Here is a 72,089-nt window from a genome sequence, read left to right on the forward strand (position 1 = left end):
TCCTCTCAGAATTACGAATTTTTAAAGGAATTATACATTGCGGTTATTAAATGAAAATAATAAATCATAAATGCTTCGGTTAATAGTTGAAATGTTACTTAGTCTTTACAATTTTAAATTGATCCATAGTCAAGATCTCAATACAATTGTTGGCTATAAAATTCTCATGTAGTTCAAGTAAACGAACATACAAGAATGTCTCGATGCATTTATGGTTTCATTACCAAAAGCAATATGTTAATGCAATGTAACTCATTACATACTACATGACACTACCTACATAAGTCCATGGTTTTAATTGTGGCATAAGATTGATGTCTTGTTATGACATTTTCCACCTTATTTTGGTGATAATTTGTAGTGTTACATGTCATGTAATGCACTTTATATTTCTCACTGTTTAAAATATGGTGATATTTTCACAAAGTTTGAATTGAACTAACGCTCGTACAAGATTAGGGAAGTGGCAAACTATAACAGGTTCGCGAGCTACGGCCTTGGCGGTATCATCATGATGTTTCGTCCGCCGCCTGATTTTACCCCTAATAGCATCAAATATTAGCCGAGCCAAGGGCACTTGGCAGCCCCCTGCGAGGCCCCCTGCAGCCTCCCACAGCCACTGCACAGCCCCCGCAACCTCCCCCGCATGGCCCTCTCACAAACTCTTAGCATTTGTTACTCTATTTGTTTTACGCCGGAAACCCTTATTGAGTATGTCTAGGCCACATCGATCCTTGTATTTGGATATATGGTGTATATGCATGATATTTGCATGTCAAAATCACTCGTGAATGAAGTTTGAGGTACTAAAACCCTTAAGTAACGTTAAGCGGCCATTCAGGACTATATCAATGATTACCGAGCTTTATATTGTGATATTTATATGTCTTGACCTAAGACTACTTGTCTCTATATTATTATTTATGAATATGTTAAATAAACATTGAGTGCATAGCTAAATGAAAGCTATTAATGGATTTCGTTTTAATCTATTGTGACTATGTTGACGAGATCATGACATATAGAATCATGAGCGGTTTAAATGCTCAAGTTTAAATGCCTTATGACATTATGATTAAAGTCACATGCTTTTATGCATCAAGTGAGCAATTGAATTTATAAAATGGTTTTTGTCATAATAGTTGTCTACGTTGATGAATTCACAATGATACCATATATAAAAATTGGTGAGACGATAAGCTACTTGAAGACAATCTATGTGCTAACATTATTTGTCACATACAAACTCATTGTGAAAGAGTTCTTGTGTATCGCTTCTAATGTGTATCTCATAAGTCTAAATAGTGTGAATTGTATTCTTTCACGATACTATGATTCAAAATCATGAATCGATAACTCGTTTAGGCTATTTTTTTAGCAAATAAGTTAAACGGATCAATAAAATTCCTCCAAAGTAATGGAGATGTAATATATGCATTATCTTGTGCATAAGCCCCCTCTATGATCCTTCATTGACTAATCTCAATCTTCAAGCCTATTCTTTAACAAAATTTAGGAGTGACATACACCTTCCTACGCTAAAGACAATGAGACATAAGATGGAAGCTGAAATTGACTTATCATGATTCACTTTGAGGATACAATATATTATGGTGATACATATATCATGGTTAAACTCAAACCATAACACTTAGATGTTATGGAGCACCCAAAACAATGACAAAAGTTGAAAAAGCCTTAATTTTAGGATTTACAGATTACATACTTGTTATTTTGAGGACCAGTTCACCTACCTTTAGGTAGGCTATTGGAGTGCTACTTGTGGCCACTTATTCCTAACATCCAAGACTACCTACTCACAAAATTTGAGCTCATTTGAAGATCTGGAACATGGTGAACCGTTCGACACAACTGGTTACTGACCTCCGGCGAGTATTTAGGCCTGTTTGGTATCTTTACGACCGGTTCCGGTAGTGAGGCCGGTGGCATTGGATTCATAACACCCATGTTTACTTGCGCCTAAAACGTTGTAGCATTCGGGGTTCGGAATGTTAGTGAACCATTCAAGGAAGTGTAAAACAAAGGTTTGAACCAACAATTTGGACCATAAGCTATGGCTTGTACCGTGTTTTGTTTTACGGTATCCATCTATCCCACCATCATTGACGTTACGGTTGTAACAATTCACATGTTAGTGTTTCAAGTCTAACAATATGCATGTTTGTTAACGGATTATGTTAACGGTTTATCGTCCACATATTTTATGTGTCAAATTGCGCCTCCACAAGCGCATAATGATGGGTTATTTAATGTTGAATTTCATCTTTGAATAAGGCATGAACTTCCAATCTATGTCCGCTTATATAAAGACCTTAACATGCGATCTCGTTTAGTCATATTTAATGAGCCAGTCTCCTCGTCGTTAGGGGGAGAGAAGAACAAGCTTGTTCAAGTTCAACGACTTGGTTTTGTCGTGGTTTGTGTCATTGAGCCTCATCATGTTCCTAATAGTCTTACAGATGGAAGTGACGAGATTAGAGATACATGCTGCAACTATCCCTATAAGGATTGATGTTCGACAAATGGACATGTAGTCACTTTTTGTTGGTGATGTGGTGACTCTACATATGTGGTAGATGGTGTCACTAGGCCGTGGCTCTTACGAAAGTGTAGATAGACCACTTGGTTCGATATACTTGTTGAATACGAGTTATGGCACAATTTAATCTATGATCAATACTCACTCGTCTATTTTCTTGGATGATAGTTATTATTGGGGGAACGCCTCAATGTCAACACTATTCCAAATAAGAGATCTCGAAGAATGACGATGTTGAATGAGTTTGAAGTCAAACTATACATACTTTGTTGAAGCAAAATTTCAACATTGTAGATTGGCCTACATGGAAAATGCTATCCGGCAGGAATTGATGGTGATGATCGACCCATGTCGCCGCCACAGCCTCCCGGAAAGCCGTAGGATCCAGTTTTAACAAAGAGATATGTCATTGGTCAAATAATGGCAACACCGCAAATGTAAATCCTATTGGTTATATCTTTGTTAGGCGTAGTGTGAAAGAGAAGAGTTTAAACTCACCTTATGGCGCAAACTCTTTAGAAAAACACCCTGGAATCAAATATGAGATGACTAGATCTCATAATACCTTGTTAGTTAAGTGGTTTCCAAAATAACTGAATCTGCAGGTTATAGTCACATATCATCTCTGTTAGGACTAAGTTAAGAAAAGTAGATAAAGATCCTAAGTGGATTGGTTTTCACCTAATTCAAGTGCCTCCAGACCACAGAGTACGATAATTTGATTAAGGTAGGGATATCAAAATGAAGTATGATTGACTTCTGATGAATTAAGAGTCAACTGCTTCTTTTTGAAGCTCCTTGCTCAAAACTCAGGGTTCACCACCTTGACAATGTAGGAGAATTCACTTCGAAGACTTTTTATTGCATAGCCGAGATTGGACATCCCTGTAACCCCATGTTTATTCTGCATGAATGGATGAATAGCTAGAGCCCTCGTTTCGCGTAAGTAATTTACCCATAACTGTCTGGCGATATGCAATATTGCATGCAGCTGTATCTTAGGAATGAAAAGATTTTGAGAATACTAGGTCTCAAAAGTGATGACTGTTATTGATGATCTTCATTGGTTGGCTAACGGCAGTAAGGACGTTAAAGTAATGCATACAAGTATTCCATGAATCAGTCGAAGTCAAGAAAAGACATGTTTCTACCTATGAGCGATGATAAGTCTTAAGAGATGAAACTCTCCACATTTAAGTACGATATGTTTATGCATGTACTTGTTGTAATATACATGACTCGACATCTTATTCGATTTAAACTCATAAGGCCAAGATGATGGCTGAGTGTGCCCACACATATGTCAATGTTTGATCACAAAATGTTTATGACATCAAATCTTAAATCCCATCACAAAAAACACTTCAATGAAGCGATGTCAGAATATGCCCAGATTCGTAGGTCAACTTCCACGGGACCTATAGGGCATCTCACTTGTTGGAAAATGGTGAATTTGGTACCATTAGAATGTTTTATGTGTCTAGTTATCTAATTTCCAAAAACACCAACCATTTGACCATATCTATTATATTGAGTAAGTTATAGCTGTTTTTAGTAAAATAGAACAGATCTGTCCAGAAACCGCAGCTGAGTCAACTTCGACTGAGCATTGTGATCATCTCAGAACGAACTAAGTTGTGAACCATATATCACTGGAAAGCCACATGTGTCTATTATCCAGAACCGTTTACAGGTCATCCATACCTATTGAATCGAAGAAGTTATGAATGTTTAACTTCGTGGAGGTCATACCACGCGCAAATCTGTTTTCATTGCAAACTCGTGTTTTGAGTTGTTATGCAATTATTTTTCTTTTGATCCATGTATGGATAAATGTACGTAGAGCACATGTAACGCACAGTCGGGTTGCTCACGCAGCGGATCTCTCTATCTATCTAAAGATAGATAGAGAGTGAACTACTTACTCATTATTCGGAGGTGTGTCTGATTTAAGAATGTTTAGCGAGATTTGATATTCAAATATTGACTATTTGCTGCTTTTGAAGAATGTAAAGAGCATTCGTATACGCTATCTATCTAAATTTCGAGATTAAGTTACCGATCAGGGGAAGTTGTTTTGTAAACTTCAAGAGGAGTATATACCAGATGTTATCTTCAATTGTAGTTGGTGCGTTGTGCTCTTTTTCCCTTCGACCAAATTTTAATTTTACCCAAGAGGTTTTTGTTTTGTTTGGCAAGATTTTTACCAAGGTAATAGTATTACACCATGACACATTAGGATCGCGATACAAGGGGGAGTGTTGTAGGAGAATTAGTCTTCATAATCTTCCGGTGTATCTTGTCCTAATTAGTATAGGTTAGTCTAGATAAGGAAGGATATATAATCCTTGAATCTACATGATACTCAATGTAATGCCTATATATAAGGCCTCCTTATCAATGAATAAAGATCATGTTTCTCCATATTTGATGCGTATTACATTATTCTGTAACAAAAGTTATATTATTCAAGTCTAATAATGTTAATTGTTTAAATATTTATATCGATATTAAAAAATTATGTGTTTAACGAGCCGACCCATGAATTTATTGTATTTGGGTTATGCCGAGCTCAAAATGGAATTGAGCCAGGCCGGGCCCATTACAATAACGAGATCGGGTGGGGTCGGGCTAGTAACAGGCTCGGGCCGTGCGGGCTGACTTTTAACATGCCGAGCTCGGGATTTTCGGCCCATTTGTCACTTCTAGCTACTGCCTATTGGTAAACTCTATAAATATTTAAGTATTCGTTGACTATCGATATGTTGGTTCTATCAACCTATCAACCATTCAGTATATTGGTTGGCTTTATGTTGGTTCTATGAGACATTATACAGTACTGGTGGGTATCATATACGCACTTTTTTAAACCATTTTTTTGTATAATTCTAGTAACTTAAAGAACTGGTAATTAGATTCATTTAGATTTTTACATGTATCGTTTTTCTTTATCGAAAAACATGGAATAGAGGCCATCCACATATATTTACATCAAATGAGTCAAAAATTATTATTTATAATCACAATTATAGCAACTATATTAATTAAGACATTTTTACACAACTGAGCACTCTAATATATGAATAAAGATAAATGAATATCTTGTGTAAATATGAAAAATTATCACATTGACACAATTACCTTAACTTTTTTAAAATGAGTCATAATCATATAAATACGGGTGTGACCATGTAATAACAATTTATATAACATTTGTTACAAATTTTTTTTATCAATCATCCTCGTATTCGTAATAGCATTGTAAAATATGTAATAATTTAAAATACCACCCAATTACACAAGTGAGCACTTGATTATATAAATGAGGACAAATAAATTATTTTGTGTAAATATGAAAATTTACCACATTTACAATACATTTGTCCTCAATTTTGTAAAATGCGTCATGAACATGTAAATATGGCCGTGACCCTATCATTACAACTTATATAACATTTATTACAAAAATATTTATCAATTCACCTCATTTTCATATAACATCGTGAAAAATGTTATAATTTAGAATACCACCCAATTACACAACTGAGCACTGTATTCTATAAATGATGACAAATTGACTATTTTTATGTAAATATCAAAATTTATAACCTTCACAACACATTTGTATTTGAATTTGTAAAATAAGTCATGAACCCTGTAAATATGGTTGTAGTCTTGTACTTACAACTTATATAACATTGTTATACCATAAACGTTTATCAATTGTCCTCATATTCGTAATAACGTTGTGAAAAATGTGTAATTTAGAATAGCACCAAATTACACAACCGAGTGCTCTATTACATGAATGAGGACACGCACATTCTTTTGTGTAAATATGAAAATTTGCCACATTTACAACTATTTCATCATTAAGTTTATAAAATGAGTCATGAACATGTAAATATGGTCATGGCCTAGTAATTACAACTTATATAGCATATATTACAAATAAAAATTATTAGTTGTTCTAGTACTTGTAATTACATTGTGAAAATATTTGTCTCAATAATGAAAATTACAAAGAAAACCACTCAATTACACAACCGAGAACTGTATTATATGAATGCGCACACAAAAACTATTTTGTGTAAATAAGAAAATTTACTGCAATTACAAGATATTTGTCTTCAAATTTGTAAAACGAGTCATGAATCATCTCTAGTAGGGTACTTCTCGCCTATGAGGATATATCTTGTTTAGTTGAATAATTCTCGTTTAGGAGCATGTATTTTCTCTAGTAAGGCGTCTCTCGCGCGCCTAAGAGTATGTTATCGACTTTGGAATGGTACTTCTTGCCAAGGAGCATGTATCACTATCTAATATATACAGAAGTTCCCGCATAGGAGCATGTTTTTGTCTTTGAAATGGTACTTCTCGTCTGGGAACATGTATCACTCTCTTGTAGGGAAGTTCTCGCCTAGGAGCATGTACCTTCTTTAGCAGAACACTTCTCGCCTAAGAACATGTTTTCGTCTTTATAGTGGTATTTCTCGTCTAGGAGCATGTATCACCCTCTAGCTAGTAGGGAACTTCTCACCTACGAGTATGTATCTTCTCCAGTATGATACTTCTCACCTAGGAGCATGTTTTCATCTTTACAACGATATTTCTCGTCTAGGAGCATGTATCACTCTCTAGCTGGTAGGGAACTTCTTGTCTAGGAGTATGTATCTTCTCTAGTATGACACTTCTCACGTGGGAGCATGTTTCCTTCTTTACAATGATACTTCTCATCTAGGAGCATGTATCACTCTAGTAAGGAACTTCTCGCACTTGCCTATTATCATCTTTGGTTCATGTTTATGATAATAATTTAATGTCTCGTTTTTTATTTATGTCTTTTTAGGTATAGTTGTTAACAGATATTCAGTATACATAACATCCTTTTAATATATAAACGGAAAACCAAGATAGTACGTGCTTTTAAAAGCACAAGTATATGAAGAGCCCTTGATATATATAAAAAAAGATTCCCAAACAATTTGAACATGTACAATAAGCTAGTCCAAACTAAAGAAAAAAAGGCTTTTAACACAAAATCAGAAAGCATTTGGTTTATCATTGAAGGAGTGCGACGTTCCTTCCATTTCACAATACCAATAAATTACTAGGATATTATCTATAGAATCCAACGTAGAATCTACAGGACTAGAGAAAATATCACAGTGCTTGAAGAAGTTTTCGAAGAAAATCATAGACCTCTAAATATTTTGAGCATCAGTTAGATCTGCCCTAACTGATATCAGAACCTGCTCAAAAGCAGGTAGGCTAAAAGATTTCTGCCACAAAGTTGGCTTCTCTCAACTAACAAGAGAGAATCCAAACCAAACAAATTATCAGTCATTTTTATTACAAAAGATTCTGATAGGTGGCAAAAATGTTTCCATTCAAGATATATCCAGGAAGATCAATACTCGATAAAGTACGCTCGTAGAGTACTGAATACACTCTACGATGAATTCTCTCATCTTCAAAGAGAGATAGGAGTTGAAGAACTTGACCTAGCTCGGCCAAGTCTGATAGAATTCCTAAATCATTTATCCAGCAACAAGGTTGCAGAGAAGCTGCTTGTATAACTTGAGAGATTTCATCTCAAGATCAATCAACTTGAAGAAGTAAACACAAGAATCAGAAGGCTTGAAGTAAAGCTTGACTACCTCAAAGAAAAGCAATATATGCTAGATATTGAAAAAAAAAAGTTAGTTCAAACAGAAGCACTTGCTAATAACATCCAAGAGCAAGCATTTGAACTAAGAAAAACTCAAGAAACTCTAAAAGATCATCTAGAAGCCCTTATCGTCTAAATAGGTTGAACCAAATAGTTGAGGTAAAAGTCAAGGAAAAAGATAAAGAAGCAAAAATCTTATATCTCCCCACTTTAGAATTCCTTGTTGAAAACCTGAAAGTAATAATTCATCAACAAAATTATGATATTACATATCTTCAAGAGATAGGGATGGAGCTGGAAGAACAATTCAGAGAGTTGAATCTTAAACTCTCTCATATGCAAAAAAAAGCCTAGAAAAATTAAAAGCCGAAGCTGGAACATAGAAAATCGATGAGGAACAACTAGCTCAAAATGTAGCTAGAAATGTGATTTTACCGTTATACCCAAGAGAAGAAAGTAAGCTTAAGTTTAGTGAACCTAAGCTTCTTACATTGAACAAAAAGAGGAGTTACAAAAGGCGAAGCTCGAAGACGATTTGAAAAAGATGAAGTTGGTAACTTCATTAAGTCAGAAGAAAAAATTAACAAAGTCTGTTAATACCAGAAAAGGAATAGAAGATCATTCTAACAAAAACCATCTTCTCATCAGATAACCCATCATTGAAAGGATTAATCCTTTCATGGAGTTGCTAACTGCAAATAAAAAGGAAGAACACGTCAAGCAAGTTTAGACCAGCAGATTCAGCAACTACATCTCCATAGGATTGAAGTTTCCCAAATACAAGAAATACCACTTGCATGCGTTTGTAGACACCGGCTCAGGATATACACTTGCCAAGCGATATGCCATCCCAGACGAATATTAGGAAAAAGCTCCAAAATCATTCACTAGAGTCATTATGGGAGAACATGAGATCATCATGAACACTATGGCACGAAATGTTAACATTTTTTCCCTCGATGGTGGAAACTTTATATGCAAGATTATCTGGCAATGTGAAAGCCATGGAGCTGATGTGTAATTGGAAATGATTTCCTTCTCCAACAAACTGTGATTCAAAATCCACAAATGATTTGAGAAGAATTGCAAGTTCTTTTGAGAATCTCGTTTTGCAGAAGCAGTAAGTGCCACTGGAAACGGAATTACATATCAATATTTGAGGTCGTAAGCGAAAAGTGGTGATTACAAGCCCATTTTGGAACCCATTTTGTTGCTAAAAGATCATCAAAAAATCCCAATGAGATAGTGTCAAACATGGAATTAGAAGACTCTAAATCAAGAGAATAGTTCAATGTTCCTAAAAATGGATATGATTCAGTTCACTAGAACTAGAAAGCTCAGATGAAGAGAATGAATATTTCGAGAGCATAACCTGAAGGTGTATGCTAATTGAGTTAAAACCTGTAATTAGCAAAGATCCTCAACTATAATGGGATAGAGATCTGGTATATTGGCAGCTCAAGATGCATGATGTCAATGTCATTTGCCATGTCAAGTCCATCCCTCATTATAGGGAAGAAGATATGAAAGAAATGGAAAATCAGATTCAAGAGTTACTTGAAAATGGGCTAATCAGATCTTCGAATAGCGCACATCATGCTCCAACATTCCTAGTAAGAAATCATGTTGAACAAGTATGAGGGAAAGCTAGGATGGTAATTGATTACAGAGATGTCAACAAGAAAACTGTTAAACATGGTTATCAAATAGCCCAAGTGATAATCCTCATAATCGGCTGAAAGGAGCCAAGATCTTCTCAAAGTTTGACGCTAAATCAGGATTTTGGCAAGTAAGAATGCACCCAGATTCCATAGCCCTAACAGCTTTTGGAACAACCCAAGGGCATTATGAGTGGCTAGTGATGACGTTCGGTCTCAAGCAGGCTCCGTCTATTTTTCAAAGAAAGATGGACAACATTTTTTAGTCTTCTCTAGAACTATGAACGAACACCTGAAGCATCTGGAACAAGTCTGCAAGCTCATTGTCCAGAAAGGAATCATTTTGGGACAAAAGAAGATACATTTGGTCAAATAAGAAATCGATTTTTGGGGCATTCATGTTAAAGATGGAGAAATTTGTCTCCAAGAACATATTGTTAAGAAGATCAGCCAATTCCCTAATCAAATCCCTGATGCAAAATCTTTACAAAGATTTTTAGGAGTTGTGAACTTTGCTAGAGATTGTATCCCTCAAGTAAATGGTCTTATTGCTTTACTCTCACCAAAGACCAGTTGCAAGAAGAAATTGTGCTTTACGAAAGATGATAGTAGTACTGTCAAGAAGATCAAGGAGTTAACCCAAATTCTACCTCCCTTACAGTTGTCGGAATAAGGAGACTTAATCATCTTGCAGACAGATGCAAATGATTATTACTGGGCGGGAGTAGTCTAGCCATAACCCTAGATACCAATCAGGAAAAGATTTCTAAATTTCTTTTAGGAAAGTTTATGCGGCAGAACTAAACTATTCCATTGGGGACAAAGAGGTATTAGCTTTGATCAAGAGCATCAAAGGCGCTGAAGCATTCTTAAGAAACAAATTTGTAGTTAGAACTAACAACAAAAGAGTAAAAAAAATAAAAACTACAAATTAACTGATGCAGTAGATAGAGAGAGAGTACTAAGGTGACAGATGTTCTTATCTCAATAAGAATATGATGTAGAAATGATTGTAAGTAACAAGAACTTCTTGTCGGACGCTCTTACAAGAGAAATGACAACATTAAGAAGAAAATACGGAGATGAAGATGAAACACGAAATCCCAAAAGCAAGAGAGTGGAACCGTAGTCTTTGGAACATATACAAAAAAAGAGACAAGACCGTTGAACCCCTACATGACGGACCATGCTACCAATTCATTGTGTCTTATGAAGCAATTGCATCAACTCCGGCTAAAGCTCAAGATAGGATTCAACCAGAAGGCTGGGATCAAAAGTCCAAAAGAAATATTGAAGGTTCTAATGAAGAAGAAAAACTTGGAAAATAGTATTTGTTATGTCCCAAAGATACAACCTTAACTGATCAGTCTCAGTATTTGTTAGTACTTGCTAGCCTATCTCAAACGACAGACAGTAAAGGCATAACGAGTCCGTTGAAAGCTGGTGCTTTGCCAAAAAATAAAATAACCGCTTTCAAAGGGAAAAAGGCGGAAGTCACCAGAAAAAAAAATGTTCATGGTCATCCTTTAAAAGTCTTTGAAGAGCCAGTTTTTAAGACAAAAAAGTTGTTGGCATTCAAGTATAAAATCATCACGGACAATGTTCTACAAGATTTCTACGAAGAAGATGAGGAACATATGTTGCAAAGTCTCAATGCCCTGACAGAAGAATTGTATGGAGTCCATACAAGAGAAAAAGATAAACAAAACCCAAAGGAAGATAATGAGAAGTTAAAGTATGTAAATGCCCTGAAAGCACGAGAGTTCATGTTCCTTGCCCATATTATGGGAGATATCTTGTTGATGTCCAGGCGGAACACACTTAGAAGCAGAAATTGTGGCTCATCAAAAATATATTTGTGCACAACCTCTGGACTAAGTCAAATGAAGACTTGGAGGGTTTTCCAGAAATAATAATACAGGCACTCAAGAACATCGGACCAGATGGATGCATCCTGAGATTAAAATTTATTTCTACTCTTCCAGAATGGGAAGTGATAGACGGACGTAAAACTTGCATCTCTCCATATCATTATGTGAGAATTATTCAAGGTCCGATCAAAGGTTTAAAAATCATAGGGAAAAATGGCAATCACAATAATAGCATCCCATGAATGAAAGCCATGTCCATCATGTGCATCAAAAACATGACCGAAGAGATTATGAATTCAGTCTTTTGGCTAGCGGAGAGAAAATTATAGTCATCTGCTATAATCATCATTCACCAGATGCTTGTGATTTCTTCTCATAAATTATGAGAAATGAAGTGGATGGAACCCCAGAAAGCTCTGCATGTCTACAAAAAGTTGAAAAAGAAAAAAGATATAAGATTCCTTATCATTTCCCATATGACTCAAACTTAGACGGTGAGGAAGACAACACAGAAGAAGGACACGAGGACCAAGATTCATTGGCCGACTATAACTGTACAGATGAGGAATATCACAATATCATGAATATGATGGAAAATTAAGAAGTTGCCAACGCGTAAAGACAAGAGTCTAGGTTGCCGACACAAGAAGACAAGGCTGCCAACACGTGAAGACAAGAGACTTTACTTTTCAAGATTCCCACTGTCTCGTCAATTATTGTTCTGTTTTGTTAAATTGAAGAGTCGTTTGGATCGGGGCTCTATAAAAGGGAATGGGAACTTCTTTGTGAAGGTATCAAAAAAACCAAGAGAGAAAAAATCCTTCCCTTCCAACCTTCTTCAAGGAATTAAAAAGAGTCAGAATAATAAAGTAATTATGGTTGTATAAATAAACTCTTGTGTGTGTGCCCATTAAAAAAATGTTTTAGTCATAACGATATCCTTTAGTAAACTAAAGTTTTACTTTACTAAGGCAACACTAATTCCGCCAGACAAAAAAAACTGTTTAGACAAGAAGTCGATAGGTTGTTTACTTGGCATGTTGAAGGCTAGTCCTTAAGGGAACGTTTGTTACCCAGGACTGTCTAAGTCAGGACTATTTCTTATAGCAGTCCCGGACTATGCAAGCTTTGGACTGTACTGCAGTAATCCATAACCCAGGTTTGGTACTGCTTCGGACTAAAGAACAGAACAGTCAGAATAGTCCAATCCTACGTTTGATGATGCACCGGACTAAATTTTGTAACTCAAATATTTTGTTACTGTTGGTTATATCTTTTGTTTGGCCAGAATGAAAAAGAAATATTCTTGAAGGTTGAATTCATATGTAGTGATTTATGGTTGTCTATATATGTAATTCATGAATGATTGTAGGGAGGATGTGACTCAAGTTGGTATGATGTGAAGGCATTTTGATTTTTTTCTCAAGAAAATAAGTTTCTATAATCAAAACAAGTTTACTGAAGATGGAACTGATTTCAATAAATAAAAATACATTAATATATTCACAAGTACAAATTATATATCTAAAAGAAAGATGAAAGACAATTCCAGTATTTCCACCCCATTCTTACACATATGCACACATGTATCCAGCCCTTTTCCCTTCTCTAAGGAATGACCTGAGGAAGTTCTATGAATCTCCACAAAAAAAAAAAAAGAAGATGATGAAATAGTAAGCCACAAGTTCATAGATTACAAAATAAGAGTAATAGTTTACACAAACAAGTCCACCAATTAATACAACAATGGAAACTGAATTCTCAATTAGCATTTTACATGTTAAGAAAGTACAAAAGACATCAATGCTAATCTAGTAGTACAAAATGAGTTCATCCTAGCAAATGGTGGCTTGTCCAACATGTGTAAAGTCATCAACTCCCCCAAAAGGTTAAAGTCAGAAGCTAGGTAGATCCCCTACGAGCATCAAGCAAAGCTTGTTCAACATACATTGTCCTTGCTTCACCACACAATGACTTGAACACAGAGATACGATGTAGCTCCTTTAAAATGTATTCCACAACCTTAATTTGGTCCAGAATAGGAAGCAACTGAAACAGATGTATTGATATTCTGTCGACCCTCAGATAAAGAAGCAACAGAAGCTGGTGTTCCTAAGCTTGGTTGGACTACTGGAGAAGGCCCAATTGAATGCATACTTCCCTCTGTAATTGGAGAAAGAATGGCCTTCTGATTTGTAGGCCCAATTGCTTTCTCTAGATAAGAAATTAACAAAAACAAAAAGACAGCAAAATTTGAATATCATTAGGAAGGATACTCCATATCCATAGGGGTAGCATGTGAACCAAAATCCTCAGTTTGATGTGATGGATACTCCATCAGGAAATCCTAAATAGATTACAAGTCTTGATCAGTAAGATCACAATTTTAATGCCTTAGAATTTGAACCACTACATATATGAGAGAGCAAGTACAAGAAGGATACCTCGTCTACAGTTATAGCAACAAAAGGGTTTGTTGCAATAGGAAATTGTTCTGTGATACGAAATAAAAAATGTTAAAAAAACTTTCATCAAACATAAGGAACTCAAGAAAAAACAGAAATTCAATTCAATAACCTGATAGTGTGATGTCCTCCTGATTCCCAAGATGATCACTGTGAGCCCTGATGAGGACACACAATCAACATGTCATAACAAATTTCGGAAACAACGAAACAATTAAAGCAGAAAGATAAAAAAGAAAAAGAGGGACAACTGAGACAATTACCCGTCATAGTCAAAGTCAGGACCGCTATCAAAAGCATCTAGATTTAGATTCTCAGGCAAAGTAATAGACTGGAGCGGTGCTTGCATTGCGTTCTCCGGCAAGCTCAAGTCTATTGAAGCAAAAGCCTTCCTTAGGCCGTTCAATACAACATTACAGTCCTGGTGAAGATACTCCACTTTCTTGGAGTAAATCCGAACAACCCCCAGCAAAAGGTGGCCCGACATTCTCAGTGCAATCGGAACCTCCGGAGACATGATGCGATCTAACAGCCAACAAATTGCTTGTCAGCTAATTGCTTTTGAAACGCTTGAAAAAACTGAGCATAGAATAATATTATGAAAAGATTTGAAAGAAGCGAACTTGAGGATGTAAACAAGAACGGGTAGACGTGATGAACATAAAGAAGAAAGCTTGAAGGCGAAAGAAGGGAAATTGAGAGGGGCCCACTGACCGACGGTGGAGGGGATATCGGTGGAGGCGTAATGGGATTTTTTGAGGCGGTGCTGGAGATGGGCGGCGCACCAGACGGTACTCAAAGGGCCCTTCCGAGCCAATATTGTGTGCGAATAGAACATCCTCGGCTTCCTTACCTCCAAAACCAAACTGAAGAAGAAGAAGCAGCAGGGGATTTTGTTTCATCAGAAGCTTTTGCATTCAATTTTACTTCCAAAGCTATTAAGTTTCTTAATTGAAATCAGATCAAGCAACCCAGATCAAGAAGACGACCTAGCTATGAAACTCATGAACTCATATCAAATCAAGCTACCCAGACCAAGAATCATTCATCAATCAATCAAATAAACACAATCTATAAACAATAGTCAAGTAAATCAATCTATTTTAACCCATACCAGATCGAGAAAAAAATTCAAGATAGAGCAAGGGTGAAGACGAGAGGGAGAGAGAGAGAGAGAGAGAGAGAGGAGGAGGAGGAGGAGAGAGAGAGAGGTAGAACCTGGAATGAGGGTGTGTGAGAGAGTCGATGAGTGAGAGAGCACCAGAGCTGAGTGAGAGAGGCGTGAGAGTGAGACGAAGTCTTCTGGAACCCTACGTTTTTCTTCTGCGGCGAAAGCTTATGGAGTCCCCCAATTTTGGGGCCGCTCCGTAAGCTGAAATACGGGAGACACGGGGACTGCGTAAGCTCATTAAATGAAATCCCGTGTTTTCACCAAACGTAGGTTTCGGCTTATTTTTGTGTGTAAGGTAGTCCAGTCCAATCCAAACCCAGGTAACAAACGTACCCTAAGAGTGTAAGTTTTCTTTAGGATAGAGTAAATAAGTAAGTAAAAGAAAAAAAGTATAATAGTATTTTAGTTAAAAAGTTAACGAAGAGTTATCGGTTTAGACTGTTTAGACTAAGTTTTGAACATTTAAGGATTGTTTAGTTCATAACTGAAATTGAAAGACTAAATAGATAAGTTTGCAAACCTTAAGGACATAACAGATTTTTGCTTTTATCAAAATCATCATTCCACCTCTATAAGTTACTGATTGAGAATCATAAGGGAATATCACCATTTTTCATTTTGTTTTTATACACCAACCAGCAAGTTGCAATCTCATGTGAAACATCTATTTGGCCAAGTAAATCATCAAAAGCATATACAAGAGGAACCATGGTGGTTGACACCAAAAGCTGGACAAGTTATCTTACTTTTTAGAGAATCCAAATTTTCCAGGCTCCTGTAGTTTATATAATTAGCTTAAGCTTGTAGTCTCCATTTATTAACACAGAAGCAAATGAAAATAAATAAACTTCTCTATACCTTCTTGGTGCGCTTCATCAAGCAATTGCATTTTAGCCTGCAAAAGGGACATAAGATTAAACACAAATGCACTTGATCGAGCTCAGTATTACAAGATACGAACTCATGGTACATACACCCACATTTATTCCCTATTAAGATATTCAGGTTCGATCCTCTAAAAAGAATAAGAAAAAAGGGACTGTAGCACTTACAAACATGAATACGAGCAGAAGTACTAGCTTGCATATTTTTAATAGTCTCCCCTCTTTTACCAATTACAAGACCAAAACTGAAAATTATAAATCACCGCACGACGGTGATGATGTAGAAAAACTCATTTACCTCTAATTCCTTAATGTTGGGAATTTTCATTACAAATATTTCCGCTCCAGCTTGTCTAGTTGATATTCGAGAGACTATGGCGGGAACACATGATTCCGCCTGGTATAAACATACATTCACATAAGTCTCAAGTCTCATTACCATTAATGACGATTTTAACGGAGAATATAAAAGCTATTGCCAGCATCCACTATATCACTACTCTTTTTTTTATTTGAACACTTTCAATCCCAGAAATTTGAAATGAGATTACAGATGTACAATTTGGAAACCAAAAATAGATGTGGAGGTACCTGAAACTTTCTTAAATTCAATGGCCGCCTCTAATCGATCAACTGAACGGTACAACATGATCTTTGTTTCGATATCTCTAACGATCTTCTTGTCCTCGTGAAACTGAAATTGCCCAATCCATGTTCTTCTTCGATTAAAACTAAATAACACTCCCTCTCTCTCTATTGGAAGGAAATCGGGTCGCTCCTTTCTCTATTGGAATGCCAACTTGAAGGTGGTGCAAGTTGGGGTGTGCACGGTGTGATGCGGTGCGGGTTGAAGACAAAACTTAATTCAACCCACTTTAAATGGTTTGGTCATTTTGCAACCAAATCCAGTATTTGGTTTGGTCAAACCGCTTATCCAGTAAACTACATTTCCGATGCGGTTTTGAATAAATCATTTATTTTCACATATCAAATTGAAATAAATAAAGTTATCAAGTCTCTGAATAATATTATAAACCAAAATACTAACCAAGTTTTAAACGCACAAATCTTTGAATAATACTGCATAATAATGTCTCATAAATCTTGAAATATATTACGAGATAAAAACCAAAGAGAGAAAGAAAGACGAATAAGTAGAAAGAGATATAATTTAGTCAATTAAATATTGTGGCTTAGAGCCTTAAAAGTTAAAGTTTTGTTACTATTAGGGTATTAGTGTATCACTATATTATTTATAGCGTGCATGATAGGTAAGATGACAAACTCTATGAAATAGAGTTGATTCTTACTCTTGTTGATTCTCACAGAAGAGAATAGCCAAAATAAGAGAAATATGCCTTGTTGATTCCTAAGGAATACCAAGTTGATAGAAGATAAAGTTTCTCTGTTTATTTTAATCTCCCCAAAAAACTACATACCAAAAGCTATACTATAGCTTTTAAATAGAAATCTAAATCAGTTACAGAAGCTTTAAGGCTTCCAGTAAACCAAAACTGATTTAGAGGAAAATAAAAGACTCAGCTAATTAAGACAAAACATTAAATGCATTTAACATATCAGTTACGACCCTTGCTCTTTCGACCATCCAGACGAAAGAGATAGTTGTCTGCAATGCAGGCTGCATCATCCTCCCCAGGGTGTGAAAAATTCGCCCTCGAATTTACTTCTTCTTCCTCACTATTGTCACCACGATAAGGTGATAGATGCTTAACATTGAACACATCAGCAGTGCGGATGTGACTGGGAAGCTTCAAACGATATGCATTCGGATTTATCTTCTCTATAACTTCCACTGGTCCAACCTTTCTGGCAGCCAACTTGTTGTACTCCCCAACTGAAAAACGATCTTTTGTCAACACAGCCCATACAAAATCACCAACCTCAAATTCCACATGTCGCCGTTTCAAATCAGCTGCTTGCTTATACTTTGTATTGGCGTCCTCAAGTCGCTGCTTTGTTGTGGTATGGATTTGTTGGAGGTTAGCCACAAAGTCTTCAGCCTTCACATGAGCATGCTGCAGGTTCGGAGTAGGAGCAAGGTCTAGAGGCGACCTTGGGTTATAGCCATAAGTGATGAAGAATGGGCTGAATCCAGTGCTCCTGTTGACAGAATGGTTGAAAGCAAATTCAGCCTGACTTAACTTCTGATCCCAAGACTTGAGATTGTCTCCTACCAAACTCCGCAACAGATTACCAAGCGACCGGTTGACAACTTCAGTTTGTCCATCGGTTTGAGGGTGATAGGCACTGCTGTAATTAAGTTTTGTGTTGACAAGCTTCCACAAGCACCGCCAAAAATGGCTAAGAAACTTAGTGTCTCTGTCAGAAACAATGGATTTTGGCAATCCATGAAGTCGATACACCTCTTGAAAGAAAAGCAGTGCCACATTAACAGCATCTGTGGTCTTCTTACATGGAATAAAGTGTGCCATTTTTGAAAACCGATCAACCACCACACAAATGGAGTCCTTACCTCGCTGAGTGCGAGGAAGTCCCAACACAAAGTCCATGCTGACATGCTCCCAGGGTCGTTCAGGAACTGGTAATGGCATGTACAAGCCAGCATTAGTTGCTACACCTTTGGATAACTGACACACCCTACAACCTTCAACAAATTTAGTGACTTCACGTCGTAGGGTTGGCCAATAATATGAATTCATCACCAGCTGCAATGTCTTATCTCGCCCCATATGACCTTCATTGTGCAGCTCACTAATGATCTTCAAACGCAAACTGGACATCGGAATGCACAATCGATTTTCTTTGAATAAAAAACCATCATGAAGGATAAAGTCAGATCGTAGGCCTGATTCCACATCCTTCAATATAGGTCCAAAGTAGGAATCTGTAGAAAATAAGTCATGCAATGAATCAAACCCAAGCACCTGAGTATTCATGGTGGTGAGAAAATTCGCTCGCCTACTAAGAGCATCCGCCACTTTATTCAAGGCACCAGATTTGTGCTTAATCACAAATGTAAACTGCTGCAAATATGATGCCCATTTAGCATGCCTAGCAGAGAGCTTATCTTGTGCATGGAGATGTTTTAAGGCCTCATGATCAGAATATAAGATAAACTCATTATGAGCTAAATAAGAACGCCAATGCTTAAGGGCTTGAACAACAGCATAAAACTCCACATCATATGTGTTGTAGTTCACCTTGGAGCCATTTAGCTTTTCACTGTAAAAAGCTACTGGTCGCCCCTCTTGGCTTAAAACAGCCCCAATGCCGACTTTGGATGCATCACAATGCAATTCAAATGGTTTGTTAAAGTCCGGCAATGTCAAAACAGGGGCAGTAACTAGCTTCTCCTTGATGGCTTGAAAAGCTACAGTGGCCTCCTCAGTCCAACTGAATTTCCCACTCTTCATACAATTGGTTATATGCGCCATAATAGAACTGAAGTTTTGTATAAAGCGTCTATAGAAAGATACTAACCCATGAAAACTTCTGACTTCTTGTAGATTTCTCGGCATTGGCCAATTCTTGATTGATTCCACTTTGGACTGGTCTACAAGAATCCCATCTTTTGACACCACATAGCCAAGGAACAACACCTTGTCAGTCATAAAAGAACACTTCTTCACTGCTGCATAAAACTTCTCCTTTCTCAAGACTTCTAGGACCTCTCTTAGATGTTGTAGGTGCAATTCAATGCTTGGGCTGTAAATAAGGATGTCATCAAAGTAAACCACCACACACTTTCCAATAAACCGTCGAAGCAACTCATTCATTGCCCGCATAAAAGTACTAGGAGCATTAGAGAGGCCAAAAGGCATGACCAACCATTCGTATAAGCCTTCACGAGTTTTGAAAGCTGTTTTCCACTCGTCCCCATCTTTGATCCGAATTTGGTGATACCCACTTTTAAGGTCTAACTTGCTGAAAACAGTAGCACCTGACAATTGATCTAGCAAGTCATCCAAACGAGGAATGGGAAAATGGTAACGTACCGTGATTTTATTAATGGCTCTGCTGTCTATACACATGTGCCATGTCCCATCTTTTTTTGGCGTAATTAAGGCCGAAACTGAACAAGGACTCATGCTTTCCCTGATGTATCCTCTTGCCAATAACTCCTCTACTTGTCGTCTCAGTTCTTCATGTTCTTTGGGGCTCATCCGATAATGCGCCTTATTTGGTAAGGCTACTCCAGGGATCAAATCAATTATGTGTTGGATGTTACGAGAAGGTGGCAGTCCTGCCGGCATTTCTTTAGGAAAGACATCTTGAAACTCCTCTAATAAAGCTTGTACAGGGACAGGGATATGAGACAAATCACTGGATTTCTCTTTACCAACCAACAAGTAGACCACCCCGGTATCCTGAATTTCTCCCACGAATTTCTTCATTGATAATAAAATCATCGAAGACTTACCATGGGTTGGCTTTGGGACTTGTTCCCGAGTTGGCAGGAGAGTGATTTTAGTATTATTGAACATGAAGCTGTATGTGTTCTTCCGTCCATCATGTGTCACATGTCTATCATACTCCCATGGTCGTCCCAAAAGAATATGGCAAGCATCCATCGGCACAACATCACACCACACCTTATCTTTGTAGCTTGTACCAATAGAGAAAGGAACAAGAGCCCTCTTTGAAACTTTCACATCATTAGTCTTCTGCAGCCATGAAAGCTTATATGGATGAGGGTGTTGTTGTGTCTCCAAGCACAGCTTGGTAACTGCTTCCTCAGAGATAACATTTTCGCAGCTGCCTGGGTCAATTACCAACCTACACACCTTTCCACCAATTGTACAAGTGGACTGAAAAATATTATTGCGAAGCCACCCATCACTACCTTCTACTTCTCGAGGGGTAAAACATGTCCTTTGTACAACAAGCAACGACCCTTCATCACCCTTCACAAACTCCTCAGAAACATCATCATCCCCACCATAGTCATCATAAATAGGAGCCTGTGCGAAATCGGCATATTCTTGTAGTGAATTTTCTTCATTCTCAATGAACAAGCCCTTACCAGCCCTTCCTTCTTTCTTGCAATCAGTCATCCGGTGTCCAGACTCACCACATTTGAAGCAGCGAGTACCAGCACGTCCAACCCCCACATCTTGTATTTTGGCTGGAGGTTCGCTCATGTGTGGTTTCACATTCTGAACTTGTGAAGCTAGTGTACGACTAGGGGCTGAGTTGCTGACAGCACCTCGATTACTTGGACTGCTAGGGGACCAGGTCCCACCTCTGCCTGTTTTTCGAGCGATTTGCTTCTCCAATTGTTGGGCTCGTTGTTGTGCTTCTGCCACAGTAAATGGATCTAGCAAATTTAATGTATCTTGAAACTCGATACGGAGACCTGCAATATACCTTGACACTAGCTGCTCATCCGTTTCCCTAAGATCGCAACGAGCTATCAAATGATAGAATTCGGTGGTATACTCTGTCACTGTTCGGTTTCCTTGCTTCAGATTTTGCAGCTGCTGATAGATCAACCTGGAGTAGTTGGGTGGTAGGAAAGAGCTGCGCATGTGCTTCTTCATTTTCTCCCACATTGTGATCTTATTTTTGCCTTGTCGTGAACGAGTTGCTTTCAATTGTCGCCACCAAGCTGAGGCACGCCCACGAAATCTGGTAGCTACAAGTGACACTATTCTGTCTTCAGGAACCTCCTTCAACTCCAAAACCTCCTCCACAGAATTTAGCCAATCCACGAATTCCTCAGGCTGAAGACTGCCATGGAATTCAGGAATATCAATCCTCATGCCCGTCTCCCATCGCCTTGTATCAACATTCTGAACCAGCCTCCGCTCTCCTCTCTCACCTTCTTCACTGAAAGGATTGATTTCGTCATCAAATTCATCTTCATCATGTTGTTGCTGAACTAAGGCCTCCACCTGTTGGGTGAGGCGCTCAACTTGTTGAGCCAAACGCTCAACCTCTTCATCGTTGCCACGTCCCTGAGTCGCTCCTCCACGTCCCCTCCTTGGAGGCATAATGGCCTGAGCTCTGGATACCAACTGACAGCGTGCGTGATAGGTAAGATGACAAACTCTATGAAATAGAGTTGATTCTTACTCTTGTTGATTCTCATAGAAGAGAATAGCCAAGAATAAGAGAACTATGCCTTGTTGATTCCTAAGGAATACCAAGTTGATAGGAGAGAAAGTTTCTCTCTTTATTTTAATCTCCCCAAAAAACTACATACCAAAAGCTATACCATAGCTTTTAAACAGAAATCTAAATCAGTTACAGAAGCTTTAAGGCTTCCAGTAAACCAAAACTGATTTAGAGGAAAATAAAAGACTCAGCTAATTAAGACAAAACATTAAATGCATTTAACATATCAGTTACGACCCTTGCTCTTTCGACCATCCAGACGAAAGAGATAGTTGTCTGCAATGCAAGCTGCATCAATTATCATGTTAAATATATGATAAAAATAAGGCAAAATTGCCAAAATACACCTCAAATTTGGCTGAAATTGTCAATTTGCACCCCGAATTTGTATTTGAGTCAATTTACCTCCTAAACTTGGTAAAAATTACCGATTTGCACCTCATCCGTTAAATTTAACTGTTTCTATCCAATTTTGCGTCACATGTCATGCACATGAGGGGTAATGTTGTCATTTTTTATTTATATTTTTCTTAAAAACAAATAAAAATATTCTTTAAAATGAGGATTATTTTGTTAATCAAATTATTTATTTACATCTTTTTTCTACATACTTAACCCTACTTTGAATTATATATTCAACATATTCACCCATTCAAATATAGTGTGTTGTGTATAAATACATTTTTATATGTACACATTGTTATAGGATGAACAAAACGAGAATAATAACAACATAATATAACAGAACGTAACCGTTTATTAATTGATAATGAGGCCAATATATAGGCATTACATAACCACAATCCCGTAGGATTCGGAATCATATTCTATTACATATATGCGAATCTATCTCTAACAGGAAACCTAATAAGGCTAAGACACACAATGGTAGAATAGTAATTCTCTCGAAACACACATTTATTTTTAATTTTCAATGTATTTATTTATTTATATTTTTCTAATATCTTTTAACATACCATATCACATAAAATAATAAATATATAAATCAATAACATGTTTCGAAAAAACAAACATTGTAGCATGTGTTCCTCTTAAGTAATTTTATTAATTTATTTCATTATTAAATATGAATAAACATATAATGACAATACTGCCCCTTAAATGCATGACATATGACTTTAAATTGGATTGAAAACATTAAATTTAACGGATAGGGTGCAAATCGGCAATTTTACCAAGTTTAGGAGATAAATTGACTCAAATGCAAGTTCGGGGTGGAAATCGACAATTTTTACCAAGTTTAGGAGGTAAATTGACTCAAATACAAGTTCGGGTGCAAATTGACAATTAAGACCAAGTTTGGGGTGCAAATCGGCATTTTTGCCTAAAAATAATTATTTATTTTAAATTGGTGCGGTTTGATTTTTATCTAGTTTGAGAAATGTTTAATCCTAATCCAGTCCAGTTTGATATTTTCACAATCATAATCTAGTCCACATAAAACGGTGTAGTCCGCTATCCGATTTAAACCGGTGTGGTAGCGTATTTCCGATAAAAAATGCACACCCCTAGGTGCGGGGAGGAAGAAGAAGAATAGAAGATGCACTGTTATATGGATCAATCTCCTCTAGCTGCGTCGATTTAGATTTTCTTTTTTTTCTGAATCGGTGACCAGGTCATCCAGTATCCACCTATCGTTGAATGTTTATGAGCGTTGGATATTTTAACGATTCAACGGTGATAAATATTTGAAAACGTCAGTGTGGGTACTGTAGAATTTTCCTTGGTTCTATCAGCCTTTCAGTATTGATTGACTATCTGTTGTTGGTTCTAGGAGCTTTCTGTTGGTTCTATCAGCCTATCAGCCATTCAGCACATTGGTTGGCTCGGTTGGCTTTCTGTTGGTTCTATCAGCCTATCAGCCATTCAGCATATTGGTTGGCTCGGTTGGCTTTCTGTTGGTTCTACCAGCCTATCAGCCATTCAGCATGTTGGTTGGCTTTCTGTTGGTTTATCAGCATTTCAGTATTCAATCAGGTATGGTCTCAAACCCAGTCAAAAGAAATTTTAAAATAAAAAAGGTCAATGTACGTTGTTCACCAACTGTACCTTCTTACTAACTCAAACAAGAACATAGTAGAACAAGGGTTTTTGAATCATCCTTGTTAGTATAACCTTAATTGTATCATAACTCTATGGATAATATTACTTGAGATGATGTTCTTCTATCACATTCTAATATCTGCTATTTATCTTTCTCCTCCTTCAACTGTACTTCTCAATTCCAATGTACAGGCTTATAATGCATATCATACATTATGATATAATTTTGATTGTTTAGTCATTCTCCCTTCTCTAATTTCAGTGTTCACATGATTATCTGAGATATTGTTTAGTGCATTACTAGGCATGGCAGATAGACAATAGTGCAAGAGTCCATAGCAGGCGAGGATTACAGTTCGACTAGTACACAAGAATCATTCCCATTACGTTATTAATAAGCAAGAATCAAAAACTCATGTTCCTACTGTACTTTGCATGATACTTCAGTTGTATCTCTCTAAAATAGGTAAATGTACTCCGGTACTTGTGTTGATAGTTTAGTGTTGACTTCCTATCATAGTTAGAGTACAAAATTATGGTGTAATGTCAATATTTGTCAAAACACAAAGCATGTACAAGAGGGTGGTAATATAGATAATTGTTTGATGTGTTCATGTAACATGAACATGGCAATAAGTGATGGTCAGACAATTTTAATGTAAAATGTCAAAATTTTAACTTCATCAAAGCAATCTCTAATCAGGTGACAGAGTAAACGTACCTAATTTTTTTTTAAAGTTGTCGAATCAATTTCATCTTCACTTATGACCCACATATCCACCTACCAAGTTGTAAATAAAGAAGTATTTCTAAATTATATCCTTCGTCAACGTGGTGAGTGTATTTACCAACTCGAAAAGTAACACTGAGTTCTTCCCTTCAATAGAAAATATCTAAAAACTACGTACCTAAGGAAAATGATTAAACATTGGTTGATACTTGGCATGTAAGATAATGCCATGAAACATGGAAATAAAAGAATTTACACTTAATTGGAATGTGATTGAAAAAAACGTTTCACTAGGAGAGAAAAGAAAAGTACAAAAATTAAAGATGGTCATCAAGAACACAAAAATTGTAATAACCCGAATTTTCGAGTTTAAATTCTTTTCTTTCTTGCAATTATTATGCTTGGTCATTCGAGTTAAATCGCATTCTACGCTTTCTCGTCGATGTTTTTGTGAAATGAAACTGACTTCGGAATTTAAAGTTGAAAAACGTTATATTCCAGAGGCTCAAGAGTTGACTTTTAAATCCGTCGCTCATCTCTGAAAACTTCATTCACGAAAGGTGTAGAGCTCGTAGATACGAGTTCGTGGACATATGGCACACCTTAATCAGATGTCATATGTGGAAGTTGTTAGTAATGGAAGTTGGGTTTCTGCCTTTAGAAGGCTATAAAATGACTTTTTTGGAAACTAAAAATCAGAACTATCAAAACTGGAAACCGAGCCGGCCCAACCCCGACTCGATTCCTAATCACACACCCGAGTTTCCTCACCAGCGATCTCTCTCTTCCGGCCGCCGTGCACGACGCCGCCTGTGTCGTTAGAACCGCACGGCCGAGCCGCGTCGACCAGTGGTAGTGGCGACCCACCCCGCGCGTGTTTCAGCCGCCACCAAGGGAGAGCAACTGCGGCACTGACGAGCACAACGTCGTCAGCGAGACTGGGGCACGATGAGGCGACGATGAGTCTTCCCTCCTTCTCTTAGGCACGAATCCACTGGCGGTAAAGCTCGAATCGAGCTTGGTCATCTTTGATCTTCAACACCTGATCCAGTTTCTTACGGCGGCCATTTCGACGGTCTCCAACCGAATCGGAGCTAGCTACAGGTACGGTTACAATCTCCTCCTTGTGATCTACGTTTTTGTTGTTGGAAATTTTTTGATTCGATAAAGTTTTTGGGTGGAGGAATCGTGGTGTGCGTGCCACCATCTAGGGCTGCGCGTGGGAGGAGGTGAGGGCGACAAGGACTAGGTATTAGGCATACGACGGTGTAGGAAGAAAATTGGAGGGTTTTGTGGGCTGCAAGTGAGGCCACGTGCAGCTGCTTTGGGCGGCGCGTAAGCACCACGCGCGGCTGCCTGTGGTGGCGTGTAAGCACCACGCGCGGCCATCTAGGGCGACGTGTGAATAGTGTTTTGCGTGAACAATATTCGTGTGAACAATGCTTTTTGACTGTAATTACTATTTATTTTCTAAGCACGTTGTTATGCCACTAGGTGACCGACGAAACGAGTTAAAGAATCTCACTTAGGGTTGTGGAAGTTTTACGCAGGATTTAAGGTGAGTAAATCTCACTACAACAAGTCTACCTTTGGCAGTGACTTGCTTTTACATTAAGACGCTTTTAAGTTAATGTTACGGTTTTCATTTAAATTATGCTTTTATTGTTTTCGATTAATTGTGGCGGATGAGACCGGAAGGGAAGAAAATGTACATTCCGGTAAATTTGCGGATTATTGTGGCGGATGGGGCCGGAATTGAAGAAAATGTACATTTTGGTATAATAGATTATAGGTGTGACTGTTATATAAATTGTTGTGTAAGAGTCGCTTGGTTTTAGTACGATATAAACATGTGTGGATTGTTATATTGTACGTGGTTTTAACATTGAGTCTTGTTAAAACGTTTTCTTGTCTTCAGACTTGGTGATGACATTTAAATTGGGAACCAAGTTTTTGGCCGGGTGTTGATTACGATCAGTTAGAACTCTAGTTTGTCTGCCGTGTACAAGGGGTAACCAGATGGGCTGCCCGGATCTAATGAGTACTCATGTTTTAAAAATGTGAATTGGTACATTTCCTTTGTTTTGTGAATTATGTTTTTGTCAGTTTACTCATACGAGCTGTAAAGCTTATCAGGTTTGTGTTTACAATTCCGGTGCACCAAATTGATGGTGTATGAGATAGTTCTGCAGGTGTGGGTTAGCAGGCTCAGGAGCTTACACGGAGACTCCTCTTAGGGATCCCCTCATTCGTTTTTGGTGAGGATCGAGTGAATATTACATTTTTCAATTGTTTTGATACTTGTGTATATAAATTGATAATGTATTATTCAAGTCGACTGAGTCGTACTTCAACTCAGTTTCGATACACTGTTGTTGTAAGATAGTTTCATTATATTTGAAATTACTCAAAGAAAGCTGGGATACAGCCTCATTGACTGCGACAAAATATTTGTTCCCATCCACAAAGAAATACATTGGTGCTTGGCTGTGATTATTAAGGCAGATCAGAAGTTCCAGTATCTTGATTCGCTCGGAGGTCGCGATGCCAAAGTGACGCAACATTTGGCTAGATACTACGTTGATGAAGTGTGGGAAAGACATTGATGTGAGTTCTTGGGAATTTGAATGTGTTGAAGACCTTCCTGAGCAGGAGAATGGGTTCGATCGTGGCGTGTTTATGATCAAGTATGCTGACTTTTACAGCAGGGGCTTGGATCTGTGTTTCCACCAGAAACATATGCCATATTTTCGATTGAGGACAGCCAAGGAGGTTCTACAATTAAGAGCTGACTGATTTGTGAAGGAGAAATGGGTTAATGACCGATGCCTGCTTCTTCACAATATCGGGGCTTGTCAGGTGAGAACTTAAGCTTATGTTTGCATGATTTTGAGATTCGTCCTTGTGGAGGTGATTGCTGCAAGACATTGTTAGTAGAGTACAAAGCAAATTGCATATAGCCTAGGTATACAAGTGTGTGAGCCAGGATGCGTCAGTGTCCCGAGTTACAAGTAGTTTGAAGGGTCCTTGTATCTTGTCACTTGAAAAGTGTTGGATTCTATCTAACAATGTAACACAGGGTTTTTGAGGGAAAAACAAAAAAACAAAAAAGAATTATGTTAGAGTTTTTAAGGTTTTGAATTCGAATTTTTATCCTTCGGAAATTTGGGACTGTGACAAAAATGTCTGACTGTGAGGGGATTCCAATATTCAAGTTAAGTACTGGATTTTGTATCAACTCTTATTGTATCAACTCCTGCTGTATCAACTCCATAAACCTTTTATGATTCCAACATTATCGTCAATTAAGTAAAACATATGTACTGAGAAAACAAAAAAAAACCCTCAAATTAAGAATTAAGAATAAGCTTGGGATGTAAAATCATTGTTTTCATTTTTTTTCTTACAGTTTTTTTTTAAATTTTTTTGGGGCAAGCGTAGGGGAACAAAACAAAACTCGTAGGACAAAACCAATGCCAACAACAAAACTAAATATGACAATTACAAAAAGTAATTGTAAAAACAATATTGAAGCTTAACATATAATGAAATCAAACAAATAAAAAAATTGCAACCATGAAGTTGAATTCCTAACTAATCTTTCGCACATTAGAAACCACATGCTAACGAAAATATTCCACATCATCAATAGTATACCACTTGTAGACTCTAATTAAGCTACTTATAATCAATATGTAAAGCGATAGTTTGATAAGCCCAAAAAATCAGTCTGCAAGTACCTGAGTAGCTCTATCGGAGGCTTAGCATACCAAGTAAGTGAGTCTTTTGAAAGACCTAAATTGCCATCGTATATGCCGCTACATTCCATTCTCTAAAAATATGCGTACTACAAAAATGCATCTGCTGAATTTTCTTTAGACAGTATGTCATCTAACTCTCATGTTCCATGGAGGAAAAAAAGACTTTGATGTAAAGCACGTTAAAACACTGATAGAGTCACTCTCCAACCACATAGTAAACCAGTTCTCTATAATAAGCAACTTCAATAGACACAATCATCGCATAAAGCTCAACATAAAAAGAAGATTTGCAAGGGCTGGCAAAAACTTCCTAAAAAAACTCCATTTGTATCCCGAAAAACTCCCCCACAAGCTATAAGACCAGGATTATATTTTGTCAGACCATCATTATTAACTTTAACCCAATGAATAAAAGAAGGATGCCATAGAACATGTTGTATCTTGGGAGCCTTATGAGGCTTCGGACAACTTTAAGAGAAGATAATAATTGAGAATCAAGAACACCCTTATAACAGCAGGAACTACATGACCAAATTACCATATCCATGCCATAATTGAACAACACATTGTGTAAAAAATAGGAGATCGATTATCGAACTTGAGTCTATTACGCACCTTCTAAATTACCATGAAAGTAAACAAACCTACTGATAGCCATAAATTGTGAAATTGGGGAAAAAAGGTTTTTGATAAAACATATCCCAGAATTCTAACAGAGAGCCATATGTTAAAGTGTAGTTCCAAACTGAGCTGCAAGCTATCACCAAAGTCGTTGGAAAAAAAGACTATAAAAATAGATGAAAAGTTGACTCAGATGAACTATTACTATCACGACCCGAACCTTGTTCATTTCCTCACAAGTTTTACCTTTATCATTTACTCGTATCGACAGACTTTATAAGATGAGAGACTCAAAAGTTGGTTTTTAATTCGTATATTATTTGAGAAAACTTGCTTCACAAAAATTGTAGAGCTCATTAATACGAATTCATAGACCCGCGGCATGCTTAAAACAATTACAGCTGTGAAAGTTGTTAGTTGCTCAAGTTAAATGTTGGAAATCAGATTAAATTTCGATAAGGGCAATTTAGTAATTTCAAAATGATACTCTGATCACTTAAAATTGTTCTTTCCTTTTTGGAATGCAGACTTTCGGCCGAGGGGATCTCTCTCTCTCTCTCTCTCTCTCTCTCTCTCTCTGGCGCCCATTGTTGAACCCAAAAACGACGAGTTCTCCACCACTTGGCACCGACGTCCGACCAAACCAGAGTGGCGGACCACCACCATCTTCTTTCCCTCGTCGAATCCTACTCTAGCCCTCAACTTTTGGAGTGATTTGAGCTTGATTTGTTTTGGATCAAAATGGAGGCTAGGGTTTTCCAGCCTCCCCAAAAGACATGCTGATCTGTTGTTGGGTCGAGGTGTCTCATTTGGTATCGAAGTAAGATTGAGATGTTTATTGGGGGGCTTGGGAGAGCGTATGTGGATGAGATGATGGGTAATATGTACCCTAACTTCCTTCAAGCAGTGGGTGAAGCTATGAATGTTGAGATTAGGTTGTCTTCAGGGTCCTTCAAAGAAGGCTGCATCCACCTCTGGTTCAAGATCTTCCGCAAGTAGTGGTGGTAGTTTTGGTTCCACTAGTCGACCTAGGTTACGGGGGAAAATGGAGGTTTGCCAGTGATCGTTTAGTCAATCCTAAAGAAATATGGGATGATATGATAGGAGCAATGAGTTGTCAGGTAGGCGATCTTTTAGCCAGGTTCAGAATAATATGGGAGGATATGGCAGAAGTAATGGAAGTCAGTCCTATCATACATGGCATTATCAAATAGGGGGTTGTTTTTTGTGTGGGCAGTAGGTTCACTTATGTAATATCAAGATTTCTAATCTTGATTACCGACACATTAATCGGTATTTAAAATAAATGTCGTAAACGTAGTTTAATACGTTGATATTAAGCTACATGTCGCCACGTTCTCGGAAGTGTTCACAAAATATTTTCTGACGCTCGGTTTTATATTTAGGAATTTCTAAAAATTTACTTATTTTAAAAATTATTTTTCAAAAATCAGTTTTGGGATTTTGTTTATGGGCTTGAGAAAGCCTAGCCCAGACCATTTGTTGACCCGAGCCCAAACCCGAGCCCAAACCCGAGCCTAGGTTCTTTTCTTTATTTTCCTTCACGTTTTTGTTTCTTTCCCCCAGTATGCTCTCTCTCTCTCTCTCTCTCTCTCTCTCTCTCTCTCTCTCTGCGACTTCCACCGAGACCGACACCACCACTTCTCTTTCTCCTCCGCCTAGCTCTACCGCCAAGGCAAGACTGACTCATCCAATCCCACCACCACCTCTATCTCAATCTTTGATTTTCAACCATACCAGTAAGCCACATTCTTGTACCTGTTTTCTCCAAAATCGAAGAATGAAGCAGCACCGAACTTCATTGGCTCTGATGAGCTTCTCTAGCTAAGACTGGTAAGGATAGCTTCTATTTCTTTTTCTCTATTCAATTCTACCCTCAGTTTCATGAATTGAAGTTTGATAAGGACACCCATGTTTTCTATCTTGTCACCGTCGCACGCCACCGTCGTCTTTCTCCTTCTCTGCGAAGTTGAGAGCTGCAGCGACCAACCCCTTCTCCTCTTGGTAAGCTCTACTTCAATTACTTGATTTGGATTTGTTGCTTCCTTCAAATCGCCAATTTGTTTCTCTGAGAACCAGTCTTTGATCTTTTTTCTTCTTCTATGTTTCGTCTTTTGCCGAGAAACCCAACTTCAACGACCTCATTTTTGACTGCTTATTTGGTGAGACGAACTTGGAGATTTCAAAGCAAGCTTTTGGGAGACGTTGAGGATACAACAACAACTTGGGATTAAGACTAGGACCTGCAGCTTCGCCATTTTTGGTTCAAGAACTCACTAAGGTAGAAACACAGTCCTTGAACCTTTGTTTTGCCAATTTAAGCTTTTGGTGTTATTGTGGAGTTGTTGGAAGTTATGCATGCTAGATGTAGAGTGATCGAAGTCGATTTTGGTAGTCGGAAACTGATCGGAAGTGAAAAGGGTAAATCCATTGGTTTTTACCATAACAGTTACCTTTTTTACTGATCTACCATCCATGTGAAATTACTTTATTGCCCCTGACAGAAAGGTACAGTTATACTATGTCAAATTACAGTTTTACTGTTTACAAATTACTTTATCCTAAGTTACATTTATACTATTTACTAAATAATTTTAACGGTTTTACTTTAACCAAAAATAACTTAGTGAAAATCTATTTATTAAAATGGCGACGTGAACGTAACATTTAGTTGCGATTATTAGTAGTAAATCTGATTCGTGCTCAGTTCAAGGATCGAGAACTATTTAACTTAGAAATATGTCGGTAAATAATAAAATCGTTGATACGATTCTGAGTAGCTTTAATATCCTTAAAGTATGCTTAATATCGCTCGACAATTGAAGTTAGACTATTTTTTCGGGTTTTTTGAGACCGTTGATAAATTGTCAAACTTGGTCAATGTAAACAATTCCTGGTCAACCCAAGAAAGGCTTGGTCAACAGAAAGACTTTCCTGATCAAACTAGGAAATAAAAATCGAGTCAATTTATAATACTCGAAAATTAGTATTGACTCTTTGATAAATGGATTTAGAGTTGATACAATGAGATCGTACAAAGCTGGAGCAGCAACATTAACATTACTTGGGGATTGGATGAGCAACGTGGATTTTGCACTTCAATCTAAGTAGGGTGAGCTAACCCCCTTTGTGTATTTCGTGCCCTTAAATTCATTATTGATGTCTCGGTTGATATTTGAATGAAATGCATTATTAACTTAGAAATGTTAAAACCCGAGGATAGACGGATAGTGAGTGAGTGAGTCAGTAGATCTAAGAGTGTATGGGGCAATGCTCTGTTTTAAGATTGGGATCCAACCTGTACAATATTATTGAGGGCATTCCAAGAAATGAACACTCTCACTCCTTTGTTATTACAACAAAGGCAGTTGGCCTCGACTTGATAGTTCTGCTACAAGTCGTTAAGATCGGTCACCACTGACTGGATATTATTGATGGTCATCCATGCATTGTTTGCATGTTTTCCCCATAAATGAAAGTTAGTCTATTTATAATAAAGTATTTTGTAACTTGAGCTCACATCTAAACTATTTAAGTTTTCATAAAACTTAGCCTACCTTACTTTCAAACCACATAGCTGGGTTGGCCCCTACTGGGTGAGCAAGGACGAAGCTCACCCCTACTATAGTTTCCTTGCAGGTTTTACACTTGTTATGGGGCTTAAGAGACGAGAAGTTAGAAGTACACCTTTCTCGAGACTTATTGTTTGAAGTTGTTAATATTCACCTTTTTCGTGAATATTGTAATGTTTGAGATATAATTTATGAGGTTGTATAAGTCACCTTTATTTCATTTTTTGGGTTGTCATAGTTGACTTCGTTTTGGGCCGGTGACATGTAAATCACCTTCCGTTGTTTCAAAATATTGTAAAGCTCGCGTATTCTTTCCAAATGTAATTGTTCATTGAAAACTTTCTTTTCATTTTAAAGTTGTACTTGTGAACTTAGTTAATTCTGTTGTGAAAAACTTGTACAGCCTTCTAAACTAACAAGTGTTCAAGTGAACTCTATTCGTTTGTTCGCTTGTTAATCCAAAATTTTAAACTCTTATATAATCATTTTCCCCTCAAAGATGTGACAACTTCAAGAGAGATTGTCCCCAGTTGTCTAGGGGTGGTGTACCCCCTTTCCATCAGTAAGTAGGCCAGTCATCAGGTAATACATCTAGCAGTGGCGCCCGTACTAGTTTTGAAACCAAGGGAGGCGCTTCACAGAGTCGGGGCCAAAAGGGGCGTCCTACAACTCATGCTAGACTTACGCTATGACTCAGCGTGATGGTCACACTTTACCTAAGGTTATCATTGGTACGTGGGTAGCCTGCTTTTGCTTTAATAGATCATAGTGCTACACATTCATTTATGTCTAGTAGATTCGCACTCCATGCCAATGTACCATCTTCACCACTTCTTGGTGAGTGGTATATGACATTACCTTCTGGTGAGATGAAGAAGATCTAGTGGGTGTTCAGAGGTTGTGGAGTGTGGATTAATGAGTGTTCTTTTTTATTAGCAGATCTTATTCCACTAGGGATTGTTGAGTTTGATGTAATTCTGGGAATGGATTTCTTGGAAACCCATAGGGCGGTGGTAGATTGTTTATGTAAGATAGTACTGTTTAATAGTCTTAGATTGCCTGAGATTTCATTCCAGGGGAAATGAGTGTTATCCCAAATTGTTTAATCTTCGCATTTACCGCCAAGAAGTTGTTGGATAAATGTTGTCAAACATACCCAGTTCATGTAGTAAACACTGAAGTGCAGACTCTGGAGAATGAGGATATTCCAGTAGTGAGTGACTTTATAGATGTCTTCTTTGACGAGTTACCTGGCTTACACCTGTAAGGGAAATAGATTTTACTATTGAGTTGCTTCCAAGAACAACCCTTATTTCCCAAGCACCTTATAGGATGGCTCCAGCGGAATTAAGGGAGTTGAAGACTTAACTACATGAATTGGTGTATAATTTCCATAAAGAGAGCCGTATCTCGGGGGCTTTAATGTTTTGAACTTTTTACATATGTAGATACATCCCATCTCCACAAGTTATGTGAGAGTCGAAAGATCACAAAACAAGTTGTGAGGAAGAAGATACGAGTGTTTTAGTGTGAGGTTTTAGGTGTGATCAACAATTGACCACATCGATGAAGACCGAGATGATGATGAAAACGAGTTGATTTTTTAGTATAGTGATATTTTCTTTGGACGATTACATCAAACGGTTGAATTTTGAAAATTATGTTTTTGATATGTTGTTCATTTAGAAAGGTACTCTAACCATTAAACATGTTATTAAACATTAGTACACATATCACAATTTTGTGCGATGAAAGTACTCAAAATATAAAATTGATAAATTTGACATCACATATGTTTTTATTACCTATTAGTGAGTACTTATAAGGAAAATGAACCCAATCCAGTTTTTTCTTCATGTCGGTCAAAGAGGTCAAAGAAAAATATAGTTGTAGATCTATAAGTGGATCACTATGATGAAAACATAAATAAATAATATAAAATTCTTTGTATTTTTTATACAACTTGTCTCCACAAGTGTTTAAGATTTTTCGGCGATTTATTTGGTATGTTGAACTAATTTTTACAATTTTAGGAAATTTCGTATAGTATATATAAAATGCAAAACGTGTATTTAAAAAGTAGAGAAATGAAAATTTGATTAAAATAAGTGACCACAAACTAAATTAAAGTGACAACTCAAATTTTGCTTAAATCAGGCGCGAGATCTCAAATAATTGAAATAATAACAAACTACTCAAAAGTATCATATAACAATTTAGTTTATAAATAACTCACTACTTAATTTGATAAAACAAGTAAGATCAAAATTTACAAATAAAGACCAAATGATGGCAAGTTGCCACATGTCATAAAATATTTTACTTTTATAAACCACTTTTGACCCATAATGTTTGCTTCTATCAATGGAGAGGTTATCTATTATTGTCGATTATAAAAACTAACTGCTATTATCGACTATAAAAACGAACTGCTGCTACTGTCGACTATAAAAACGAACTGCTGCTACTGTCGACTATAAAAACGAACTGCTACTGTCGAGTTAAAAACTAGCTGCTACTGTCGACTTGGAAGACACCTGCTACTGTTGATTTGGAATGTACATGCTATTGTCGACTATGAATCTAACTGCTACTGTCGACTTGGAAGATACATGCTACTGTCGATTAAGAAACTAACTCCTACTGTAATTGTTGGTGAGCAAAATTCGAAATTTCAAAAATTTCTCAAAACATATGCAATATGGTACTTAAATGAAAACTCATGACATAAAAAACAACTTTATATATTGGCTCACCTCCAAATTGTCGGTGGTTTGGCCGGAAAACTTAAATTTTCCGGAAAAAAAAACTAAAAAATGAGGAGAGAAAAATTTATTAGATCTAGGAGTGACATTTGATAGTTTTCACTAAAATAATTGTATTTTAGATATTTTACATTAATTAATTAATCAATTTTATTATATTTATTTTTTAAGTTTAGACTTATGTTCTAATTTATATAAAAAATTTATAAAATGAGTTTTTAATTAATTCAAATATGGTGTAGTAACACTAAATGATTTTCTATTGAAATAATTGGGTAAAAATTTAGAGTCTTTTACTCTAATTTTCGGACATCCCTAATTTCATTTTTTCTTCTTTTTCCTCAGCCGCTCTCCTCTCCTCAAAACCAACCTGATTCAGCCACCTCCGCCGCTTTAATCTTGCCGCTGTCACTCGACTCGGAGGTAATAATCGGTTACTCCTTTCCAGCGACATCCTCGACTCACCTCCACCTTAGTTGACTCAGAAGACGATGGAGAGTATAACGAAGAAGTTTGGGTATTCATTGATAGAGGTGAGGGTTCTGGTGTTTCTAGAGGAAGTTTGGATGTGGAAGCATCATTAGAATACGTTTGGCATCCAGAGATTGATAGGTGCTTGCTACCATGGGTGCATGCTAGTAGTGAAGGTATATGCATCTTTTAACTGGACCTTTGCTTGCTCCTGCATACACTTATCTTATTGTCAACATTTCCTATAGAGAGTACGAGGATAGAAACAAAATTTATGCTAGTAAAAGCAGAAAAAATCCTCTCTACTGATGATGCAGGATTTTCATTTGCTTACCAGATGCTATACTTAATGGATGCCGCACGATTTTACTCTTTAGGATTACATGCGCTTGAGAGTTGGCATTCAAGTTTGTCGAGCTACTGGGCAAGAGCTGGTATATTGTAGCTACACTTTGTTTTGATTCTTGGTGTTCTTCTTGTATATAGTGTTAGTGCAAGCAGTGGCAACTTAGCTTTATGCTTCTGTCTTTTGGTTTTAGATACAGTTTATGAGGGTGAATTGATCATGATTTATTTTGTGTAATGGTTGAAATATGTTATTTTGGTGTCAAGGTAGATGGACACTTCTAGAATTTCAAAAACAAGAAGCCGTGAACGTGAGAGACTTCGTGGTCATCCATGGTTGAAGGTATAACTTCATCTATTTAGTTAACATCTCAATCCAACTTATTCTGTATTGTATTTATTTGTGAACTGCAATAAAGACTAGTATATAGTATATCATAGTCATCTTGATTTAAATCACAACAGACCTTAGTCGTGTGAGTGATCAACTATTCTGATTTTATTTCATTGGTGATATATCACATGTGAAATGACACCAGTTCAACTGTCTTTGGGTTCTCATTTCTGGTTATGTGACATAATTATTCATACACATGCAGTACAGGGAGCATTGCTCAGTGGTACAAACACGGTCCTGGATTACGCACGGACTGGTTTAATTGCAGCAGTGTTCTTTTTTAAGGTGAGTATGGCTTATTTATGATATTATGCCCTCTGTTAATTGGAGAAAGAGGAAGGAAGAATAATATTAAAGCTTGCAAGTTGCTCTTTCTTCTATTGTCACATGTATTTTGATAGAAACAATAAAAGGGAAAAATGGAGCCTTCACTTAAATTTATAAAATGGCCTAGCTAGGGAGCAGTATGTTTTCCAGCTTTATTTCGTCATTGTTTCTAAATTTCTGTAGTCATATGTTGCATATTGGTTAAGGTAATTCATTACACCATACCAGAAAGCTTAGAAGAATACGTTCAGGTGGAATTCTTTTAAAGCAAATGCGTATTTGGAAAGTTGTTTCATCTGTGCCAAGTATTCACTAGTAATGAGAACTCTCAGGGAAAAGTTTTTTTCATTGATTAAAGAAACTGCATCTCGCAAGTTTGATATGAAAGGGGGTTGTTATTTTGTTCGATTTCAGTAATCTGATTTTAACTTAAAACATAAGATGTCCTTTGCTAGGCATTTACAAATTTATGTGTTGAGATGCTTGTTATTGTGTTTGGTTCCTCAGGTGATGCTCACAATTCTAACTCCAATTGGAGCTAGGTGATGTGCAGTATTTGCATTTACTTTCAGAGACCAATGTTACATGCATTCTGAATTTTCATAAGGTACGCAACTAGTATGTTTTGAGGTTTCCATGATGGTCTATTAGTTCTGTTATAATTATTAACATTACAAAGTTGACCTCTTGATGCAAACTTCTCCAATTTTGCTTGCTGCAAAGGATGTTCTTATTGCAGTAGTTTTAAAGAAGTGTAATTCTTTAGTAGCTTGAGTTTTACTAATAAGGCAGACTTTGTTGATTTTTCAGGTCTGAAATAAGGGAAGGACAATACATATTTGACATACCCACTATAGCAAATAGCATTGGAGTTGGGGCAACCGTCCTATCCAACCATTTACAGAACTTGAAGGTTTGTATACACTTTAAGAGGCTTACATGTAATATCTTGTATAGGTTGAAAACTCTCTCTCTCTCTCTCTCTCTCTCTCTCTCTCTCTCTCTCTCTCTCTCTCTCTCTCTCTCATCCTGTTTAATCATTATATAGTTAGCTTTTCTCACTTTCTTTGTGATAATGGATTTATGTGAAAGGAGAAGTAACATATGAATAAGTCAAGGACCAGGCTTTCTGTTATACAATAAAGGATGTCCTTGCAGATCTTTGTTCTCTATCAGCAAATCTTACAAATTTTTGTATGAGTATTAGTACTATTGGATTTTGATGCTAAGGTGTTCTAGTGAACATTTTTGTGCAGGTTTCAGGAAGTATGACTTACAATGGTCATGGCATGCACAAGTTTGTGCCTCAGAGGACTGCAGTATATATTGGTCAACATGATGTTCATATTGCAGAAATGACAGTAGCAGAGACCTAGGGTTGGGGCTCGTTATCTTTCGTTTATGGATCTGCATTTTTATATTTTACTTTTAATTTCCTGAGTTGGACCAAAACTTAAGTAATGTTGAATTTTGGCAGATATGCTAGCAGAGCTAAGTAGAAGAGAGAAAGATGCTAGTATCAAGCTAGATCCTGCCTTGGATATCTACATGAAGGTGAGAAAATAATCATATAAGATTGACATAATTTTGAAATTCCCTAACTTTACAAAATCTTTTTGAAACGATTAATCATGCAGTGTAATTTTCATCCTCATTTTGTCTACTGTAGGGAGTAGCATAAGAAAGCCAAAGGGCAACGTTTCTGACAAATTACATTCTTAAGGTAACATCTTATGATTTTTTCTGTAATATGAAGAGGAAATTTATTAGAACAACTCTTTAATATATGATTTGCAGGTTTTGGGATTGGAAGACTATGCAGATACCTTGGTAGGGGATCAATTGATAAGGGGTATCTCTGGAGGACAAAGGAAGCGAGTTACAACTGGTAATCGAAGTCTCAACTCTTACTGCTGCACTAATTTTTGTATGAATATTTGAAGTAGCAAAGGCTTGATAAGAGAAAATATATATAGGTGAAATGTTGGTTGGACCTGCGAAGGCACTATGCATGAATGAAATATCAACCGGTTTGGATAGTTCAACAACTTATCATATAGTGAATTCCATCAAGTAATATGTTCACAATCTCCAAGGGACTGCATTCATCTCATTACTGCCATTTGTAATATGTTTAATTGTAATATTTTTTAGTATTTTTTTCTTTTTGGTAAACCTGTAATCGAAATAATTAAAAATTTTGGCTGCGAAATTTGCTTGCCATTTTTTTATTTTTATAAAAATGCTTAGCGACGGCAATTTTACTGTCGCTGATGAAGTTTTTATTTTTTTTTTAATTTGATTAATAAAATTTAGCGACGGTAATTTGACCGTCGCCACCCATTCAAATATGACGGCAAGCTGTTGTCGCCAACTTTGCGAGGGTGGGGATGCGACGCCTTGTGTTGTCGCAAGCTCGTTTGGCGACAGTTCTTTGCCATTGCAAAAGGCTTTAGTGACTGGGGCAACGACAACGGTTACAGTTCTGCCTATTGTCACGGACCTAGCCATTCGGCTGCCACACTTGGTCCATGCGGCGCTCCATCCCTATAGAGCCAGTCTTATCCAACGGGGCAATGCACTGGTTTCGCCCTGCCTTGGGCTCATAAGGGGATCGGCTCCAGACGCCAACCAGTGTGTAGGGCGGCCAACTCCCTTCTTCGAGTTAAGTCCCCGACTAGCGACAAGCTCTCCGAATTGAACCGGGTCGGTATGCCTGAACCCCTTAGAAGGAGTAACCATATATCTCCCACACCTTCTAGCCTTGGAGCAATCCCACGTATGCATGAAGCACATTTAACCAGCGATGCCCACAGTAGACACTCCCGAAAACGGGACGTGACATCATGCTATGCACCTAGGCAGTGCTAAAATGTATAGAACCCTCAAGGAGTATTATTGGTGGCCTAATATGAAGAGAGAGATTGCAGCTTTTGTGGGTAGGTGCTTGATGTGTCAGCAAGTAAAAGTTGAGAGACAGAAACATGCAGGGTTGCTGCAACCTTTGCATGTACCAATGTGGAAATAGGATCACTTTACTATAGACTTTGTCTTCGGCTTACCCCGTACGCAAAATGGCCATGATGACATTTGGGTGATTGTGGATAGACTCACTAAATCTGCACATTTCCTACCAGTCAATAAGAACGGTAAGTTTGAGAAATTGGAAGAAGTTTATGTAAATGAGATTGTCAGACTCTATGGAGTGCCAGAGTCGATAGTGTCAGATCGGGACTCCCGCTTTGTATCAAGATTTTGGGGAGAATTACAAGTCTTTGGGAACTCAACTAAATTTCAGTACGGTTTTTCATTCTCAAACTGATGGGCAGTCTGTGTATTGCATTTCAGGGGGAGTTAGGACAATAAATTATCCTTGATGGAGTTTGCTTATAATTATAGCTACCATTCAAGTATTGGTATGGCACCCTACGAAGCCCTATATGGGAGACAATGTCGTACGCCTTTATGCTGGAATGAGGTAGGAGAAAGAGAGTTTGATGGACCAGATGTTATCTTTAGAACAAATGAGGATATCAAGGTGATTCGGGATAGGTTAAAGACAGCTCAAACCAGACAAAAGAGTCATGCTGATCATCATAGGAGGGACTTGGAGTTTCACGTTGGAGATCGAGTGTTCCTTAAATTATCTCCTTGGAAGGTTGTGGTTCGTTTTGGAAAACGTGGGAAGCTTAGTTCGAGTAGAGGTGGTAAATGGGGCCAAAAGCTCGAGCCTGGTCCGGACCCGGCACGTTAAAAATCGGTCCGGCACTGCCCGAGCCTGTTAGTAACCCGGCCAGCCCCGAGCCCGTTATTGTAATGGGCTGGGCTGGACCGATATATTTTGGCACATGGGCCCGGCACAGCCCGAGCCCGTTTTTAGTCCGGCACGATTAATTCATGGGCCGGCCGGTTAAACACATAATTTTATATTATTTAAACAATTATCATTATTAAACTTGAATATTATACTCTTAAATTAAAATCTATTGATTATTTCATTATTTTAACCATAATATTTCACAAATATTATCAAAATACTGAATAAAACGTCATTATTTTGAGATCCGTAACGTTTTAAAAATAAGATTATGAAATATGTTATAGTATTTTATTTATTTTACTACTCTAAATAGTTATATAAAACAAAAATTCAAAGTACATAATATTTTTTATTTTAATTGTGTCATATAATGCTAATGGGTCGGGCCGGCCCGCTTCTTGGCCCGACATGTGCTTGGACCGTGGGCCAGGCCGGGCATAATATTTAAGCAAATAACTCGGTTTTGGCCCGTTTGCCACCTCTAAGTCCGAGGTACATTGGTCTTTATGAAATCACGGAGCGGGTTGGTCCAGTGGCGTATCAGTTGAATCTACTTCTATAGTTGGCCAGAATTCATGATGTATTTCATGTATGTATGCTTCGTAAGTATGTTGCAGACCATTCTCATATTTTTCAAGCACAACCCATTAGTCTGAAGAAGGATTTAACCTATGTGGAGGAACCGGTCCAAATTCTAGATCGAAAAGAGCAAGTGTTGACGAACAAGACAATTCCACTGGTTAAAATTCTATGGAGAAGTCACAACCTTGAGGAGGTTACATGGGAACCAGAGAATCAATTTAGACAACAATACCCCCATTTGTTTCAATAACAGGTGTGTAAATTTTGAGGGCGAAATTTATATTAGGGGGGAGAATTGATACGACCCGAATCTTTTTATTACGTTATTTACGATTGTTAAGTTTATGAATGTATGTTATCGAAATCCGAAAATTTTGTATTTTGGCATTTGGGTTGTTATAACGGAGTTCGTCGAATAATGTCTGATTTGAAAAGTTACTATGTTCAATGAAAGAATGATATAAGAGGGGGGGGGGGTAATTTCTATTTTAGAGAAAGAGAAAACAAAACAAAAAAGGAGAATAGGAGCAGTCGAGCTCGAGCTCGAGCCCCTTGTTTTCGCCGGACTTCCAATTGCCGCCGCGCCGCCGTCCTGCCGAGTTAGGCTACCAAACTGGTTCCATCTTGAAGCTTGAACGATTATCTTCGTTCTTAGGTAAGTATCTCACCACTCTTGTCGTCGTTGGAAAGAAATCGATGGACATAGCCATCGGTATTGTTCATCGTCTTCATCACTGATTCTCCTTCCTCAAGCCACCATCGAGCGGGTTGTTGGTCACGTCTTGAAGCTCTTGTTCCCGGCAACAATTTCCCCCAAACCACTCGACCCAATTCGCTCTAGGTAAGGAGAAATCAAAAATCTAATTCTAAGATTTGTGAATAGTACTTGTGTTCGTTGTAAATTAGATTGTTTATGCCTAGATTTGGACTTTATTGTGAACTAGAAAGTTGTTAAAAATGTCATATGAATTGTGTTGATGAAATTTGGGCGTCATTGGAGGTGGTCGGAGCAGTGGCGCCGCCAGGGGTGGCTGCCGCTGTGCCAGGGAGGTTTTCGATGGTATTTTAAGTCGTTTAATTATTGAGGATGGTGTGAGAATTTTTATGGAATTTTTTGAAGAGCGTAGAGATGAATTTGGGTATAATTTTCCCCAAATTTAATTAAATTGGAGATGAGCCCTTGATCTTTAATCAAGGAACTCTTCATGTTATGATCCTATAATATTGTGGAAAGAGTGGAGGTTATTGGTGACGTGGGAAATTTTTTGGTGAAGTTGTAACGGTTTTAAGTGAGTGAAAACGATTACAGTAAAATCTGTATAAATTAATAAGCTCGGGATACAAATTTATTATTTTAGCCAGATATTAATATATTGATAAATTAATAATAATTTATTAATATATCGATAAATTAATAATTTATTAATTTATGAAGGTATAATAAATATTTTCTTTCACTTTTTCAAAGAAAAAAGTGTTACATCGTTCATGCACTACATTGTTTAATTTATCACAGATAACGTTATTTAAAATATTATGTTGTCCGATGTATTATATTATTTTTATTTAATAATAATTAAATCAACAAAATTCTTAAATGAAATCATCAAAAATGTAAAATTTATTATATAAATTATGTCATTATTAATTTATATATTCGATGGGGGTCTGTATGAATTTTCAAATTTCTATTATTTTACAAATTTAACGAATTATTAATTTAACACCTTATCCCTGAGTCAGGACCGGCAAAAAGTATTATTTCAGCGATGTTATTAATTGATCGGGTATTAATTTATCGAGATTATTATTTTCTTAAAATATTAATTTAACGATGTATTTTTATTATTATTTAATTTTCACTCCTTTGACCCCATACCACATTTATGGACCAATGGCAAACCTGCGAATTGGTAATCTGTTGCGTTCCCTCCAGTTTGACCTTTGATTTGGCCAACTGCATCGACTGAAAATTATTCAACTCACAGCTCCTAATTTCTTACACGGAAATACACAACAGGATGGTAAGATACTGACAATATAGTTTATAGTAGTTGAGGAGGACCCGATTTGGGTGGCGTTGAAATAATTTGTTCATATATATAGAAGTTAGACATTGGAGAATTGTTTCTGCTGTTCAAAAAATAGATGACCATATTACGCAATGAAAACCGCAGGGAGAAAAGTTCAACAGTTATTGTTTAGGAACAAGCATAAACATATAAATTAATTAAAGAATGATGAGTAAGATAGGTTAATCGTATATATTCAACAACCAGAAACAAAGACTTAAGGTTGTTCCTTAAACGAATTTGAGGTTTTGAATTAAGTCAATTAACTAAGCCTAGCTACTTTGCTATCCACGTTTAAAAGACAAAAGACGTGATACTACTGTAACGTACTGGTGTGCCCTAACTAGGGGTGGGCATAAAAAACGAAAATCCCGATCTTGTTCCGATCCCGTCTTGAAATTCGTAGGGACGGGATAGAGGTCTAAAAACGTTCGTCATGTCCCGATCCCGTCCCATTTCATAATAGTTGGATGGGACGTGGGACGAATAATTTATATCCCGTTTCGTTCCGTCCCGTCCCACCTTTAATGAAAACTTAAAAATTCTTATATATTTATATCAAAATGAAACTAATTTATGTTCTTAATAACTCCAAAATTACATCAACTTAAATAATAATGGTAAATTATAATATTTTGAACATAATATATATTTTTTTTGTTAAAATTTCATTATTAAATGTTATTTTGTTAATGAAAAAGTAAAAATATAGGTTTTTATTTAACTTCATAGGAATGTGGGATTTGTCCCGTCCCAACCGGGATTAATCCCGAGTGTGATGCATTCTTAAAAACCCTCGTCCCGTCTCAATCCCGTCCCGATTCAAAAGAGTGGGACAGAACGTGGGATGAGCCCGTCCCGTGCCCACCCCTAGCCCTAACTCTTGCACCACCCAGGTAATTTTCTCTGTTAATGAATGATCGAGGGTATATAATACTTGAATACGCACACTTACAGCACACAAAGTTTACAACACTCGACTTCGTCACGTACTTCTTAACTGCAACAACACCAAGCCTTTGGAAAGAGCAGGAAAATAGAAAATAAAAGAGAAATGTAGGTATCAGTAGTTTTGAAGATGCCACATCAGATATTGTATATATGCATGTTATAGTGTACGTGCATCAACATGAGGCAATTGGAAGATGGTAAACGATCACGTGTCAAGAGCCAGTTTTGAAAATCCGGCCACCAACTCAGGTGAACAACCGTGGACGATCACACGTACAGTAGACTGAGCTGCATTTCCGCATCAACATTCAAGACAGTACAATTTACATTACTTGCAGCTAGATCGACAATCATGCATGGCCACCCCTGCCACCTGGTTGCCACCTTGTTCTCGCCTCACTCTATTCCTCTGCTGACAATAGACACCTGCCCTGGTATAAAAATGAGGTGTAAGTATTTGAAATACCAATAGCATGCAAAGAGAAAAATGGCATGATATTTCTTACACGTCATTTGTACATTTGTCCTCCTCTACCCTCCTCCTCTCTCCTATAAATACCAACGGCCTCTACTCGCTTCATCATCACCCATAGCTAGCTCCCTCTCTAGTATCTAACACTGATCATTACTATGGCCAAGCATTTAGCTCTCGCATTTTGTCTTTGCTTGCTCGTTCTCTTCCACGGCTGCTTAGCCAGTCGTCAACAATGTCAGTCCCGCCAGAAAAATAATGAGTGCATGCTGAACCAGATCCAAGCCCGCGAGCCTGACAATCGTATTGAGACTGAAGCGGGTCGGATCGAGTCATGGGATCACAACATGGACGACTTCCAGTGCGCCGGTGTCGCTGTTCAAAGAATCACCATTGAGCGTAATGGCCTTCACTTGCCTTCTTACACCAACACTCCTAGGCTTGTTTACGTGGTACAAGGTATATATATATATATATATTGCAAAACCCCTTTATATACTATTCCATATTTCCATTGCACGCAGTGATGTTTAAGTATATGTGTTTAACTCTGTGATTTTGGACACTTTAATGTAGGTAGGGGTCATCTAGGGATGGTATTCCCTGGCTGTCCAGAGACATTTGAGGAGTCTGAGCAATCTTATGAAGAACAACAGCAACAACGATTCCAAGGCCAACAAGGCCGCCGTTACCAGGGACGCCGACAAGGACAATTCGGAGAACAAGGCCAACAACCATTTGAACAGCTAGACCGACACCAGAGGGTGCGACGCATCAAGGAGGGTGATGTTATCGCAATCCCCGCCGGAGTCACAACATGGTCTCACAATGATGGTGATCAATCTCTTGTTTTTGTTACTCTTTTGGACATCAGCAATAACCACAACCAGCTTGACCAAAACCCAAGGGTACACTTCTTTACCGATATGTTGAACTCTATATCTGCATGCATGATGTTAATTAAGTTGTTATAGGGCAACTCACTCAATTGTTGCTTATTAATATCTATTTATAGCGATTCTATCTTGCTGGTACCCCACAAGATGAATTCAATTACCAACTACAAGGCCAAAGCCAATGGAGACGCCAAGGACAACAAGGAAGGAGCAGCAGGCAACAACAACAGCAGCAACTGCAGCAAAACACCAACAACAACGTCTTTGCCGGCTTCGAGACTCAGCTTCTCGCCGATGCTCTCAACATCGACGTTCAGACAGTTCAGCAGCTCCAGGGACAGAACGTCAACAGGCCACAAATTGTTAGGGTTGAGGGACAATTCGACTTTGTCGAGCCACCACAATCACGAAGCGAGGAAAGACAAATGCAAGGACAACAGGGACAGAATGGTTTTGAGGAGGTACTCTGCCACATGAAGATCAAGCAAAACATCGGCAAGCCTTCCATGGCCGACGTCTTCAGCCCGCAGGCTGGTCGCATCAGCACTCTCAACAGCTTCAGCATGCCCATTCTCAGGTTCCTTGGCCTCAGCGCCGAGAGAGGCTTCTTATACAACAATGCCATCCACAGCCCCCACTGGAACTTGAATGCTCATGAGATCATCTACGTCATCAGAGGTAGCGCTAGGGTTCAGGTTGTCAACGACAACGGCCAGACCATCTTGGACGACCAGGTCCGCCAGGGACAGCTCTTCATTGTACCACAAAACCACGCCGTGCTGCAAAAGGCCATGCACGACGGGTACGAGTACATTGCCTTCAAGACCGATGACAATGCCATGATCAACACTCTGGCCGGCAGGACCTCAGTTCTGCGGGCACTTCCCGACGTGGTCCTCGCCAACGCGTACCAGATGGATCGTCAGCAAGCAAGGAACCTCAAGTACAACAGGCAGGAGACTCTTGCTTTGAGCTCATCAAGGTCCTCCCAATCCCAGAGGTACTAGTGGGAGTAAAGATGCGTCACAAAAATGTGTATCGGCATGTAGTGATTATGTGGTACTTGCTAGATAAGAGGTAGAGAATCAATAATAAAAGCAGCCTTCTATATATGGGTCTTGTGTACCACGAGAGATCTAATGCACTAAGTTAATAAATAGCTACTGTACTTGTAATCTTACTCTTTTCTAATGTAATCTCTTTCTATTTCAAAAAAAAAAAAAAGGATCTATCTCTAGAGATATCAACACTGTTTTAATTAACTCCTTTCTTCCCTCCGTAACATGAGAAATATATGAATTAGCATGAGAGAGATAAATGAATTAGAATTAGTCAGATACATACAAGTAAACATTCTTGAAAGACCTTGGGTTGGCCACTGTTTCCTCTCCCTAGTCGAACTAAGAACACACTTTTTCTTGAAAGGCCTTCGGTTGGCCACAATTTTTCCTTACCTTAGTCGGACTAAGAAGATAAATTTCTAGTGCTAAGAGAAACCAAAGTTCCACTGTGGCATAGTTCAACTCTCAGAGGGCTCCTCTATGATAGTTTGTCTTCAAGTTCGATATTTTGCATTACTAGCGTAGCAGTTTGACATGCACATTATCTACACTAGCTAGGAGAAGATAAAAAAGAAAATCACATTTCCTTATCCACTTCCAAGATATTTTTACCCCAAATGGCCAAATAGATCAAACAAAAATCAAAACCCCAAGGCTAAACATCACCCGCAACTCACAAGCATCCATAGATCAAGTGATGCCGACCAAATCAAAACAAATCCATCACACAAATTCTAGTAGTACAAGAAAAGAAAGAAAAGCCCAAAATAAAATCAAACACCTCCATGAAAATCCAAACCCCCACGAACATTTTACTTGCACACCACAAAACCCTTGGACGTGTACGATTCCACCACCACTTGGCCTCTCTCCGACTTTTATATCTCCCCCTCAAAACAAAAACCAGACCCCTTCGTCAATCTTCGCTCTCTTTTTTCTTTATCTCTTCTTCCCCTTTCTCCTCTACTTGATAAGCCAGCTCAGTTTCTCAAACGCCCACATTCTCAAATGGGCGGTCCGATCGTCTTGACCCAGATAGCTCAGGGCCTCGGCGTCCTTGCCGGAGCCGCCATCGTCAAATCCCTGATGGACAAACCCATGGCCGGCCCCTTTCCCCGCTGCCCCAGTTGCAACGGAACGGGTCGGGTCACCTGCCTCTGCTCGCGGTGGTCGGACGGTGACGTCGGCTGCCGGACTTGTTCCGGGTCGGGTCGGACTTTCTGCAGTAGCTGTGGCGGGTCGGGTACGGGTCGGCCTTTGCCGGTTCAGCTCTCCGTGAGGCGTCAAAACAACCCGCCCGGTTCGGTCTGAGTTTGTTTTTAGTCTTCTCTCTCTTTTGGCCCCTCTTTGATTTTTTTTCGGAAAGAAAAAGAGTTGAAATTGAATCATGTAATATAGTTAAAGGGTGATGATACTTTTGAGGGAAGAAATGAGAGGGTTTGGAGAAGTAAGTTCATTTTTATTAGGCTGTAATGTAATGACATCACTTTTGCTTGTATATTGAATATATTCATAGCTAAAATTTGTGTATGCTTTTTCACAATTCTGGGTACTTTGATTGGATTTCATGTTGTAGTGAGTTGAAAGCTTATTTCTTTGTGTAACTAGTGTGTTGCTTGAAGCAAAGTTCTTGGTTGTTGATTAATTAGTAATAGCCAAGAGAAAGTTGAAATCTTACTATATGATTCATGACTTTACTTGATAATAATGCATGAACTTAATGTTTGATGTTGAAGGTTAATTGTTTTTTGTTCATACCAGTGTCTCTTTCTCAAGTTCTGAAATTTCCAGGGCCTTGCTCTCAGTCTTGACTCTTGACAATAAGCATAAATAGTTGTATTGCCTTTCTTTCTTTTTTTTCTTTTTTTTTTCATTTTCTTGCTTTCTAATCAATAATGATTTGGCTTACATTAGCATAGGCATTAAAAACTTGTGCACTTAGAAAAGATAAAGGTAACCTTTTGAATCATTTGTTGTTGCATCCAACTTGCAGAAATGGTGAGGTAGGTCTTGAATACCAATGTGTCTTCATCCTCCATATCTCAGAATCTCATATAATATGTAACTGCCCACATCTGACTAATCTGCGACTTGCCTCTTCCTGAATATACTATTTTGAGGCTTTAGCCCTGTCAAAGTAGCTGGGATTCAAAGGAAATGAAAAGCTAGTTTATTAGTTCTAGGTTTGCTATATAGCAGCGGCAAGAGTTCATTATATTCCAAATGAGGATTTGAAAGCTCAAATCAGGTGAAAGTACTCTTTAAACCTTAATCTGTGACATGGGTTTTGAAGTTTTGAGTTCTTGATGTAGATGTTGTCGATATGATGAAATCAATTGTACATTGATGTTGATCATTGAATATTTCAATCACTGGAGTGTTGCTTGCTTAATAAACAGTGTACGTTAACAACTGATTCAATACATATATATGGAGTTAAAGTCCAAACATATATTTGTACATCAGAAGATGGTTCTATCAAATCACATAACAAGTTTACAGGTCTTAGTCCTACAAATTTCCCTTTGGTTTCATGCATAACCGTAAGCCTCAGTCCTCAAGATTAATGATATGTGATCCCCATAGTTGCCCCTTCTTCCAAACTTGGATCCAATCGGAATTCACCAACAACTTTGCTCTCACTTATTGAACCTTATTGAAAGCCTGCGGGAATCCACAACGATTGATTGTTAGCCTAAGCAACTATATAAAAGTATGTGGTATAATGCATCAATCTCATCCATCTTAAAATCTCTCAAAGTTTACTTGAGATTACTTACAGAGAAAATAGTGGCGTGGCCAGGATCAGCAAGGTGAGCAAAGAGGTTGTCAATGGGGCCGGTACCGGTGTAAATGTGTTGAAACCAAGCACCCATGACAGCCAACATAGCCAGTCTCCCATTCTTGATCTCCTTTGTCCTCAACTCCTTGATCTTCTCAGGTGAGCCACTTCCCCATCCAAGAGGGTCGAACCAGAGGCCACCCGGGTAACCAACGTCTGTGCCGGTGAGCTTGTTGTTGGGGAAAATGGGGTCGGTGTTAACAGACCCAGGCTTGAGGATGTCTGCCCACCTCCTTCCCTCAGCCCAGCCAATGAAAATTAGCTCGACAATGAATAGGGTGGTTGTGTCAGTGAAGTACTCTTGTTCTCCTGCTGTGTACCATGAAGGAGTGTTGAGGATGCCAATCTTTGTCAAGAACTCCGGGATGAAGATGCCGGCAGCACCCAACATCGCCCACCGGCAGTGTACGAGCTCAGCCTGAGCGTTCCACTTTAGGCTGTCAGGGTCAGATGCTGCATGATCAATTAACACAAGCAAGCATTAGCTACAATTTTCATGAGCGTCCATATTTAGTTCAATTATTTGAAATTCTGTTCCTACAGAGACGTAAATTAAGTTTTACTTACAAAGACCAAGAGGATCAAAGCCAAAGTCTCCTGGAAGGCTGCAATATATAGTAAAAAAAAAAAACACAATCAGAAACTAGGGTTAATTAAACTAACACTGTTGCACAACTGTGAATCTACATCAACCAAACCCTTCAACAAAAGTTCACTTAATTCATCAAAAATTCATATAAAATGTAAATTACGAACCTTCCATCGAGCCATGGAGGTGGGGTGCTGCCTGGGAACCATAGAGGTCTGTCAGGGTCAGCTGCAGCAGCACATACTCTGAAGGATGTTGATGACGATCCACTCGGTGCTGCCACGTTTCTCACTCTCAACTTCCTCCCGCCAAAAAACGAAGCCTTTGTTGCTGCCAAAGCAGACCCAGCTTTCTGCAAGCTGCAATATGATCAAATATATTAATTCCATCTCTTAATCAACTCTTTCGTTTCATATATTAAACACAGTCAGTTCATATTTTATCAAATGGATAGCTTACCTGGGAGAAGAAACAGCTGCAATGGCAGAGGAAGCCCAAGCAGAAGCCATTTTTGACTGATAATTTAACCAAGGAAAATTTTTCGTTAAACTATTTGTGCTCTAAAGCAGGGTAGGGTTTGTTGGTGAAGTATGAAAATGAAATTGTCTTAATGTATGAAGGGTTTGCTTATCTCAAAGGATAGGAGAGAGGTGTCCGGTTGGTTTTTGGGGTGCCATGTGGCATATAGAATCTCACACTAGGCCCCCTTCACCATCTACATCTCCAGTTCTTGAGCTTACCTGGAATAATCACAAGTTTGTGGTTCAGGTTTCTGGTATAAGTGAAAGATCATAAAAATCTCAAATTTGTGGTGCAGATTTTATTTAACAATTTTACTGGGGCTAAGTGTGCGTTTTGAGTCTACGGGCTAAAGCCCAAGCGTATAAGCACCCGAAATCCAAAAGAATCTGAGGAAACAAACATCGATCATCGTTTTCAGGATAGGAAATCCTCCAAATGCTACATCTTTATCTTTATATAGATAAATCACAGATACAAGCTGTAACGAACTTTCAACTCTAGTGGTAAGAACTAAGGACATAACTTCATGGCGGCCCTCTTTTTTTCTTGATAACACATATACATAAAACTTTTGAATCTAAACTAACGAACAATGTGTTGTGTAAAACAATGCATGTAAAGTAAAACAGACGTGTGAAACACCATGATCATCGATCTCCTGATTTACAATGGTTCTAAAGGGCTGCTTGAGAAGCAAACGATTTTCGATATCATTGCTCTGAAGCCACTTGTATACCTTACTGTGAGCATAATAAGATCGATTTATCAGAACATGAATCATAAAGTTAAGATGAACTCATGTTTCTTTTTACTATCCCTTGAATTTGAAACATTAACTCTTATATATATTATTCCAACACTTCATGCCCGGCCGGCCGGCCACCCTCTCTGTCTGTCTTCATTTTTTTGTATTCAGGACAGTCATGAAGCTTAGTTGCTCCGCTTAACCAATATTGTACTAGATTTGTAGCTAGGAGAAGGTTTCGTCCATTCTGCCGGACTGCCGGTAATGAACTAATGATCGTATGCTGTATGCACATGATCCTAAAGACTAAGGTTGGATGAATAAATGTATATTATGAATCCCCGACAAGTCCAACGATCAAGAGTTTGAGTTAAATAACAATTTGACGCGATCTTGTTCAACATAGTCACATATTAAGTAGTGTTAGATTTATGGCGGGTTACTTGAATATTCTATAAATAAAATCAAGTCTCATGTAGGAATGTAAGGTTAATTAATAAACACATGTTTAGGTACGTTAAATAAGCAAATTTGGGTAGCTAGCTAGCGTGGTGAACGCTCATTCTAGCTCGCAGTTAAGTTAATTTCTTGCAACACAAACAAACTGATCGATTACAATTCACGAGAGGGAGTAAAAAAAATCCACTGGCGAATGCGTTAAGCAACATCCTCTGAAGTGTATCCCTTCTAACTCTCTGCTTTAGTCAGTCCCCGATAGCCTGCTAGTCCTTATACAATCTGCATATGCCTTTGTAAGTGTTGTAAGTTATAACAGATCTTTCTTTCTGACACTTTTATGTTGGCCCGTTGGGTGGATTGAGTAACTTAATCCTTACTTTATATCCCAATATACAGGGATCATTGAGTAAGTATTTCTATGTCAAACCTTCGAAATGTTATCCCCTTATGAAAAACCAGCCGACAAGGAGATCTAGTTTGGTGGAAGATTACGGATCTTTTCAAGGAAACAACTGGTGGTTCATTATAGCTGCGCATAATTGTTTGAGGTCTAACAACACCATCAAACCATTCTTGAATTGTTAAATCTATTAGGCCAGTATACTAATCATATCTGCTAATACAGGAATTGATATTTCGAGCAACGAACAAGTACATAACTTCTTAATTGTTTGTTGTAATCATTATATCATATACGATATCTTTATAAAAGAACTTGGAACTTAAATTCCCTGTCCGATGTACTAATTACAATGATGTTCAGATGTTCATCTGCTCAATCACCCCTAAATGTAAATCTAATGGTTGAAAACAAAATAATTCTTTCAACAATTAGGTTTACCTGTCAAACAGCGACAAGCGTGGCCCGTGGACCAACTGTACCGATATTGTCCCACCTTAGCCACCTCACAGGTGTTGGGTTTTAATCATAAAAGGCCTCGGTACAATTGGTTATTATCCACCCACTTATAAGCTTTATTTTCTTTGTCACTTCTTAGATGTGGGATCTCTCCTCTCCAACACGCCCCCTCACGTGTAACCTAATTTTTAGGTCTGCACGTGACAGATTAACATCCCACATACTGGGATGAAAGAAACTAAGGTCCAGTAACCAACGACACTTAGTGGCCATCCAATCGGAAATCCTCCGATGGCATGACAAAGTGGCACCCAACTCGGGTCCACGAAAGATCGGAGGCGCGACTGGAGAGGGACCCGCTCTGATACCATGTTAAACAGCGACAAGCATGGCCCGTGGACCAACTGTACCGATATTGTCCCAACTTAGCCACCTCACATGTATTGGGTTTTAATCATAAAAGACCTCGGTACAATTGGTTATTATCCACCCACTTATAAGCTTTATTTTCTTTGTCACTTCTTAGATGTGAGATCTCTCCTCTCCAACATGGCGCAGTTGAGCGGTGAGCAGCTGCGACTGAGACGACTTCGGATCGGGTTTGCCCGGCGTCGGAGGAGCAGGGCGACTCGTGAGGGAGCCGGACGGGAAGAGGCTGGTCGGAGCGTCGGAGGGCGCAGGGAAAGGAGCCGGAAAAAACGGTGAGGCAGCGGGTGAGCTCGAAGGCAGTAACCGGCCGGAAAAACGGGAAAAATCCGAGAAAAAACAGAGCTCAAAAGGCTCTAATACCAACTTGAATTAAACGGATTATTTGCTTTAATACATTCATACACAGATTCAACAATTATATAGTCTAATCTAGGTTGCTTTACTCCGTGAATCATGGCCCGTGTTTTGCGCCGGATTCACGCCGACATTACCTAGCTTGAAGAGTTGATCATGAGTTTCTTGGTTAAACAATAATGACCATGTGAGCTTAGAGAAAGCAAATTCGTAAACCTTAAATAATCTCATATCAGTCATATGAGAAGTATGATACAAAATTATAACGATCGATACGACGGGAAAAGTAGTATTATCCTAGGTACTATGCCCCATAATAGTTTCATGACTAATGCGCAGGAAAGAATTTCATTGTTCATCTAGTTAATAACTAGTTCTTGCGTATATAGTCAAATATAGTTGAGTCATTTCATTACAGCAAGAGAGTATACTGTGTACCAATGAGCCAATAGTCGAAGGGTGTGTTTGGTACAGCTGGGCTTATAAAAAAAGTCGACTTATGCTGATTTCTGAAAATAAGTGGCTGATAAATAAAGTTGTAGACTGTTTGGTAAACTGGCTTATATAAGTAGCCGTTAGTGACAGAAGTAATGGCAAAGCGTTTGGTAAACTCAAACTAGCTTATGCTTTTAATTTGTCAAATGACCAATTTAGACATGTAAGATAATTTTTAGTTAATTTTAGTTTAAAACAATGCGTAAAAATATATGGCATATTAATATTGGATAATTTTAAAATTATCTTAAACCAATATATTCTGATATTGATAATTTGGTTTTGATTAGGATCATGTCAATACATAAATACTCAATCACGTGCATTCATTAAACTTTGAGCAATCTTGTCTCTTAATATATCAATTTCTTGTGCGCCATGATGATTTTGTTCATCATCATCATCTTCTTATTCCTCCTCATCTCCACCACCTTCCCTTTCTTCTCCTCGGACAAAATGTCTATCACGATGTGCATATCTTCGGATATAATTATGAAGTGTCATAGTAGCGATGACAATCTTCACTTGTTTCTTGAATGAATATCCTTGCATGTCTTTTAAAATCTTCCATTTTTTTTCAAACTCCAAATGAGTGTTCTATAACTCCTCTAAGTGAAGAGTGTGCTTGGTTAAATAGTTCTCTTTTATTTCTTGGTTCTCGGCCACGATATTGTTGGAAGTGTTGTGGTGACCCTTTATAAGGTCACAAATACCCTGACAGAGTGGGATATCCTGAATCCACAACATAATATTTTCCTACAAAATTATCATGTAATAAAATTTGTGAAAATGTCATTTGAAGCATGAATTCAAATGAAATTTTTGACTAAAATTAAATATATTACCTGGTGGAGGATGAGGAAAGTTCATATTAGGATTTCGAAGAACAGATTGTAATACTCTTGTATCATGAGCTGACCCTTCCCAACCCGCACATACAAAGATAAATTGCATATCAAAATTGCATACCGCCATAACATTTTGTGATGGAAATCCTTTCCTATTAATGTATGGAGTTTTTTCGCTGAGACACTGTCAAATTTGACATCCTCCCTATCTCTGTCTTTTGCGTTTCACTTGCTCCTTCACTGAAAATTTCACCCATCTCGCATCCTCACTTTCTCGCCCAAAAATTTCCTGAAACAAGAACTCATCCACCTCCAATCTGTTTTTCAAGTTTAATACCCCCAGTAGAAGTCTACTACCTCTAGTAAACTTTAGTAAAAAAATTACTAACCCCAGTAAACTTTATTTTTTTGCATCTAAGTTGATTTTTCTCCGTTTTAAGGTGTGTTATGGCCTTTAGAAATACTGTTTTTCAAGTTTAATACCCCCAGTAAAAGTTTACTACCTCTAGTAAACTTTAGTAAATTTTTACTACCCCCAGTAAATTTTTTTTTTGCATCTAAGTTGATTTTTCTCCGTTTTAAGGTGTGTTATGGCCTTTAGAAATACTGTTTTTCAAGTTTAATACCCCCAGTAGAAGTTTACTACCTCTAGTAAACTTTAGTAAATTTTTACTACCCCTAGTAAACTTTATTTTTTTTGCATCTAAGTTGATTTTTCTCCGTTTTAAGGTGTGTTATGGCCTTTAGAAATATTTTTTTTCAAGTTTAATACCCCCAGTAGAAGTTTACTACCTCTAGTAAACTTTAGTAAATTTTTACTACCCCCAGTAAACTTTATTTTTTTGCATCTAAGTTGATTTTTCTCTGTTTTAAGGTGTGTTATGGCCTTTAGAAATACTGTTTTTCAAGTTTAATACCCCCAGTAGAAGTTTACTACCTCTAATAAACTTTAGTAAATTTTTACTACCCCCAGTAAATTTTATTTTTTTTGCATCTAAGTTGATTTTTCTCCGTTTTAAGGTGTGTTATGGCCTTTAGAAAACTCCAGAATATATTTAATAAAAAATTTAAAACCATTCAATATTAATCCTGGAGTTTTCCTCATCCGGCTCAACCCTTGAATACTTCTTCTTCAAATTCACATCGTTCCTAATCAAGTACAAGAATAACATTAACATTTTAGGAATGCAAAAACCCTATAATTCAAGATAACAATGAAATTGAACAAATTTTGAAACAAATTAGAGCCAACCCAGAGGTGCCCATGGGTAGAAGAAGAGAGAAGGAACAAAGCTAGTTGAAGACGGAGGAGGAGGGCCGCCGTCGGGGGTCGAAGGTGGGAGGGAGAGGACGAAGTCTTTAGGGGTGTACTGCCCGGAGAGAGGGAGGTCGCCCTTGGCGGTGGGTTTGGCCTAGTTGATGGTATTTCTGTTTGATATGTGGTGGGTCGTAATTAGTTGAAACCACCAAGGGTACCAATTGGTATTTTGGAATGTTCATTAATTCGCCGCTACAGTGCGCGCGTTAAGAAGTAGAAGTGGCTTCTAAAAGGAGGGTAGGAGCTACTTCTCCTTTTGGCTTGAAAAAGCCCCAGCTTTTGGAAGTTAGAAGGCAGAAGCCAGTTTACCAAACGGGTTGTTGGGCTTCACTTATAATCACCAGAGCTCATAAGCTCTAACAAACACAGCCGAAAGCCCTCAGGATAAACTTATTTCTCTAATTCCCTAAAACTAACAGACAGGGTCGACTTAGTTAAATATTGGCATTTGGATTTGCACTCCCACCACTAATCACATTAAGACCTAAATTCATGTCATGACTCGATCATAGCATGATGATGGTGTGGAACACAAACAGAGAAACATAATGATATTATCGGGTCCAACTGAGGAATTAACGAACAGACACAATTATAATGTCAACTTTTTTTCAGGTTTCTGCGAAATTATACTAGTAATCAATATATAATCAACAAGGTAACCAGATTAATTGTTGTTGGCTGCTGCATCGATCATTTAGTACTTTCGGTTTGAGAACAATAACTCACTGGGTCGACTGACTCTGATGATGGTTATGACTCCGTCTTTGCTTGTTGACTCCGCAAAGAAGATGCAATATATATAGTCCAAACAAACGAGATCGATAGATAGGGTAACCTCATGTTAATCATATAAACTTTACTAATGGCCCTACTTGTCTATCAAATGTAGTTAGAAGTTTAGGTTAAAATTCGCCTAAATAGAGCATAATTAGTACAGCAATCCTGTGGAACATAATTGCATTACTGATAACCAGCACATGCTAGCTTGCATGCAGAACTATAATAATGATAAGAATCGAATCAAATATGGAAATGAAGTAAAGGAGATCGTAATAAGGATGTGCTTAAAGACTTTTTCTTTTGATGAAATTCTGAAAAGACTTTAGTTGGTGCCGTGATCGATCATCACTATAGCTTTCTTACATGCAGTTTTGTGTGTTATTCTGTACTCTATGCTATAAAATTGATTCCTGTTATCACGTTAATATCTAGTTGTATGAAAGTGTAGCTAGCTATATATTTATGCTCTTATTCAAACTTATATAGTTATATTATAAGAAACTAGAATGTATCAGCCTGACTCTCATAACTATATGAGCAGGGGCGGATCCAAGCATTGCCTAGTGGGGTTTAAACACACCCAAAAATTTTTTGGGTTAAAAAAAAACTAGGTATATATCATTATTTTTTTATTATTTATATTTGTTCTCAGCCAAATTTTTTTTAATTATACTCATTTTACACCTATGATCTTTGTTATTTTCCACAACCCTCATTTCTTGACGCAGTTCACATCGTGTTCGTTATTGAACGTGAAGAGAAAGTGATTTTCCCAGCGCCTTTTTGGTTCTATTATGTCTTCTAGTTTCTGATTGATATATATTGTAAAATAATTTTCTTCTTCTTAAATAATCAAAATTTCTTAAGTAAAAATTCTTTTAATTATCTTCCATTTATCTATTGATTTTGAAATTGTAAATACAAGTTATTGAGGTTCAATCTAATCAATTTGAAAAGAAAAAATTAGTGCGCTTTCTAATGTCTTTGATTTTTATAATATTTTTCTATTTGCATTCACGCTCATTTTTAATTTAAAAACTCATTAACATTTACAGTTTACATGGTTGTAGCGGTAAAAAAAAAATTTAACTTCGGCCAAACTTAAAGCCCACCCTATGTCTAAATTCTGGATTCGCCACTGTATATGAGGATGTGGATTGTCGCAAATGGGGTTGTATACGGCAACTGATAATGACCATGTCGACCCTGACCGTCAGTTTCATATATAGTTGGCAGAACTTAATCAAGAAATTAATTTAATAATGTATATATGTTAACTACTTAGATAAATTCATAGTGCATGCATTTGTTAGCTTATCAACTAATTAAGGTCTTGCATATTTGTGTGTTTTAATTATGCGCATGCCATATTTATTAAGTGAGGCTTTCGGCTTAAGGTTGAATACTGTACGTACTTTTCCATTATTCCGGCCTTTTGATCGTGTTTGGATCAGAATGTTTTGGTTATTTAGTTGCCTGGAGAGTGAAGAGTAGAGAGTGGAGATGCATCTATCTGTTTCTCTTCTATCTTTTGTTTCTCCTTCTGGCGCATGTGGAACTTGACAACTACACGTGTAGAACATTAGAAGTATGGATCGATGGAATGTTTATGTACTTCCAGAGATAGAGATTATAAGCATATACATTAACAAGTTTGCATTAATATTGGGAAATTATCTGCTTCTTATTTCTTCCAAGGTTCAAGTTGGCTGTCTGGAGTGGTACCCCCCAAGCTGATCGATTTTGCTGATTAAGAGTAGTCACCATGACACAGAAGCAGGGAATCCAAATGCATATCAATGTTGCTTAATTACGTACTCCTATTGTATATTATAAGACCATAAATGACTTAAAATATTTGAGTACCGACTGCACAGATCGATCTCTGGCAATATTACAATTACTGAGTTGCTTCTCTTTTTGAGCCACTACGTACATAAATAACATAATGGAAGGAGACTACTCTATCGATCTTTCTGTTGAATCCATCAGTTCAATGTCGAGGGATTTTAGACTATTGTAAAGTGATGTTATATATTCCTTTTGTGAATTAAGAAGTTTAATGACTAATCCAATACTTTAGGTGTTTAGGTGAATAATCATTACATAAACAACTCATTCATCTTTTACATATTCCATATACTTTTGATAGTTCAATTATCAATTATGGTTCTGGCTTCAATGATTTTCTAGCACACATAGAGATGGCTGGATTGGATAAGCCATATAGTATAACTCGTAGTTGGTTGTTCTCTTGTCGGCCAAAGCCCCCAAAAATTTAGCACTCATTTTGCTGCTGGATTTTGACCAAAGATTCACCACAAACAAATCTTCTTTATGAGATTACAAAAATTGCCACCACATATAATGATGCTATACAGAAAATATGTGACAAATGCGTCAAGCAATAAAATATATATATATATATATATATATATATATATATATATATATATATATATATAGTTCGATGTCACTATAGCTCGATCTTTTATGCTTCGTTATCTCACAATCTCCTAAATATATATATATATAATCGAATGTGATAGATACGAAAATAATAACAACGTAATGGAACACAACATAACTTTTTATTGATTGATAATGGGGCATATGTATAGAAATTATATACGGAGTATCCTGAAGAATCAGATATTCATATTTAATCTACTCTAATAAGGAAACTTAAATAGGCTAAGACACACATAAAGATAGAATAATAATTCTCCCGGAACACCCCCTTGTGTCGCATGTATAGGTTGCATGGTGCACAAAACGTTGCCTTGGTAAAAACTTTGTTAAGCAAAATAAAAACCTCTTGGGTGAAAAACAAAAACTTGATCGAATGAGAAAAAAACCACAACACACCATCTACATTTGATAGCATCATGTCAGGTAGACTCCCACTAAAACCTACGAAACAACTCCCCCTAATTAGTGACAAAATCGTGGAGTACTACAAAGAACAACGTATACAACGTTTATTACATGCTTCTCAAAAGTAGTATTGGGCTAATCATTAATCATTAATCTAGTCACACATCCTTATATGATACATGGTATACATAGCCAAACTTAGATCTTAGGAAACAAGATTGCATAACAACTCAAAACAAGAATTTGCAATGAAAATCAGATTCTCGCGTGGAATGACCTTCACGCACGTAGACAACAATAACTTCTTCGTTATAATAGGTATGAGTAAACCGTAAAATGTTCTGGAAAGTAGACATTCGTGACTTTCCAGTGACATAAATTTCACAACCTAATTTGACAGGAGAAGTTCACAGTGCTCTGTCAAAGTTGACTGACTTGCAAATTCCCGGACGAAACTGTCATGCTTTGCTAAAACGACCATAACTCACTCAATACGATAGATATAATCGAATGGTTAGTGTCCCTGGAAAAAAGACACATAGAGGTATCTTTGAAGTTTACCTACAAAACTGAACAGATTCTGATTTGTCACATTTAATGTGTCTTTCACAATGGAATGGGGGGATGGACCAATGAAAGACTTATTTTGGTCCGAACGGAATCATACGTATCTTCTACGCTACCATTGTCAATAGAAACACCAACGCGTACACTAGTATGTATGAGCTACTGGCATCATTGGTCTGGGGAGGAATGTATTGATTCTCTAAATGTAGAACTAGACCCATATCAATAAAACAAATCAAGTTATTGCAACCAATTGTACTACGTTCTCTCAAACATCGCAATCTGACTACATAAGCTCTCCGTGGTCTGGAGGCACTTAATCAAGCAATTAAGGTCTCTCTGGCACTTTCATATTTGCGTCAATATCCCTTTATATATATGTTATAACCACTACCATATGCTGCAAATCAGTTTTCATGGACACTACTACTGATCAAGTAGTAGAAAACAATTATGTACATAACGAGAGAATATAACTTATCGTAGTCAATACTAAGATAATAAGACAATCTTTGCGCCATAATTCCTGCAAATATTGCATGACTTTATCATTCTCAATACTTAGTTCAGCCTGTATTGATTCTTTTCACTTCGGTCAAGTTGCTCATCGTTGGTATTTTACAACGAAATAAGAGCATAAGCGAATACATCATCAATCATGGGAGATCAATCAATTAACATATGTGTGCGCTTATATGATCAATTAAGATATTTCTTTTGTTCTCTAACATCAACAAAAGAGTCTGTAGCGTCCCATATAAACTTAGTTGATAGACATGTTCAAAGAATATCTCTTGATGATTGGCGGAATATTTGTGCCTTCGCACTTCGTTTCTTTCTGGTTTTTAATTCTAGAGAATTTGATGGTCACCCCCTTTTCTAGGTAGGAGCCAAAACTAATGTTATGACCTTTACTAGTTCATCTTTGCGTTTGCCACCCTTGTTTTATAGTGCAATACCACGGGCACTGACAACACTACAGGGTACAATGGTGCCATCGTCAGCTTCCTTCCCATTGTCAGGGATGATGCCAACGATACTAGGACCAGGTCGTATGAAATTCTCCCATATTTTGGGAGTAACCACCTTACCGGCACATCACATCATTTATGTGCAATCTCATCACTTTTGCAATATCAGTAAAGTCATTGAGCATCGAATCGTTGATTTTTGGAGGTCGATAATGCGTTGCACTTCTTGCTTACTCAAAGCAGTGTCGGATCGTAATGAGACATAGTGTCACACCACGTCAATTCTTGGCCTTAAAAACGGAATGGGAGTATTCTATATCTCTCCCTAACGACGGGAAGTATGTCTCATCAAAGTGACCGTCTGCGGATATCGCAGGATAGAGATCCACGGTTGTAGATTGAAAATAGCAGACAAGTGTTGGTGATTTATAACCAACGAAAATACTGAATCGTCTCATGTAGACCATTAGAGATACTAAAATAGAGGTACATAAACAAGTTAACCAAATAGGCGTTAGTGAAAAGAATGTTGGAATCGTATCCAGTAATCGTCTGGTATGCATTAAATGATTGGCTAGTCGTGGGTCTGAAACAAATAAGTGTCGTTGCATGCAACATCTCGCATATCCTCATGCAAAGGCCGGCAAGTTAGTACCCATAACCAAGCCAGAGCTTCCGCTAGACCGTGCAGTCAATGAACAAGAGGAACAAGATGTTCAACGATGATCCTAGTAGATATGCAATAATCATCAAAAGGTCTTGGAGGTGAACTCTCCAACATTATCAAATCAAATAGATTTGAGGAGATAGAAAGGGTAGTGAGCCCTTAGTATGATGATCATAGCTAAAAACTTAGCAAATGCAACATTCCTTGTGGATAGCAAAGCGACGTGTGACCAACGCGTCGATGTTTCAACCAATACCATAAAATACTTAGAAGGTCTGCATTCTTGGTTGAATAGGTCCACAAATGTCATCTCCAATACGCTGTAAGAATAGACTACACTCAATTGGAGCCTTCACATGATAATGTTGACAATAAGAGTCATCAATTAAGCAAGTTTTATCACAAGGCCGTGCAGGGGGCCAACGGGGCCGTGTAGGGAAGTTGCGGGGTAGGGCAACAGCAGGGCTGCGTAAAACTAATTTTGAACTTCTGACAAATATATTCCTCTCTATTTTCAATATAAGTATCCAAATGAAAATTTATTTGCATGTATGGCCTTTTAAAACTTAGCAATGTGTGAAGATACATAAAACACAATCTCCTCACGAGATCTGTAAAACAACTGCCTGACTCGTAGAACAGTGTGGGTAGGTGATTGCGCAATCAACATGACACTTGATTTCAACCCTGGGACATCATCAAAATAAATTAAGATAGTCAACGACACAGTAAACTTCTCTAGACAATACACCGTAGAATATTGTAAGAGAGAGGATCGGAACAAAATGCAATCTCATCGAATGTATCACATGGTAATAGTACTACATTCTTCAACTTACACGTTGGAAACGGATATTAGAAAGAAACCATCCAAATGGTGCGGGTGGTCACCAATAATCACCAATAATAAAGTCAGTTGAACTATGAATGTACGTGGAGAAAACCGGAAAACCATGTCAAATATTCTCAAAACCGAATTAAACTTTGGCGGGAAAACGCTTCAACAAATGATGTAAGAAATATGCCGGAAAACCACGAGAAAACAAAGAATCTTTGGAAACTCGACAGAAAACCGGTGGCTCCGGTGACCGGATAATAGGCCGCTAGTGGCCAGTTAGGAGGACAGACTTTATATCCATCAAAGGAGCGCCAGCATGAACCTGGCAGTGGTGCCGGAAATGCCAGAAATGGGCCGAAAAGCGGCCATAACAACCGGAAACATTGGTAAACCACCGAAAAAAACTCCATAAATGGCTAAGGAGACCAAAATGACGTCAAAATTTGACGTTCCGAGATTCATTTTTTCCAAATGTTAAGTGTCGAATTCACAATGTAGTACTATTGGGATCCAATGTAACCGAAAAAAGCCAATTTAAAAACCACGTGAGTTGCAAACGTTGACCATTCTTGCTAGGTTTGAGGTAAATAAAATTATTATGAAATCAACTTGTAAACAAGGAATATAAGAAATGTTTATTGAATATGTCAATCTTTAATACATCAAAAACAAATTTCAAATTCCAATAGATGACTTAAGCTAAAGTCGAGTAAGAAACATCAATGCCAATGTCATACTTTAAAAATATGAAGTAGAGAGCATAGTCAAAATAGATTGACTAATCAAATATTCATAGCAAACAAATCTTGTGTATGAAATGGGGCGGAGCCTTAGCATGAGGCTCAAAATCTGCTATTTGGAGATTGGAAGAATGTTACATTTCCATCTCAAATGTTTCCTAGATATAGATACATGTGTCAAAAATGGCTTGTGTTTCTTGGATGTGGAGCATGCATCAAAGTCAACTCTAGTAAAACAACGTCATAGACTGTCACGACTCTGAAATTTCAAGTGTTAAACTCGAAATCGAAGCCATGAAAAACTCTAAAATAATCTCAAATAAATCAAAATCATCTCATAGTTACAGTGTATCGTAACTGAGTTCATAGTACATCTCAGTCGATTTGATTATTACAAACCAGTTTATAATTCAAGCATTATAACAAATGGAAATGTAAAAGCCTCTCAATCTTCACCACAAATAGAAATAATGAAACTTCGAAATCTTCAGAGTAGCCATCCAATTCTGCTAATTCACACCTGCAGAACTATCACATACACCATCGAATAGGTGCACCGGGATTGTAAACACAAACCCGGTAAGCTTTGCAACTCGTATGAGTAAATCAACAGTATAACACACATAGTATATAAGAGAAAAATACGGAAAACATTTAATTATAAATGCACTTATAAGTCACATGACGGCCCATCTGGATATCCAATAATATCTGAAAATATAAGTGCTCATGAGACATTGGTCAACCCATATGTTTACCCAAATTACATTTATAATACGAGTATTCATGAGACCCAAGTACTGATCTGTTACCCCTCATGCAATACGCCGTCTGACATTGGGCAACTCATCTGTTACCTAATATCACAAAAATATGGGTACTCATGAGACCCAGGTAATCCATATGTTACCCCTCATGCAGTACACCGGCAGACAGACTAGAACTCTAACTAAATCGTAACTGTCACCCGGCCAAGGCTAGGTTCCGATACTGCCAACACGTCCGAAGACAGAAAACGTTTTAACATGACTCAAAGTTAAAACCACGTACAATACAATCCTCACATGTTATTGTATAAAAAAACAAGCGACTCATGCTCAAATAAAAATAAAAATTGGTGCTATAAATAAACTCATTTAGAAATATGAATATTACAGTATATAATATAGCAACGCATATATATGTATCGTATTTACCATTTATACACATACACAACCCACTATATCATATACATATCATAGTTCGGTCTTTTAAATAAAGCGTAATAATGAATCACCGCCAAGGGTAGGCTCGTTATAGTGAGATTTACTCACCTTATTTTCCTGAGCTTAATTCCACAATACCGACATCAAAATCTTTCACTTGTTTTGTCGATCACCTAGTTGTATAATAAAGTGATTAGAAATATTATGTAAAACCTAAATGCCGAATCAGTATTACTATTTACTGTTCATCAATTTACGGTTTTTACGTAATTAATGTTCATGTACATACTGTTTACGTATTATTGTCCACCAATGTATTGTTTCATTGTAATCACCGTTCTAGTAAATACTAATCACCGATTTACTATTCATAAAATTACTTTTATAATTATTATACATAAATTATTTTTTACATTTGTTACTGTATAGAAATTACTTTTTACAATTTACTATAGAAATTACTTGTTACAAAAAATTACTGTTCGGAAACACTTTTTACGCGCCACCACCGACAGCCGCGCGTGGCTTACCCACCGCCGCCCAAAACTCTCTCCTCTTCTCCTCCTCCCTTCCACGGCTTAACGCCGTCTCCCTGCACCTCCACATCCACCCATGCGCCACCACAGACGGCGACACACGCCACTCCAACAACTCCGCCCAAAACTCAACAAAATCACAAACACTCAACATGAAAAATGAAGAACATGCAGAGGTAATCACAACCATACCTTCGTTGCAACCCAGATCCCCGGGGATTGGCCGGAAAGTCGCCGGGAAGTTTCGGAATTCCGAAGCTCACCTCCGATGCTAAAACCTCTTATTTGAGCTCCAATTTTGTGCTACACTCCACCCAAATATCGATTTGTAAGGATCTATGGCTCTATTCACCGTCGGCGAAGCTTGAATCGGCGGCGAGGGAGGATGCATCTCGCCCGGGGGTTAGAGTAGTCGAGCTTGCGGTGGTCGTGGGACCGGCGGTGAGAGCCACGCCGGCCGGAGGCACGAGATCGGCGAAGGTTTTTTTTTTTAAGAGGGGGTTGGGGTCGAGAGGGAGAGAGGGCTGCGGAGAGAGAGAGAGAAAGAGAGAGAGAGAGAGAGAGAGAGAGAGAATTTCTATTTTTGGAAACTAGGGTTTCTAAAAATATCCTTTTATACAATTTCGAAAATCGAAAACCAACTTCTGTTGTCAATAACTTTCACATACGACGTCCGATTAAGGTGCGTGACGTGTCCACGAAATTGTATCGATGAGCTCTACAACTTTCGTGAATGAAGTTTTCGGAGATGAGTGACGGAGTAAAAGTCGACTCTCGTGTCGCGGAAACGTAATGTTTTTAAATTTTAAATTCCGAAGTTGGTTTTTGTTTCGTTTAACATCGACGAGAAAACGAAAAATGCGATTTATTCATTTCTCAAGTTAAATGACTTACAAGAAGTTTTGCAACGCAAACCCGAAAAATCGAGATATTACATAGACATTAATTGAATCACTTTAAGTGTGTCCCATAGAATTTTGGGATCTTTTATCAGCAAATATTGCTGCTTCAGAATAATATGAATTTCAACTCAAATAAATGAGTACGTAAAAAAAGATTATAGGATTGTCATCTATAGATATGAGTTGAAGAAACTCAAAATTTTAAATTATCGTCGCGATTGGCGACGCATCCACAAAAAATGAGGGTTATATAAGTTCCGAATGAACGAAAATATTCAAGTATGTACCCGGAATTAGAAGGGTTGTGATGTATAAGGTTACAAAAATAATTGATGCAATTCGGCAATTTTCATGATCGCACCCAAAATAGTGGTGTACTCAAACGACCACATGAAATCGATTTCTTCCTTTTAAGTAATAATGTGATTCACCCAGGACCGTCACACGAAAAACATCGACCAAGAGGGAAATCATATCCCAATAATTTATATATATATATATATATATATATATATATTCAAAAGCAGCAACTTTAAGAAAAACATACTTGTTGGTCTGCCAAATAGACCGCATTTAATTAAATTGCTCTGCAAATCGATCGTCATGCAAGAAATGTGCTTGATGAATTCCTTTTCGATCTTCGTATGGATGACATATTTAAGTGCTTTAGTAACGTCAATCCTTTGCAAGCATGTCATCATTATATTACGACGATTGATTATTTTTCGTATATGAGCACGTGAAAGTTAGTTAGAAACAAAACGTGTAAATAAAAACGATTAAATCAACAAATAGGGAAAGAAAAGTAAAAGAATAGTTTACAGCAAAATAGGCTTAATTGTGCTCAGTAAAGCCATAGGTTTTGAATTATTGGTCAGGTCGGATCTGGAAAACGGATCGAGACATGAGGCCAAGTCGATCTCTGCAAATCCGGGTCGAGCGGAGCTAGCAGCGCTTGGGCGACGCCGATTCGTCGTCAGAGCAGACATAAGAGGCTAGAGGCTCAAGGCGTTAGCAATGCTGGCTACTAGTTGGGGCTTTGACGACGTCAAAGGACACTATCGGATTTTTATGGGTCAACGACTGTGAGGACTGGGTGGAGGAGGCAACCGGAAAACCGAGTCTGGGCACTGATGTCTGGGCTGGGAGGACAACAGAGTTAGGAGAGACTTGACAGGCAAGAGCGGCAATGCAGGGCTACGGCGATACGGAGGTCGAATAAGGCCCGGTCGAGCAAAGGTCAGGTTGAATCGGATCTAATAATCTGGTTCCAGGGTGCCTTCGACGTCAGGGAGGCTTCAAAGAGCTGTCATTGATTTGACAAGGAGCAGGGCAGCTGAGAGGACTAGTAGGATGGGAGCCATGTCAGCATTCTGGTCGGAGCCATAGCTGTGAAGGTTAGCAGATCGTTAGGAGAGAAGAAGAAGCTTGGGTGCCCTCAGTAAATTTCTGAGTGCCGTGAGTAGAAGACGAATTTCTCTTTATCCCCAAATATTTCTAATGATTAAAGGAAAAGAGGCTGCCGGGGAAAAAGAATTTCAGGGTTATGGTTAATTTCTAGTGGTGGCCTCGTTGCTCAAACACTTTAGAACAAAGTGCATGATAACGTGATCGAGTGTGATAGATACGAGAATAATGACAACGTAATGGAACAACACGTAACTTTTTATTGATTTATAATAGGACATATATATATATGCATTACATACGGAGTATTCCGAAAAATCAGGGATTCATATCTCTTACATTAAGGCATAATCTACGCTAATAAGGAAACCTAAATAGGCTAAGACACATACAAATGTATAATAATAATTCTTACAGAACAATATATATAAAAACCATGCGAAGAAAGAAAGAAAGATTGAAGCATATTTACGCCAATGTCGAATTCATATATTGATTCCAATGTGCCATGCATACTATAAGTTAACAAACTTCTGAATGCATCGTTTATACCACAGATTTATGCAGAATATATGTAACAGAACCAAAATGTCTAATAATACTATATCAGAATCTTGAAACCTAGCTATAATAATCATAAGCTTTATGAACGGCAATGAATCCGATCCCCTAGTCAATATCTTGAACTGCATGTATGAAAGTTAGAGTCCTCTAGCTAATTCGATCAACGCTTAATATCAATCGTATTAAGTAGGCAACATTATACCGAGGGGACGGTGAATGTAACCAGAGACGTGGGTAATGACCATTACGGACATTTTTCTTTTGGATTATAAGTGTTTGGGTTTCTATTCTTCTCTGTATTTTTGTCGTTGAACTCTGAAGAAGTAATTAGTTCCTGGTTATGGCATGAGCATAGTGTCACAATTACCACTACGTGCATATAATTAAGAGTAGTAGACTAGTGTTACAACCTTAGTGCATGATAGGCTGGGCTGCCTGGGCATGGCATGAGCCTTGAGCCATGCCTCAGCAAGTGAGCAAGGCACACACATGTACAGAAAATGCATGCAAGAAGCAAGACAAATCAATTGTGGGGAGGTATTAGCCTTGTTAGCATCCAAGGCAGATGCGGAGACAAGTGCAAGGACAGGGCTGGAGATTAGTCTCACTAGTAGGTGCAAGCATATTAGTCTCGCTAGCAAATGCAGACATATTAGCCTCGCTAGCAGACCAGTGGCGGATTTAGTCCCTCAAAGCTAGGTCCTAGGTGAGCGGAAAAATAACTTATGGAGAATAAATGAAAAAACTATATAAGTCAAAATACAATTCATATATAATGTTGAGAATATATCCCACATTGAGAATTGAGACCTAGTCTATGGGTTTATAAGGGTTTTGGTCACTTCATTCATTGCCAATTGGTTTTGGATATAAAGTTCAGATCACTTTATCACGGTATTAGAACAGGTTACCAACATTCACATGTGAAGCCCAAATGGTCACACGCACTCCACATTACCCAAATGTTGTTCACGTGTATGGTTAGTTTGGATCACTCCAATCATTGCCAATTGATTTTAGATGTGAATCTCATATCACTTTCTCATTTAATATTCATTAAGATTCCAAAAGAGATATAAGAATTGCAAGTCAAAACATTAATTGACACCTATGAAAATACGTAATCTCATCACATATCTCCAATAGACTCAAAATGATCAAATACAATATCCATATCCTAATTTATAATTCATAAATAAACCACACATCACAGTACATATAAAACACATATTGAATTTGGGAATTCAAATTATATAAAACACAAATGTACATAAGTTTGAGATTTTAGATTGTTTAATGTGCAATGAGATTTGGAAATTGAGATTCATTATAAAATGCAAACTCATATCAAACAAGTGAAAACAACTCAATACCCAAAATTAAAAAAAGAAAAACGAAAAAAATGCACAAAGAAAACTCTAATTCTAAAATCTAGTTTTAAATCCCTAATTAAGTTAAAGAGAATACTTGCGTTTAGAGGGCTAAGAGGTCTACTTCCATTGGTGGATACCTATTAGAGACGGGAGAGTTGGACAATGGAGAGAAAAATACGAGTAAGAGTAGACAACGTGGCACGACCAACTTTGATCTTCGGCTCATGGGTTGTGGGTTTCTGATTTTACCCCAGCATAATTTTTTTTTAACGTGACCCAATTTTTCTTGCCCAGCAGGAGCTGGGCCTGCATAGTGCTAGGTCCGTCTTTGTAGCAGACCCGTAGGCTGGATATTAGCCTCGTCAGTAAGGAAGTGGGCAGATCTGACACGGTAAAAAGATTAGCCTTGCCAGCATAACTCGACAAGCACTAGGCAGTCAATTGGCTGGATATTAGCCTCACTAGCATTGATCATGGGCATACGGCAGACAAGCATAGGCAGCAAGTAGGCATGCGCACGTGCAACATGCATGGGTGTCGATAGGAGGCGATACATGGCGTCTGAAGGATGCATGACACATGCACAACAGTTACTAAGCAATTCACAAGTAGTGAGCGGTTACCAAGCAAGTAGTGGGCAGTTATCAAGCATGCAATGAAGTTACCAAGGAGTGGGAAGTTATCCAAGGTAGTTATCAAGTAGTGAGAAGTTATCCAAGTTAGTGGGTGGCTACTCATACAAGGTAGTTACCAATGCTTGAAGATAGGACCAGCATTTACTTGAGCAAGGTAGTGAGGTTAGTGGGCTATGTCATGGAAGTTACTTGATTGCTTGGCAAGCATGCATGCTGCCACATCACCCTAGAGCGGTTGGCGGCCAACCATTATGCATAATGGTAATGCAACATAACCTAGGCCAATGGAGTTTTTATTTCTATGAGGTGTAAGAGATGTGATCACAACCGAGAGTGTGAGAACACAAGTAAGGAGAGAACAATAGTAAGGGTAAGGGAAAAATAATTAAGAGCTAGGCAGATAGGACATGTTAGAATTGCGAAAGCTGTAAGCCTCATTGTACCCTTAGATTGAGTGATTAGTGTAGGTGCACTAAGAGAGTGGTTAGGCAGATTGGGTTTGGGTAGACTAAGGCTAAAAGCACTTTTTGTATTCATTGCAATCTTCTTGATCCTTTAATGGAGTTAAAGGTTGGGGAAGGGTCTCCGTAAACACTTGTGTTGTGTGTGTACGTGTAGCTTGTATACTCATTGTCGCTTATTTAATAGTTTCCGCTGTGCAATATACAATTGAGTGAGAGAGTATATGTTGGCTAGGTAGTGTAGGATACTTAGCGCCATCACATAGGGAAAAAGATTTAATATCGACTGTGTACCCATGTGACAACTAGTATAGTTGTCCGGGATCAGGAGGCATATATTACAAACCTCCATTAATTATTCTCTCCACCATTGCCTTCCCTTCTTTCTTTCCTCCTAACTTACAGGGCGAACCTCTGCCAGTACTACTCGTAATCTCGTACTGAGAAATAAGAACGATGCAGTAGAATTGTATTCCTCCATTGCCAAGAGAGCCCTACTCCCTCAAAGTGGACGGAATGGATTTTCAGTCCTTTTCAGTACTCTCATGAATTGTCAAAGATTATTAGCTAGCCAAGTTATTAGGGTTTTGGCCAACATGCATGCAAACTTAAGTATGCAATTAATGCGAGACACAAAATGGGGCATTTGGTCCTGTACTACTTCTAACTAACGTACGTCTTCTCTGCTGAGGGTAATGATTAGAGCTGGGAGTTCGAGAAGTTGATGTATAATGATTAATGAGGATAGCTCTGATTGTAGCTTAATGTTGTTATTGTAGACTTAGGTTAAGGGCCA

At 37.8% G+C, this 72,089-nt stretch overlaps 4 protein-coding genes, 1 long non-coding RNA gene and 1 pseudogene across 5 annotated transcripts; 4 read left to right on the top strand and 2 right to left on the bottom strand.

Moving 5' to 3' along the window:
- Positions 1–14,023: 14,023 nt before the first annotated feature.
- Positions 14,024–15,136, bottom strand: LOC126792355 (sister chromatid cohesion 1 protein 3-like). Its single transcript, XM_050518800.1, has 5 exons — positions 14,940–15,136; positions 14,489–14,750; positions 14,338–14,384; positions 14,205–14,254; positions 14,024–14,107 (listed from the first exon to the last, which is right to left on the bottom strand). Exons 1-5 carry the CDS (start codon positions 15,061–15,063, stop codon positions 14,024–14,026), a joined length of 567 nt encoding a protein of 188 aa, XP_050374757.1. The 5' UTR covers positions 15,064–15,136.
- A 21,207-nt stretch (positions 15,137–36,343) lies between these two features.
- On the top strand, positions 36,344–37,536 carry LOC126792356 (peroxisome biogenesis protein 12-like; annotated as a pseudogene).
- A 421-nt stretch (positions 37,537–37,957) lies between these two features.
- LOC126791445 (uncharacterized) lies at positions 37,958–39,722 on the top strand. Its single transcript, XR_007671819.1, has 7 exons — positions 37,958–38,060; positions 38,264–38,366; positions 38,710–38,830; positions 38,931–39,007; positions 39,123–39,176; positions 39,251–39,341; positions 39,430–39,722. It is a non-coding gene; the product is annotated as an uncharacterized LOC126791445 (long non-coding RNA).
- A 5,786-nt stretch (positions 39,723–45,508) lies between these two features.
- On the top strand, positions 45,509–47,253 carry LOC126791855 (prunin 1 Pru du 6.0101-like). The gene is made up of 3 exons (XM_050518349.1): positions 45,509–45,809; positions 45,927–46,258; positions 46,366–47,253. Exons 1-3 carry the CDS (start codon positions 45,509–45,511, stop codon positions 47,251–47,253), a joined length of 1,521 nt encoding a protein of 506 aa, XP_050374306.1.
- An 897-nt stretch (positions 47,254–48,150) lies between these two features.
- LOC126791616 (uncharacterized) lies at positions 48,151–48,630 on the top strand. Its single transcript, XM_050518093.1, has one exon. It carries the CDS (start codon positions 48,316–48,318, stop codon positions 48,616–48,618), a length of 303 nt encoding a protein of 100 aa, XP_050374050.1. The 5' UTR covers positions 48,151–48,315; the 3' UTR covers positions 48,619–48,630.
- Positions 48,631–49,634: 1,004 nt separating this feature from the next.
- Positions 49,635–51,354, bottom strand: LOC126790979 (chlorophyll a-b binding protein, chloroplastic). The gene is made up of 5 exons (XM_050517368.1): positions 51,198–51,354; positions 50,906–51,097; positions 50,717–50,754; positions 50,088–50,602; positions 49,635–49,971 (listed from the first exon to the last, which is right to left on the bottom strand). The coding sequence occupies exons 1-5, from the start codon at positions 51,245–51,247 to the stop codon at positions 49,951–49,953; spliced, it is 816 nt and encodes a 271-aa protein (XP_050373325.1). The 5' UTR covers positions 51,248–51,354; the 3' UTR covers positions 49,635–49,950.
- Positions 51,355–72,089: the final 20,735 nt, after the last annotated feature.

Source organism: Argentina anserina, chromosome 4 (genome assembly GCF_933775445.1).
Source record: "Argentina anserina chromosome 4, drPotAnse1.1, whole genome shotgun sequence".
Lineage (NCBI taxonomy): Eukaryota > Viridiplantae > Streptophyta > Magnoliopsida > Rosales > Rosaceae > Argentina > Argentina anserina.

Coding starts and splice junctions, on each gene's coding strand:
- LOC126791855 (XM_050518349.1), top strand. CDS start 45,509: ATGGCCAAGCATTTAGCTCTCGCATTTTGTCTTTGCTTGCTCGTTCTC. Junction 45,810..45,926: donor GCTTGTTTACGTGGTACAAG/GTATATATATAT, acceptor ACTTTAATGTAG/GTAGGGGTCATCTAGGGATG. Junction 46,259..46,365: donor AGCTTGACCAAAACCCAAGG/GTACACTTCTTT, acceptor ATCTATTTATAG/CGATTCTATCTTGCTGGTAC.
- LOC126791616 (XM_050518093.1), top strand. CDS start 48,316: ATGGGCGGTCCGATCGTCTTGACCCAGATAGCTCAGGGCCTCGGCGTC.
- LOC126790979 (XM_050517368.1), bottom strand. CDS start 51,247: ATGGCTTCTGCTTGGGCTTCCTCTGCCATTGCAGCTGTTTCTTCTCCC. Junction 50,755..50,905: donor CCTCCATGGCTCGATGGAAG/GTTCGTAATTTA, acceptor TATATATTGCAG/CCTTCCAGGAGACTTTGGCT. Junction 50,603..50,716: donor CTTTGATCCTCTTGGTCTTT/GTAAGTAAAACT, acceptor TTGATCATGCAG/CATCTGACCCTGACAGCCTA.
- LOC126792355 (XM_050518800.1), bottom strand. CDS start 15,063: ATGTTCTATTCGCACACAATATTGGCTCGGAAGGGCCCTTTGAGTACC. Junction 14,751..14,939: donor CGATATCCCCTCCACCGTCG/GTCAGTGGGCCC, acceptor GTTGGCTGTTAG/ATCGCATCATGTCTCCGGAG. Junction 14,385..14,488: donor CCTGACTTTGACTATGACGG/GTAATTGTCTCA, acceptor TGTCCTCATCAG/GGCTCACAGTGATCATCTTG.